This window comes from Nicotiana tabacum, chromosome 16, assembly GCF_000715075.1.
Source record: "Nicotiana tabacum cultivar K326 chromosome 16, ASM71507v2, whole genome shotgun sequence".
Taxonomy (NCBI): Eukaryota; Viridiplantae; Streptophyta; class Magnoliopsida; order Solanales; family Solanaceae; genus Nicotiana; species Nicotiana tabacum.
In genome coordinates, this window is record NC_134095.1 from 108,134,967 (window position 1) to 108,207,055 (window position 72,089).

Below are 72,089 nucleotides of genomic sequence, written 5' to 3' on the forward strand. Positions count from 1 at the left end.
TCTAAACACTATACCCTCTATTCCCCCTTTTGAGCCGCATTTGTTTCTTTCATACCCCTCTTTTGGAATCAATAACAAAAAGGAAAGGAAAAGAAAGAAAAAGAGAAAAGAGAAAAGAAAAGAAGTGAAAAGAGAAAGTATAACAACAAGGAAATTCAGGTGTGAACTATGTTTGACCTGATTCCTGTTAAGGATACGTAGGTAGCCTCACGGCTCGGTCATAGTAAAATAAAATATCAAAAGATCCCCAAGCAATAAATTGGGGCATAAGTTGTACTTGAAATAAGAAATGTGATTCCAAGAGTTGTAATTTTAAACCCATGTCAAATTATTTTGAGCCTTTGATACCCTTTCTTTCTAACCCCATCCAAAAGCCCATATTACAGTCCAAAGAAAGACCTTCCGAACTGTCTTCGAGAGATGCCAAGTTGAGCAAATAGAGGTGATTCATATGAGGATAACGCTCTGGTCCAAGCAGGAAAAGTAATGAAAATGAGAGAGTCTTATGGGTGAAAACCCTCACGGGCACCATGAGGCGACGAAAGTTGAGAGAAAGTAAAAATGAGAGAGTCTTATCGGTGAAAACCTTCGCGGGCACCATAAGGCGACAAGGAATTGAGGAACAAACAAATGAGAGAGGTTTGTTGGTGAAAATACTTCAGGGCACTGCAAGTCAAACAAGGTCCGTAAGTTGGCGGAAAGTAAAATTGGGTTGTGGAAATCTTGGAGAACAAAGTAAAACAATTGGAAAGGAGATTGGTTAAATAGACTGGGTTAATTAATCCAAAATGCATACCATGATCATTGGTGCCAGTGACTCCACTCAGATAAGTTCCTTTTTCCTATCTCCAACAGTCATCCAAATTTGGATTTTCTTCTTTATTTTTAATTCTCAAAAATCGTCGCATTTCATTGCTGTTAATTTTTACTCCCCTAAAGCTCTTCCAAGGTTAGCCTTGTTCCAACAAATAAGAAGGAATGTTAAAGTATACTACCAAGATTCAGAATTGCACAAAGCAAAATACAGCTAGACATGCTGGAGATAATATGATGAAAAATGAGACATAGGGTGTAAGCAAAAGTGGAATCGGTGGAATGGTTCAGTAATGTCATGGGATATATACGAGTTTAGACAGAAGGTTCAGAAGCGAAAACAACAGTTAGGGATCCTGCATTTAAGGATCAATCACGAGGTCAAAACAGTCCTTTCGACCGGTTCAAGGCAGTTTGTTGAAGCAAAGCATGGCAAAGAGAAAACCCTCCCCAGCAAGAATGCCACAACTAACCACCACGTTTTAAACTGACAAGATTTTCTTTGATTTTAAATAGGGGCAAAGATGACATTTATTTCAGGAAGCACCCTGTGAGGGAGGCAAGTACCATGCAGGTTTGAACGTATAAATTTTCAGGACCCTCCTGGAAAATGGAATTTAGTTTAAAATTTAAAACAATCATGAGTAGCAAGATCTAGTATAAATGTACCCCCAAAAGAATATAAGTTGGCTTTAAAGCTTTTATTGCTAGGATAGGTTTTAATTTGAAGTTTTCAGGACCCTCCTGGAAAATGGGACCTAGGTTAAACTTTAAAACAATCATAAGTAGTAAATATAGGACAAATGTGCACCAAAAGAAATATAAGTTGGCTTCAAAATTCGCGTAAGTTATCAGGACCCTCCTGGATAATGGGACATAGCTTTCAAATTCTTAATAATATTTGGTAATATGATTCAGTTTAACACTCACAGATGCGCCCAGCTACCAAACTGGGGTAGAAATTTTTCTTTTATTTTTTCTATTTTTGTTGAAATCAGGCGTCCACCTGGAGACAAGGAACAACAGTTGAAGTATCAGCAATCAAACGTCCACCTGAAGAACAAGGAAGAATAGTCGAAGTATCAGCAATCAGGCGTCCACCTGGAGAACAAGGAACAACCGTTAAAGATTCAGTAATCAGGCGTCCACCTGAAGAACAAGGAACAACAATTCAAGTTTTAGCAATCAGGCGCCCACCTGGAGAACAAGGGAGTACAATTCAAGTTTCCACTTTCAAGTTCTTACTGATATTTGGTAACATGATTATATATGCCCATCTACCAAACTGGGGCAGAAATTTTTCTTTGCTTTTGTCTATTTTGTTGAAATCAGGAGCCAACCTGGAGAACACGGGAATACAGCTCAAGTTTCAACAATCAGGAGCCCACCTGGAGAACAAGGGAATACATTTCGAGTTTCAGCAATCAGGAGCCCACCTGGAGAACAAGGGAATACAATTCAAATTTCAAAGTAGTCAGGAGCCCGCCTGAGAACGAAGGGAAGAAGCAATTCAAATTTCAAATAATCAGGAGCCCGCCTGGGAAATAGAGGAAAGGAAACGATAGTCAAGGGAAGACATTTAAAAGGTTCAGCAATCAGGTGCCCGCCTGAAGAAGAAGGGAAAGCATTTCAAAGAATACCATTCAAGTCAGCCACAAAGGAACTTCTGAGGAAAATACAAGTCAACGAGGCAACATCAATCACAAGATCAAGTTTGAAAATAAATCTTTGTAAGGCATAGATTATAGCTTAGTCTAGCTTCTTCATTTTGTCATGGTGTAATAAGGAGGCCATAGGCAGTATCAGCAGCAGCAACAATAGTAACAGTAAAACCGCAGCTTCATGGTAGTCCCAGCTACCAAACCTTCTCGAACTACATTGACCTGATTCCTTTATAGCCAAGGATATGTAGGAAACCTTTGAAGCAGAGGTTCGGTCAAATCTTTCAAAAAATGCTTCACACGGAGTGTTCAAACAGGCAAAAATCGCTCGTATCCGCTCACTTTATCTTTGCACGAAAACTCTTCGTGTTTCTGGACAAAGAGGGGCAGCTGTGAGCACATGATTTTTGCCTCATACGAATTACTCCAAAAGAATTCCCAAAATTAGGTCTTTTCTTTAATTATGTGTTATTTTTTAAGAATTATTGTGTGATTTCCCTGATCGTTTGCATATATTTGTGTGCATGTTTAATTTTATTAATGCATTAAAAATACAAAAATATAGCATTTGCATTTAAGATTTGATTTTTACATTTTTTTGGAATTAATTAATAATTAGGTGTTTTACAAAAATGAAAATTCAAAAAAAATAATAATAACATATTTTTGTAATTTTAGTCAAATTGTGTGATTTTTCTTTTAATTTGGCATTTAATTATTTGTGATAATTATTAGTTGGAGTTAATTAGTATTTTTAATTTAATTTGGTGTTTTTATAATTTAATTTAAGATTTTGGTTTTAATTTTTGAGAAAAAAAAAGGGAAGAAAAGAAAAGGAAGAGAATTAAATTAAAATTGGGCCAAATTCAAGTTAATTTAAGAAGCCCAAAACCAAAAGCCAGCCAAACTCAGCCAAAAACCAGCCCAGACCCGTCCCAACCCGGTCCGCCTTTACCAAAACCAAACGATGTCGTTTGGACGCGCTTTGATTAGGGCCGTCAATTTTATTTGATCGAACGGCCCAAAGTCTTGCCCATCACCCGTATCCGACCCATTTCATCTGAGACCGATCCGGTCTTCAGCTCACTCAAACGACGTCGCTTCATTTAGTCAGATGATCCAAGCCGTTGATCTCGTTTGATCGAACGGCGTGGATCCGATTCCACCTCAATATATAAAAATCCAAACAAACACCGCCCCCTCAGAACCCCCCTCTCCCCCATCTTGTCTATCGTCTCCCTCACCCAAAACCCTAGAGACCAGCCGCCACCATTCCCCACCGCCTTCCGGTGGCGGCACCGGCTCCGTTCCTCTCCAAAATCACACTTCATAACCACCCCAACCCCCTCTTTCCAAATCCTCGATCTTTTTCCCTCGAATCACCCTAGTACTTCTCGAATCTTCAATCGAAGTTGTCCGGTCCAAAAATCTCCGAACCCTAGCCTACCCAATCGACCCTAGTTTAACACCACACAACCCCCATGACTCCCTCATACCAAATCCATCAATGGTTTCCTTCGAATCTGAGCAGAACTCATCGAATTTTAAATCTAGGTTCAAACCTAAAAGTTAAAAATCAGTTGAGCCTGAGGACATGCATCAATCCAAGCCTCTAGTTTTGTGATTATAAGGTCGACTCACTACAAAAACCGATGTTGTTCATTTGTTCTTGATAAAGAACAAATGATTTGCATCAGTTTGGGGTGAGTCACAGTATCAAAGCCAAACCCAAGTTCGAGCCTGTCCGGTGAGTTCTGTCTTAATCTTTGTTTGTTTACATTAGTGTTATTCTGATGTTCGTCTTCCTCATCTCTTTTTCTTTTCCTGATCAATTTCAAATGAAATTCGATCAGTACTTTGGTATAGATTATTCTGTTCATTGTTTGTTTCCTTAAGATTGTTTTCGTAGATTTTGTTTCATATAATTGGGATATCAGTAGACTTTGAAATTGTATTTCGTTTAATCACTTAGTCAGAGTAATTAGGATCAGTTCAATAATTTGGTTTAAATTCTTGTTTAATTGTGTCGATAAGAACTGATTAATATAAGTAATTCAAGTGTTTACCTATTTAAGAAGTTTCTAGTGGATAGTAGGGTTAGGATTGCACTAATGGATTAAATAATTAAGTGGATAATTGAGTGGACAATGGAGTGGAGGATTAAAGAAATGAAAAGTTAAATTTGTAGTGGAAAATGCACTAATTGAATGCCCATTTAAGGGAGCTGAAATTCAGACAGAAAGAGGACAGAAGAGAGGGTCTAGTACTTTGAAAATAGAGAAATATACACTGAGAGAGATTGGAAGAAGGACATTCTAAGAGAGATATAGGAAGAGAGATACACAGAAATAGATACAGAAATCAAAAAAAAATCAGAAACGATTGCAGAATTTCAGAAAAATACACTGTTTCATTGAGTCATTTGGTATTTTCTGAAGTTTTCCTCTAGTATGGAAGAAATTTCTGGTTAGCTGATAATAAAAAGGGTTTAAGTCGAGTCTGGTTTGGGGTATGCTGATTCATTAAGACTGAAATTAGGGTCTGGACTATTGTATCGCATCTCTTGATTTCAAAATTAGTCTGCTGGTTTACTTTCTGGTGTTGAACACTACTGCAGATGTTGGTTACTGCTGATGCCTCATTTTTCTACATCCTTCTTTCATTTCCAGGTACACGTCTATGAACTCTATTCGAATGTAAAGCTTGAGGTGGGAATCAAAAAATGAAATCTGGAGCTATGAGTCGTATTCAATTTAAGTTTTAAAATAAGAATAAACATGCTTGTCTACTTTGTCTTGCTATAAATTTCCCTTGCTGCCTCTCAATTGTGAACGATGGAATCAACCTTTAATCTACGAATGTCATACGACATGGTAGCCTAGTCTAAATGTTTACCTTATTATAAGTTCTTTATATGCAGTTATTTTGCTATTCAATTGTTTCGAGTTGGACTGGTTTAGATATTGTTGACACAAGATCGTTTATTTCACGAACTATTAGATCTGATTGAAATTTGGTGTTTACATTTAACTTGCCTAAGTTTTGTATAGCAGTTTCTGGTACAGTTTTAGAACTCAAGCAAGTTGTTTGCTCTCAAAGAACTGTGATTCAGACTATGAGTTTACCGTTCGACGAATACCAAATCTGGTAAACTGTGGTAGAATTTATAACTTGGGACTTAAATTTTCACTATGCCATTTGGTCCAATATGGTTGCTGCATTTTGTGGCAGAAATGGATTTAGCAATGCACAAGCATTACTAGAAGTTGAATTCTGCATTAAAAATTGTGGATGCAGATTTAGCATGTAACAAAGGGTAAACTTAGGTTTGTATAGGCTTGTAAGTAGACACAAATTTGAGCCAGCTGTTTGGATGTGTGTTCGTTTATGTGTGACTATCCTTATAGAATTATTTAAAAGAATTGGGCCGGTTGGACCGCATGGGACAACTTACTAGGAAAGGGCCTTCATATTTGTATTGCTCCCCCCTCTCAATGGTCAAAAGGTTATGAGTAAGGTCATTGTTAGATGTTGGCTTCAGGGATTCGATCCTGAAGCCCTTGCCTGCAGCCAATGTCGCCAAACTATTTGGGCCCTTGGGCCTGAATATCATTGGGATATCTTCAGTTAGAAGAGTTTCCTCACGTTGAGATGGGTTTGTTTTTCCAGAAGTCTGGGCCTGTTTAATTCTGGCCCTTCCATCAATAAAATGGCTCAATGAAGCCTTGTTGATTGGAAGGGATTTCTCAAGTATTTTAGTGTTAAATAATTAGGGACTTGAAAAAATAGAAATTTGAGGCAAGTCATAGTTAGACACTTAGTAACAAATGGCTCTTGTGTTAATTTCATAATGTAGAGGTAAAAATAATAAATATTCGTAGAGAAACCTTTAGGCACGTTTAATATACTGTCGTGGTTGTGGACACATTCGCGTGACATGATTACAATTCTAAAGACAATTCGGAGTATGCTTTCGCGCAACTTCGAACAAATCTTCTCAATAAAAAATGGGTTTTCGGAGGTTATTAAATTAAATTAGCTCATATAGTCCGAGGCGCGCCGCCTACCATTTAATCGTACAAAAATGACAAATGTTCATAGTTTGTTTTAAGCATGTGCAACTTCGACCAAATTCATTTTTATAATAAAAAATGTTATTAATTTAATTATGTACACGTACGCGTGACATGATTCCTTACATACAAAAAATAAAATGAATATACGTACGCGTGATTCGTTTCAAGACAATTCTATAATTAAGCTAAAAGCGGTTATAAAAGCTAAAAATACACGATAAGTTTAAAACGTGATATAAATCAGATAATTAGGCCAAGTATAAATTGTTAAGCGACCGTGCTAGAACCACGGAACTCGGGAATGCCTAACACCTTCTCCCAGGTTAATAGAATTCCTTACCTGGATTTCTGGTTCGCTGACTGTAATACAGAGTCAAACTTTTCCTCGATTCAGGATTATACCGGTGACTTGGGACACCATAAATCTCCCAAGTGGAGACTCTGAATCTTTAAATAATTAATCCCGTTTCGATTGTCCTTTAATTGGAAAAAACTCCTTTACACTCCTTCCCGGGGGTGTAGGTAAAAAGGGAGGTGTGACAGTAGGTCATGATTTTGTCACCTTTGAGCCAGGTGTTTTCCCGTAAAATCTTTGTGTTTTTTATTTTATGTATTTTTTATTCCGCAAACAGTAGTAGTAAGAACACCTAGAAGAACCAGGTTCTTCTAGAACGAAAATTGGTTACCACAAATTGTGTGGTATTGACGTTTAGAACATCAGGTACGTATCGTGATTAACCTTGACTTGAGGTATTAGGACTTGTTGGTCTATTTGCTACGTGTTTTATGTGTGAGGACAACGTATATGTGAGGTGATGAGTATCTATGCGTTGTCATTTGGTTAAAGCATGTGGGTGGAAATTATTTCTTTGTATTATATTGTTTCGTTGATTATGTTTCCATACTTAGGTTTGATTATTACTTCTTTTAATAATTGTTTCGTACATAATTATTTCTTATTTAAAAAATATTGGATATTTTGAAAGTTGAGTTTGATATTGTGGCACTATAACTGAAGTAAAAAAAAAGTCGCCTTAATTTTATTATTCGGATTTGTATTATTGCTTGGTGAAGAAGAGAGTAAAGCGCGAAGGGTATTGTCGTGCCTTATTTGCATTTATTATTATATATTAAGAGATGTTGAGAGTAAAAGATGAAGGAATGCCATGAGTAAAAGAACAAAGAGTGATATCGTGCTATTTTATTTATGATATTAAATGGTAAGGACGAGAGTAAAAGCACAAAGAGTGATGACATGTCATCTTCATTTCATTGCCTTGATTGATTTTTGAGTTTGGTGATTTACTTGGTTATATCGTGGTTTACTTTGGAAGATGTTATTCGTGATTTGTAATTGCGGCCTTTATGTTATCTCCTCTTTCGCATGTCCCTTTCCAATTAATATTTTATCGTTCTTCTTATTATTTTGCTGATATATATATATATATATATATATGAGGTTAGGCTCGATACTTACGAAGTCGGTTGTAGTCACACTATACTTATGCATTTCTTGTGCAGATACTGGTATTGGTTCTAGTGGTGCTTAGAGGTCCATCTATTTGGATCACATTGCTTCAATGACTTGAGGTAGATTTGCTGGCGTTCGTAGACTTTGATATCCCCTTCCATTTTCTATCCTTAATGTTATCTCATTCGAACAGTTGTATTTATTTCAAACTATACTTGTAGACTTCTAGTTGCTCATGTACTTGTCACACCAGACTCTGGGGTTGAGTTAGAGCGCGTTATGTTATGGGTTTATTTCATGAATTTCAGCTTTAATCTTCGTTAATAATTATTATTATTCTGTTTTGAACTGTTTAATTATTAAATTGTCTAACTAATATTGGCTTGCGTAGCAAGTGGATATTAGGCGCCATTACAACCACGAGGTTGGATTAACGACTAGTTTAGAATTTTAATAGCCATAATAATCCTTTAATATATGTATACCGGCTATAATATTTCACTATAGGCAAGACAAATAATAATAATAATAATAATAATAATAATAATAATAATAATAATAATAATAATCTTTTTAAATAGATATTGCACAAGTTTCGCGTGTATTTCGTGCACAGGGGAGAGACCTATTTTGCCTTTTACCCCAGGTTTTGTCGAGTGAACTCAATCCATTATTCTTGCTCTATACTAGACCACTAGAATAACAATTCTTAATAGAAATTTTTATTATCCATATTACATTATAAACTTATTTATCTTTCTTATAGAAATAATTACTTAATTACATTGGCGTATATAATTTATCACTTATACGCAAAATAATGTCACGTCCTTCATTTGGTGATGCACGCTGATGAACTGCTTTTCCATGAGATATTTGCAAAATGACCTTCCCACGCTAGTCATATTGCAGAAGATGACATAGATGAGCTGCCAACTACTTACCTCCCGTTAGAAGAACCGAAAATCGGGGCTGGCTTTCTCCATGACTGCAACTAGGCCACCACTATATCCAGGGTTCGAGTTACAGGCTAAAGTGAATTTTGACTTAAGCCAAAAGACTTAGTATGCAATGAATCCAGTAATTACTATATTTAAATAACAAGTGAGCAAATAATAATGAAATTCGTGTTAAACCGTTAAAAACTTCATTGGCAGCCAATAAAAAATTTTGAAGCTCTGACTTCAAAAATCGAATATTTTGAAATTGTTATTTATTTGGATTGGGTGTTGTTGTAAATGATTGGGGATATCCTTTGAAATTTATATCTCATTTTTGAACGATTTTGATGAAAATTTGAGTTGATTTTAGTTGGAAGTTCAGATTAAAACTCGAGGTTCTTTTTATTCACAATGAAACATCTAAAATTGTCCATTTCTCTGATGACCCAAAAGGTCATCACTTGTTTTAGAAATAAATTCAGTGTTCCAAGGCCTAAAAACCTCCTTTTTTACCTCACCTTGACTTGCGTGCGTGGTCCGGTCCTATATCCGGAAAGCCTTCTATGTGAAAATATGAGAAATAGAAATTTCTAGAGTTAAAATTTGATTATGGTTGACTTTGGTCAATATTTTGAGCAAACAGACCTGGATCCTTGTTCCGACGGTCCCAGGAGGTCCGCAGTAAAATATGGGACTTGGGCGTGTGCCCGGAATGAATTCCGAGGTCCCAAGCCTTAGAAATCAATTTTTGAAAGAAATCGATTTAATGAATTATCTAAGAAATGAAGAAAAGAATTAATGTTTGAAACTATTGGTATCGGGCCCATATTTTGGTTCTAGAGCATGGTACAAACTTGTTATAGTATTTAAAAGATAATTGTGAAATTTGGTGAAAAACAGAGTTTATTTGACGTGAGTTGGACTTTCGGTTGAAGAGTTATGATCTTTGAGTGTTCTTGATGAAAATGTTGAGTTTTGAGGTTTAATTCATGGTTTTACATGTTATTTTGATGATGTGACCGCACGAGTAGGTCCATATGATGTTCTTGAGTTAGTATGCACGTTTGGTTTGAAGTCCTGAGGGCTCGGGTGAGTTTCGGGTAGGTTCCGGGATATTTTAGGCTTAAAACATAGCTGTTGCAGGTTCAGAGAAGCTGCAGATCTATGAACCCGCCAGTGCGGTCCGCAATGTTTTTGTGCGATCCGCGGTGGAGGGATTTTGCAGTCGCACTCAATTTTGTGCGGTCCGCGGTGAGGAAGAATCCACAGATTCACTGGTCTGACTTCGGGAGCCTATATCTTTTGATCTACAAGGAATTGTAAAATGATTTAAAACTAAAGTTGTAGCCCTTCGTTCTAGTTTCCAGAAAGGTAAAGAAATCGCAATTTTGACATCTGTAGAGAAAGTTATGACTAAAATACTAAAGCATGTCACAGCAGTCAACATTCTCCGCGGTGAGCTCCGCGGCCGTAATCCTTTTTGTGTAGTCCGCGGAGAGGGTCTGAGAGGGATATATTTAAACGGGACTTTAAGTTATTTTTCACTTTTCAAAACCCCAAAAACGTAAGAGGCGATTTTCCAAATACTCTTTCTTCTCCATAACATTTGTAAGTGATTTCTAACTCATTTTCTTTACTCCTTAACTTCTTTTTCAAGATTTCATCCTAGAATCTAGGGTTTTCATGGTGCAATTGAAAATTTTGGATAAAAACTAAGAATATTGAAATTTGGGGATATAGACCTCAAACTGAGGTCGGATTCCAAAACCAATTATATATCCAGGCTCGGGGGTGAATGGGTAATCGGGTTTTGGTCCGAATTTCAGGTTTGGACCAAGCGGGTCCGAGGTCGATTTTTGACTTTTCGGGAAATACTTTAGAAAACTTAATTTCATGCATTAGAATTGATTCATTTAGCAATTATTAATATAATTAAGTAACTTGTGGCTAGATACGAGCGCGTTGGTGGTGGAATCAAGAGGTAAAGCGATAGTTGAGGCTTGAATTGTGTTTGTGGCATTGAGGCAAGTGTTTGGTCTAACTTAGCTTGAGGAATTAAGAGTTGTGTCCTATTTGCTATGTGTTATTTATTGAGTACGACGTAAAGGCATGGTGACGAGTATTTATACGTTAATGTCAAGCATGCCCATGAGTCTTATGTTATGACTAATGTGACTCTGTTTGTATTGTTCATGCCTAATGTGATGATTGTTATTATTGAGTAAGGTTTGTGGAAAGAATATTGATATTTGAAATTGAAGAGCGTTGGCTCAAGTTGAAAAGTGATTTGTGGAAGTATAATTGGCAATTAAACCTTATAGAGCATTGGCTCAAATTGTGAACCGAGTTGTAGAGTAAATGTGAAAAGAGTAGAGAATTATGATATTGTTCCTTTGCGGGGATGTTGTTGCTTTTAATATTGTTTCGTTGTCAGGATTTTATTATGATTCATTTATTTCCTTGCCCTTATTGGTTGTGTTTGTTGTTTGGGTGAGGAAGAGTGTAAAGTATGAAGGGTGATGTCGTGTATTATTTTGGTGATAGAGCGTTAAAGCACGAAGGGTGATGCCGTGTAATGTGAGGAAGAGTGTAAAACACGAAGGGGGATGCCGTACCGCACAATGTACCATACTGTGCCGATTATATTTATTTTATAGTGAGGATGAGAGTAAAGCACGAAGGGTGATGTCGTGCAGTTTATATTTATTTTATGGTGAGGATGAGAGTAAAAGCACGAAGGGTGATGTCGTGCACTTGTTTGATTTCTGATTCTTGTTGATAATTAAGTTATGGTGTTCCTTATATGTACCTACTATTTTTCTGTTATCATTTGATGTTTCCCCGCAGCATGCTTCCCCCTCCCATCCTTAACTATACATACCTGCTACTATCTTTCCGTTGTATATGAAACAACTGCATAGCTTTATTTGGTAGTTTGGTCCTAGCCCTATCACTACTTCACCGAGGTTAGGCTAGGCACTTACCAGCACATGGGGTCGGTTGTGCTGATACTACACTCTGCACTGTGTGCAGATCTCGGAGTAGCAGCATTAAGACCTTAGCTTAGGTGGCTATCTTCAGTCCAGTCGGAGATTCCGAGGTAGTTCTACAGGCGTCCACAGGCCTTGGCATCTTCTCCTATCCTTTTAGTCAATTTCTTCTCATATTTCAGAGACAGAATTGTAATAAATCTGTCAGACTTTTATATGTAGTATTCCTAGACAGTCTATGGAATTGTGACACCAGTCTTGGGTAGTTCTTTTATTGATTGGTATTGCCATCATTCTTAAATTATTACATGTCAGTCTTCCGCTTGTTTAAATTCCACTGTTTATAAGATGTTTGTTTCATAATTGTTAAAGGATTAAAATGGGAAAAGGGTAATTTGTTCAAACAGTTGGCTTGCCTAGATTTCATTAGTAGGTGCCATCACAACTCCCGAGGGTGGAAAATCCGGGTCGTGACAAGTTGGTATCAGAGCTCTAGGTTACATAGGTCTCACAATTCATAGACAAGCTTAGTAGAGTCTGAGGGATCGGTACGGAGACGTCTGTATTTATCCCCCAGAGGCTACAGAGTTAGGAAAAACTTCACATCTATTCTTTCCTATCGTGCGGTTTGGTTTCTCAATATTGATTAAATATCTACTCTGTTCTTTCGTAGATGGCAAGAACACAAACTTCCTCATCCACTGATCAGCAGCCCGAGCCTCCAGTAGCAGCTCCCACGAGGGGGCAGAGGGTAAGGACGAGGTCATGCTAGAGGCCAAGGTAGGGGCAGAGCTCAGCCCAGAGCAGTAGTCCCAGTGGCAGAGCCTCAGGTCGAGTTTGACGAGGAGGTTCCAGCCCAGGTAGTTCCAGTAGGACCAGCTCAGGTCCAATAGGGGTTCATTGCTATCCCAGTACTCCAGTATGCTCTGGTCCATCTAGTGGGCATTATGGCGAGTGTCACCTAGGCAGGCTTGCTTCCTGTAGTACCAGTCATCTCTCAGGCTGGAGGAGGAGCCCAGACTCCTGCTATTCGCACTCCGGAGCAGGTGGCTCCCCAGTTTCAGACTCCAGTAGCTTAGCCAGTTGGAGTAGTTTAGTCGGGTCTGGTAGCCCAGGCCGGTGATGGAGCAGCCATGACTGCCGATGCCTTGTGGAGATTGGACAAGTTCACCAAGATCTTCACTACTATTTTCAGCGGTGCATCTACTGAGGATCCCCAGGATTATCTAGAAAGCTATCACGAGGTTCTCAGGAACATGGGGATAGTAGAGACCAATGGGGTCAATTTTGCTACTTTTCGCATATCTGGATCCGCCAAGACTTGGTGGAGAGATTATCGTTTTGCTAGACCGGCCGGGTCACCATCTTTGACTTGGGATCAGTTTTCTTAGTTGTTTTTGGAGAAGTTTCTTCCTGTCACTCAGAAGGAGATCTATCGGAGGCAGTTTGAGCGACACTAGCAGGGTTCTATGACTGTCACTCAGTACGCGACCATGTTTATTAATTTGACCCATCATGCTCTACTTATACTTCCCACTGAGAGAGAAAGAAAGTGAGGAGGTTCATTGAGGTACTCATTCAGCCTATTCAACTTCAGATAACTAAGGAGACGGGGGTGAGATTTCTTTTCAGGAAACCGCCAATGTGGCTAGGAGGGTTGAGATAGTTCTATAATAGGGAGGTGGTCAGGGGTCTGACAAGAGGCCACGTCATTCAGGAAGATACAGTGGTACCTCGTCTGGAGTCAGGGATTCGTATGGTAGAGGTCATCCTCCTAGGCCTTTTCAGTCAGCACTTCAGGTTTCTCACGGTGCTTTAGGTGGCCGTGGTTCTCATATGTAGTATTCTGACCAACAGTCCTATAGTGCATCACCAGCTCCTATCAGTACACCGTCGCTCCAGAGTTTTTGGGGTGGTCATTCGGGTCGTTAGGCTCAGCAGTCTCATCAGCCGAGGGCTTGTTATATTTGAGGCGAGATGGGGCATATTGCTAGATTTTGCCCTCAATCATCGAGCAGTTCTCAGCATCAGGGTTTGCGTGCAATGGTTCAGAAACCGAGTGTTCCACAGCCCGTTCAGCCAACTAGAGGTGGAGGTAGAGGTACTAGAGGTGGAGGTAAAAGTGTTAAAGGTGGAGGTCATACCGCTAGAGATGGAGGGCAGCCCCGATGTTATGTTTTTCCAGCCAGGCCTGAGGCTGAGGCTTCCGATGCAGTTATCACAGGGACCGTTCTGGTCCGTAGTAGAGATGCTTCAGTTTTATTTGATCCAGGATCTACGTACTCCTATGTGTCATCTTATTTTGAACCGTATTTAATCATGCCTAGTGATTCTTTGAGTGCTTCTGTATATGTGCCTACGTTGGTGGGTGAGTCTATTATGGTAGATCGTGTCCATCATTCTTGTATAGTTGTGATCGGGGGTCTTGAGACCCGAGTAGACTTGTTACTCCTAGACATGGTTGATTTTAATGTCATATTGGGGATGGACTGGTTATCACCTTACCACGCTATCTTGGACTGTCCTGCCAAGACTGTGGCCTTAGCCTTGTCGGAGTTGCCTCATTTAGAGTGGAGAGGGACTCCTGGTCATTCTACCTGTAATGTTATCTCATATGTGAAGGCTCGACTTATGGTCGAGAAGGGGTGTGTGGCCTATTTGGCTTATGTTCGTGATTCTAGTGCCCAGGTTCCTTCTATTGATTCTGTGCCTTTTGTTCGTGAGTTTCCTGAGGTATTTCCTTCAGACCTGCCGAGTATGTCACCCGACTAGGATATTGACTTCTGCATTGATTTGGCTCCAGGCACCCAGCCCATTTCTATCCCGCTGTATTGTATGGCCCCGCCTAAATTGAAAGAGTTGAAGGAGCAGTTGCAGGACTTGCTTGAAAAAGGTTTCATTAAACCTAGTGTCTTGCCTTGGGGTTCGCCCGTGTTGTTTGTTAAGAAGAAGGACGGATCGATGAGAATGTGTATAGATTATCGGCAGTTGAACAAGGTTACAATCAAGAATAAGTATCCATTGCCTAGGATTGATGATTTGTTTGATCAGCTTCAGGGTGCCAAGGTATTTTCGAAGATTGACTTGAGATCTGGCTACCATCAGTTGAGGATTAGGGCATCCAATGTCCCTAAGACAGCTTTCCGCACTCGGTACATGCATTATGAGTTCTTGGTGATGTCATTCGGGTTGACAAATACCCCAGCAGCTTTTATGAATTTGATGAACCGAGTGTTCAGGCCTTACTTGGATTCGTTCGTGATAGTCTTCATTGACGATATTTTGATCTATTCCCGTAGCCGGAAGGAGCACGAGCAACATCTGAGAGTGGTTCTTCAGACTTTAAGAGATAGTCAGTTGTATGATAAGTTTTCGAAGTGTGAGTTATGGTTGAGTTCAATTGCATTCTTGGGTCATGTTGTTTCAGCGGAGGGTATTCAGGTAGATCCAAAGAAGATAGAGGCAGTCAAGGACTGGCCTAGACCCTCATCAGCTATATAGATCCGGAGTTTCTTGGGATTGGCAGGAAATTATCGTCGGTTTGTGGAGGGGTTTTCATCTATTGCAGCCCAGATGACCAGGTTGACCCAGAAGGGTGCCTAGTTCATATGGTCAGACGAGTGTGAAGCGAGCTTTCAGAAGCTCAAGATAGCTTTGACTACGGCGCCAATGTTGATTTTGCCCATAGGTTCAGGGCCTTAGATAGTTTAGTGTGATGCATCTCGTATTGGACTTGGTATGGTATTAATGCAGGATGGCAAAGTCATTGCATATGCTTCGTGCCAGTTAAAGATTCATGAGAAGTACTATTCGGTTCGTGATTTGGAGTTAGCAGCCATTGTTCACGCGTTGAAGATTTTGAGGCATTATCTGTATGGCATGGCATGTGAGGTGTTCACGGATCACAAGAGTCTACAGTATTTGTTCAAATAGAAGGAACTAAATTTGAGGCAGAGAAGGTGGTTAGAGCTATTAAAGGAATATGATATCACCATCTTATATCACTCGGGAAAGGCCAACGTGGTAGCCGATGCTTTGAGTAGGAAGTCATCCAGTATGGGTAGTCTCGCGTATATTCCGGTCGGTGAGAGACCGCTTGCTTTGGATGTTTAGGCTTTAGCCAATCAGTTCATGAGGTTAGATGTTTCTGAGCTCAGTCGTGTGTTAGCTTGCACAGTCGCCCGTTCTTTATTATTAGAGCGCATCCGAGATCGGCAGTATGATGATCCTCATTTATGTGTCCTTAGGGACACGGTGCATCACGGAGGTGCCAAGCAGGTTAGAGATGATGGAGTTTTGAGGCTACAAGGTTGAGTTTATGTGCCGAATGTGGATGGTCTCCGGGAGTTGATTTTAGAGGAGGCCCATAGTTCTCGGTACTCTATTCATCCGAGGGCCGTGAAGATGTATTAGGATTTGTGGCAGCATTATTGATGGAGGAGGATGAAGAAGGACATTGTTGCATATTCGGCTCGGTGTTTGAATTGTCAGCAGGTTAAGTACGAGCATCAGAGACCTGGTGGTCTATTCCAGAAGATTGAGATTCCTGAGTAGAAGTGGGAGCGTATCACTATAGACTTCATTGTTGGACTCCCACGGACTTAGAGGAAGTTCGATGCGGTGTGGGTTATTGTTGATAAGCTGACCAAGTCTGCACACTTCATTCTTGTGGTAGTCTCCTATTCTTCCGAGAGGCTAGCTGAGATCTATACCCAGGAGATTGTTCGTCTTCATGGTGTGCCGTGTCTATTATTTCTGATCGAGGTACGCAGTTTACCTCGCATTTCTGAAGAGCAGTTCAGCGTGAATTGGGCACACGAGTTGAGTTGAGCACTACATTTCATCCTCAGATGGACGGGCAATCCGAGCGCACTAATCAGATTTTGGAGGATATGCTCCGAGCTTGTGTCATTGACTTTGGAGGCTCATGGGATCAGTTTTTGCCTTTAGCGAATTTTTCCTACAACAACAGCTACCAGACGAGTATCCAGATGGCTCCTTATGAGGCATTGTATGGTAGGCGGTGTCAGTCGCCGGTTGAATGGTTTGAGCCGGGAGAGGCTCGGTTATTGGGTACAGATCTGGTGCAGGATGCCTTGGACAAGGTTAGGATCATTCAGTATAGGCTTCGTACAGCTCAATCCAGGGAAAAGATTAATGCCGACCGTAAGGCTGGTGATTTGGCATTCATGGTCGGTGAGCGGGTATTGCTTTGGGTGTCGCCTATGAAGGGTGTGATGAGATTTGTAAAGAGGTGCAAGCTTAGCTCTAGGTTTATTATCCCGTTTGAGATTCTTGATCGAGTGGGAGAGGTGGCTTACAGACTTGCGTTATCGCCGAGATTATCAGCCGTGCATCCAGTGTTTCACGTGTCCATGCTTCGAAAGTATCACGGCGATCCATCCCATGTGTTAGACTCCAGCACTGTCCAGTTGGACAAGGACTCGTCATATGAGGAGGAGCCGATAGCTATTCTAGACTGACATGTTTGTCAGTTGAGATCGAAGAATTTCCCTTCTGTTCGTGTTCAGTGGCGAGGTTAGCCTACTGAGGCATCAACCTGGGAGTCCAATATGAGGAGCCGTTATCCCCATCTTTTTCCCGACTCAGGTACTTCCTTCTTATGTCCGTTCGAGGACGAACGATTGTTTTAGAGGTTGAGGATGTGATGACCCAAAAGGTCATCACTTGTTTTAGATATAAATATAGTGTTTCGAGGCCTAAAAACCTCCTTTTTTTTACCTCACATTGACTTGCGTGCGTGGTCCGGACCTATATCCGGAAAGCCTTCTATGTGAAAATATGAGAAATAGAAATTACTAGAGTTAAAATTTGATTATGGTTGACTTTGGTCAACATTTTAAGTAAATGGATCCGGATCTGTGTTTCGACAATCCCGAGAGGTCCGCAGTAAAATAAGGGACTTGGGTGTATGCTCGGAAATGAATTCCGAGGTCCCAAGCCTTAGAAATCAATTTTTGAAAGAAATTGATTGACTGAATTATCTAAGAAATGAAGAAAAGAATTAATGTTTGAAACCATTTGTATCGGGCCCGTATTTTTGGTTTCGGAGCCCGGTACAAACTTGTTATAGTATTTAAAAGATAAGTGTGAAATTTGGTGAAAACGGAGTTTATTTGACGTGAGTTGGACTTCTGGTTGAAAATTTATGAACTTTGAGTGTTCTTGATGAGAATGTTGAGTTTTGAGGTTTAATTCATGGTTTTACATGTTATTTTGATGATGTGAGTAGGTCCATATGATGTTCTTGAGTTAGTATGCACGTTTTGTTTGAAATCCCGAGGGCCCGAGTGAGTTTCGGGTAGGTTCCAGGATATTTTAGGCTTAAAACATAGCTGTTGTAGGTTCAGAGAAGTTGCAGATCTCTGAACCCGCCAGTGCGGTCCGCAATGATTTTATACGGTCCGTGGTGGAGGGACTTTGCGGCCGCACTCGATTTTGTCCGGTCCGCGGTGAGGAAGAATCCATAGGTTCTCTGGTCTGACTTTGGGAGCTTATATCTTTTGATCTACAAGGAATTTTAAAATGATCTAAAAACGAAGTTGTAGCCTTCGTGTCTAGTTTCCAGAAAGGTAAAGAAATCACAATTCGGACATCTGTAGAAAAAATTATGGCCAAAATACTAAAGCATGTCACAACAGTCAACATTCTCTGTGGTGAGCTCCGCGGCCGCAACACTTTTTGTGCGGTCCGCGGAAAGGGTCTGACAGGGGTATATTTAAACGGGACATTAAGTTATTTTTCACTTTTAAAAACCCCAAAAACGTAAGAGGCAATTTTCCAAACACTCTTTCTTCTCCAAAACATTTGTAAGTGATTTCTAACTCATTTTCTTTACTCCTTAACTTCTTTTTACAAGATTTCATCCTAAAATCTAGGGTTTTCATGGTGGAATTGGGAATTTTGGGTAAAACCTAAGAATATTGAAATTTGGGGATTTAGACCTCAAATTGAGGTCAGATTCCAAAACCAATTATATATCCGGGCTCGGAGGTGAATGGGTAATCTGGTTTTGGTTCGAATTTCAAGTTTGGGCCAAGCAGGCCCAAGGTTGATTTTTGACTTTTTGGAAAGAACTTTAGAAAACTTATTTCCATGCATTAAAATTGATTCATTTAGTAATTATTAATATAATTAAGTAACTTGTGGCTAGATACGAGCGAGTTGGTGGTAGAATCAAGAGGTAAAGCGATAGTTGAGGCTTGAATTGTATTCGTGGCATCGAGGTAAGTGTTTGATCTAACCTTAGCTTGAGGGATTAGGAGTTGTGTCCTATTTGCTATGTGTTATTTATTGAGTACGACGTATAGGCATGGTGACGAGTATCTATACGTTGGTTTCAAGCATGCATGTAAGTCTTATGTTATGACTAATGTGACTCTATTTGTATTGTTCATGCCTAATGTGATGATTGCTATTGTTGAGTAAGGTTTGTGGAAAGAATATTGATATTTGAACATTGAAGAGCGTTGGCTCAAGTTATAAAGAGATTTGTGAAAGTATAATTGGCAATTGAACCTTATAGAGCATTGGCTCAAATTGTGAATCGAGTTGTGGAATAAATGTGAAAAGGAGTAGAGGATTAAGGTATTGTTTCCTTGTCGGGACGTTGTTGCTTTTAATATTGTTCCATTGCCAGGATTTTATTATGATTCATTTATTTCCTTGCCCTTATTGGTTGTGTTTGTTGTTTGGGTGAGGAAGAGTGTAAAGCACGAAGGGTGATGTCGTGTATTATTTTGGTGAGAGAGCGTTAAAGCACGAAGGGTGATACCGTGTAATGTGAGTAAGAGTGTAAAGCACGAAGGGTGATGATGTGTCGTACGATGTACCATTCCGTGCCAATTATATTTATTTTATGGTGAGGATGTGAGTAAAAGCACGAAGGGTGATACCGTGCAGTTTATGTTTATTTTATGGCGAGGATGAGAGTAAAAGCACGAAGGGTGATGACATTCACTTGTTTGATTCTGATTCTTGTTAATAATTGAGTTATGGTGTTCCTTATATGTACCTGTTGTCTTTCTGTTATCATTTGATGTTTCCCCGCAGCATGTTTCCCCCTCCCATCCTTAACTGTACATACCTGCTACTATCTTTCCGATGTATTTGAAACAACTGCACAGGTTTATTTGGTAGTCTGGTCCTAGCCTCGTCACTACTTCGCCTAGGTTAGGCTAGCACTTACCAGCACATGGGGTCGGTTATGCTGATACTACACTCTGCACTGTGCGCAGATCCTGGAGTAGCAGCATTCGGACCTTAGTTTGGGTGGCTACCTTCAGTCCAGACGGAGATTCCAAGGTAGTTCTACAGGCTTCCGCAGGCCTATGCGTCTTTCCCTATCCTTTTAGTCTTTTTCTTCTCATATTTCAGAGATAGAATTGTAATAAATCTTTCAGACTTTTATTTGTAGTATTCCTAAACAGTCTGTGGAATTGTGACACCAGTCTTGGGTAGTTCTTGTATGGATTGGTATTGGCATCTATCTTAAATTATTACATATCAGTCTTCCGCTTGTTTAAATTCCGCTGTTTATAAGCTATTGTTTTATATTTGTTAAAGGATTAAAATGGGAAAAAGGTAATTTGTTCAAACAGTTGGCTTGCCTAGCTTTTATTAGTAGGCGCCATCACGACTCCCGAGGGTGGGAAATCCGGGTCGTGACATATAGGTAACAGAGCTCTATATTACATAGGTCTCACAATTCACAGGCAAGCTTAGTAGAGTCTGAGGGATCAGTACGGAGACGTCTGTATTTATCCCCCATAAGCTACAGAGTTAGGAAAAACTCCACATCTTTTCTTTCCTATCGTGCGGTTTGGTTTCTCAATGCTGATTGAATTTCTACTCTGCTCTTTCGCAGATGCCGAGAACATGCACTTTCTCATTCACTAATCAGTTGCCCAAGCCCCCACTAGCAGCTCCCATGAGGGGCAGAGGGTGAGGTCGAGGTCGTGCTAGATGTCGAGGTAGGGGCAGAGCTCAGCCCAGAGCAACAGCCCCAATGGCAGAGCCTCAGGTCGAGTTTGACGAGGAGGTTCCGGCCCAGGCAGTTGCAGGAGGACCAGATCAGGTCCCAGAGGGGTTCATTGCTACCCCAGTACTCTAGGATGCTCTGGTCCGTCTAGTGGGCCTTATGGAGAGTGTTACCCGGGCAGGCTTGCTTCCTGTAGCACCAGCCGTCTCTCAGGCTGGAGGAGGAGCCCAAACTCCTGCTACTCGCACTCTGGAGAAGGTGGCTCCCCAGTTTCAGACTCCAGTAGTTCATCTAGTTGGAGCAGTTCAGCCGAGTGTGGTAGCCCAGGCCGGTGATGGAGCAGCCATGACTACCGATGCCTTGTAGAGATTGGACAGGTTCATCAAGCTCTTCACTACCACTTTCAGCGGTGCATCTTCTATGGATCCCCAATATTATTTAGACAGCTATCACGAGATTCTTAGCAACATGGGGATAGTGGAGACCAATGGGGTCGACTTTGCTACTTTTCGCCTATCTAGATCCGCCAAGACTTGGTGGATAGATTATTATTTGGCTAGACCAGCCGGGTCACCAGCTTTGACTTGGGATCAGTTTTCTCAACTGTTTTTGGAGAAATTTCTTCCTGTCACTCAGAGGGAGATCTATCGGAGGCAGTTTGAGCATCTCTGGCAAGGCTTTATGACTGTTACTCAGTACGAGACCAGGTTCATTGATTTGGCCTATCATGCTCTACTTATACTTCCCACAGAGAGAGAGAGAGAGAGGAGGTTCATTGAGGGACTCATTCAGCCTACTTGACTTCAGATGGCTAAGGAGACGAGAGGTGAGATTTCTTTTCAGGAGGCGGCCAATGTGGCCAGGAGGGTTGAGATGGTTCAATCACAGGGTGGTCGTCAGGGGTCTGATAAGAGGCCTCGTCATTCAGGAAGATTCAGTGGTACCTCGTCTGGAGGCAGGGATTCGTCTAGTAGAGGCCATCCTACTAGGCCTTTTCAGTCAGCACTTCAGGTTTCTCACGATGCTTCCGTTGGTCGTGGTTCTCATATGCAGTATTCTAACCAGCTGTTAGTGCACCACCAGCTCCTATCAGTGCATCGTCGCTCCAGAGTTTTCGGGTTGGTCATTCAAGTCGTCAGGGTCAGCAGTCTCAGCAGCCGAAGGCTTGTTATATTTGCGGCGAGATGGGGCATATTGCTAGATTTTGCCCTCAAATATCAAGCAATTCTCAGCATCAGGGTTTCTGTCCCATGATTCAAGCACTGAGTGTTCCACAGCCCGTTCAGCCAGCTAGAGGTGGAGGTAGATGTGCTAGAGGTGGAGGTAGAGGTTAGGCCGCTAGAGGTGGAGACTAGCCAGCAGAAGGTCGTCCCAAAGATGTAGTCTAGGGTGGTGGGGTCCAACCCCGATGTTATGCTCTTCCGGCCAGGCCTGAGGCTGAGGCTTCCGTTGCAGTTATCACAGGTACCGTTATGGTCTGTAGTAGAATTACTTCAGCTCTATTTGATCCAGGATCTACGTACTCCTATGTATCATCTTATTTTGCACCGTATTTGATCATGCCTAGTAATTCTTTGAGTGCTCCTGTATATGTGTCTACACCGGTGGGTGAGTCTATTATGGTAGATCATGTCCATCGTTCTTATATAGTTGTGATCGGGTGCCTTGAGACCCGAGTAGACTTGTTACTCCTGGACATGGTTGATTTTGATGTTATATTAGGGATGGACTAGTTATCACCTTACCACGCTATCTTGGACTGTCATGCTAAGACTGTGACCTTAGCCTTGTCGGGGTTCCCTAGTTTAGAGTGGAGAGATACTTCTAGTCATTCTACCCGTAATGTTATCTCATATGTGAAGGCTCGGCGTATGATCGAGAAGGGGTGTTTTGCCTATTTGGCATATGTTCGTGATTCTAGTGCCCAGGTTCCTTCTATTGATTATGTTCCTGTTGTTCGTGAGTTTTCTGAGGTATTTCCTTCAGACTTGCCGGGTATGCCACCCGATAGGGAAATTGACTTCTACATTGATTTTGCTCCGGGCAACCAGCCTATTTTTATCCCGCCATATCATATGGCCCCGCCTGAATTGAAAGAGTTAAAAGAGGAGTTGTAGGACTTGCTTGAAAAAGGCTTCATTAGACCTAGTGTCTCGCCTTGGGGTGCACCGGTGTTGTTTGTTAAGAAGAAGGACGGATTGATGAGAATGTGAATAGATTACCAGCAGTTGAACAAGGTTACAATCAAGAATAAGTATCCATTGGTGAGCATTGATGATTTTTTTGATCAGCTTCAGGGTGCCAAGGTATTTTCGAAGATTGACTTGAGATCTGGCTACCATCAGTTGAGGATTAGGGCATCCGATGTCCCTAAGATAGCTTTCTGCAGTCGGTACGGGCATTATGAGTTCTTAGTGATGTCATTCGGGTTGACAAATGCCCCAGCAGCTTTTATGGATTTGATGAACCGAGTGTTCAGGCCTTACTTGGATTCGTTCGTGATAGTCTTCATTGACGATATTTTGATCTATTCCCGCAGCCGGGAGGAGCACGAGCATCATCTGAGAGTGGTTCTTCAGACTTTGAGAGATAGTCAGTTGTATGCTAAGTATTCGAAGTGTGAGTTCTAGTTTAGTTCAGTTGCTTTCTTGGGTCATGTTGTTTCAACAGAGGGTATTCAGGTAGATCCAAAGAAGATAGAGGCAGTCAAGGACTGGCCTAGACCCGCATCAGCTATATAGATCCAGAGTTTCTTAGGATTGGCATGCTATTATCGTAGATTTATGGTGGGGTTTTCATATTGCAGCCCCGATGACCAGGTTGACCTAGAAGGGTGCCCAGTTCAGATGGTCGGATGAGTGTGAAGCGAGCTTTCAGAAGCTCAAGATAGCTTTGACTACGGCGCCAGTGTTGGTTTTGCCTACAGGTTCAGTGCCTTATACAGTTTATTGTGATGCATCTCATATTGGACTTGGTGCGGTGTTGATGCAGGATGGTAAGGTCATTGCCTATGTTTTGCGGCAGTTGAAGATTCATGAGAAGAACTATCCAATTCATGATATGGAATTAGCAACCATTGTTCACGCATTGAAGATTTGGAGGCATTATCTGTATGGCATGGCATGTGAGGTGTTCACGGATCACAAGAGTCTGCAGTATTTGTTCAAGAAGAAGGAACTAAATTTGAGGTAGAGAAGGTGGTTGGAGCTATTAAAGGACTATGATATCACCATCTTATATCACCCGGGAAATGCCAACGTGGTGGTTGATGCTTTGTGTAGGAAGTCACCCAGTATGGGCAGTCTCGCGTATATTCTGGTCGGTGAGAGACCTCTTGCTTTGGATGTTCAGGCTTTAGCCAATCAGCTCGTGAGGCTAGGTGTTTCTGAACCCAGCGGTATGTTATCTTGCACAGTCGCTCGTTTTTCATTATTGGAGCGTATCCGAGATCGGCAGTATGATGATCCTCATTTCTGTGTCTTTAGGGACACAGTGCAGCATGGAGGTGCCAAGTAGGTTAGCTTAGGAGATGATGGAGATTTGAGGTTGCAGGGTCAAGTTTGTGTGCCTAATATGGATGGTCTCCGGGAGTTGATTTTATAGGAGACCCATAGTTCCCGATACTCTATTCATCCGGGCACCACAAAGATATATCAGGATTTACGGCAGCATTATTGGTGGAGGAGGATGAAGAAGGACATTGTTGCATATGTGGCTCGGTGTTTGAATAGTCAGCAGGTAAAGTACGAGCATCAGAGACATGGTAGTTTATTCCAGAAGATTGAGATTCCTGAGTGGAAGTGGGAGCGTATCACTATGGACTTCATTGTTGGACTCCTACGAACTCAGAGGAAGTTCGATGTGGTATGGGTTATTGTTGATAGGCTGACCAAGTCCGCACACTTCATTCATGTGGCAGTCGCCTATTCTTCCGAGAGGCTAGCTGAGATCTATATCCGGGAGATTGTTCGTCTTCATGGTGTGCCATATCTATCATTTCTGATCAAGGTACGTAGTTTACCTCGCATTTCAGGAAAGCAGTTCAGCGTGAGTTGGGCACGCGGGTTGAGTTGAGCACAGCATTTCATCCTCAGACGGACGGGCAGTCCGAGTGCACTATTCAGATTTTGGAGGATATGCTCTGAGCTTGTGTCATTGACTTTGGAGGCTCGTGGGATCAGTTTTTGCCTTTAGCAGAGTTTGCCTACAACAACAGCTACCAGACGAGTATCCAGATGGCTCCTTATGAGGCATTGTATGGTAGGCGGTGTCGGTCGCCGGTTGGATGGTTTGAGCCGGGAGAGGCTAGGTTGATGGGTACGGATATGGTGTAGGATGCCTTGGACAAGGTTAGGTTCATTCAGGATAGGCTTCATACAGCTCAGTCCAGGCAAAAGGGTTATGCCGACCATAAGGCTCGTGATTTGGCATTTATGGTCGGTGAGCGGATATTGCTTCAGGTGTCGCCTATGAAGGGCGTGATGAGATTTGGAAAGAGGGGAAAGCTTAGCCCTAGGTTCATTAGCCCATTTGAGATTCTTGATCGAGTGGGGAAGGTGGTTTGCAGACTTGCGTTACTACCGGGATTATCAGTCGTGCATCCAGTGTTTCATGTGTCCATGCTTCGAAAGAATCACGACGATCCATCCCATGTGTTAGACTTCAGCACTATCCAGTTGGACAAGGACTTGTCATATGAGGAGGAGCTGGTAGCTATTCTAGACCGGCATATTCGTCAGTTGAGATCGAAGAATTTCCCTTCTGTTCGTGTTTAGTGGAGAGGTAAGCCTGCTGAGGCATCGACCGGGGAGTCCGAGTCCGATATGCGAAGCCGTTATCCCCATCTTTTTCCCCACTCAGGTACTTCCTTCTTATGCCCGTTCGAGGACAAACGGTTATTTTAGAGGCGGAGGATTTTGGATCATCACTTGTTTTAGAAACAAATTCAATGTTCCACGGCCAAAAAACCTTCTTTTTTACCTCACCTCGACTTGCGTGCATGGTCCGGACTATATCTGGAAAGCCTTCTATGTGAAAATATGAGAAATAGAAATTTCTAGAGTTAAAATTTGATTATGGTTAACTTTGGTCAATATTTTGAGCAAACGGACCCGGATCCGTGTTCCGACGATCCCGTGAGGTCCGTAGTAAAATATGGGACTTGGGCGTATGCCCGGAAATGAATTCTGAAGTCCCAAGCCTTAGGAATAAATTTTTGAAAGAAATTAATTTACTGAATTATCTAAGAAATGAAGAAAAGAATTAATATTTGAAACCACTGGTATCGGGCCCGTATTTTGGTTTCGGAGCCCGATACAAACTTTTTATAGTATTTAAATGATAACTGTGAAATTTCGTGAAAAACAGAGTTTATTTGCTGTGAGTTGGACTTCCGGTTGAAGACTTATGAACTTTGAGTGTTCTTGAAAAAAATATTGAGTTTTGAGGTTTAATTCATGGTTTTACATGTTATTCTGATGATGTGATCGCACGAGTAGGTCCATATGATGTTCTTGAGTTAGTATGCACGTTTGGTTTGAAGTCCCGAGTGACCGGGTGAGTTTCGGGTAGGTTCCGGGATGTTTTAGGCTTAAAACATAGTTGTTGCAGGTTTAGAGAAGTTGCAGATCTTTGAACCCGCCAGTGCGGTCCGCAATGATTTTATGCTATCCGCGGTGGAGGGACTTTGCGGCCGCACTCGATTTTGTGCGGTCTGTGGTGAAGAAGAATCCGCAGGTTCACTGGTCTGACTTCGGGAGCCTATATCTTTTGATCTACAAAGAATTGTAAAATTATTTAAAAACAAAAGTTGTAGCCCTTCGTGTCTAGTTTCCGGAAAGGTAAAGAAATCACAATTTGGACATCTGTGGAGAAGTTATGGCCAAAATACTAAAGTATGTCACAGCAGTCAACATTCTCCGTGGTGAGCTCTGCGGCCGCAATCCTTTTTGTGCGGTCCGCGGAGAGGGTCTAAGTGGCGTATATTTAAACGGGACTTTCAGTTATTTTTCACTTTTCAAAACCCCAAAAACGTAAGAGGCGATTTTCCAAACACTCTTTCTTCTCCAAAACATTTGTAAGTGATTTCTAACTCATTTTCTTTACTCCTTAACTTCTTTTTACAAGATTTCATCCTAGATTCTAGGTTTTCATGGTGGAATTGAAAATTTTCGGTAAAACCTAAGAATATTAATATTTGGGGATTTAGACCTCAAATTGAGGTCAGATTCCAAAACCAATTATATATCCGGGCTCGGGGGTGAATGGGAATCGGGTTTTGGTTCGAATTTTGGGTTTGGGCCAAGCGGGACCGGGGTTGATTTTTGACTTTTTGGAAAAAACTTTAGAAAACTTATTGCCATGCATTAGAATTGGTTCATTTAGCAATTATTATATAATTAAGTAACTTGTGGCTAGATACGAGCGAGTTGGTGGTGGAATCAAGTGGTAAAGTGATAGTTGAGGCTTGAATTGTGTTCGTGGCATCGAGGTAAGTGTTTGGTCTAACCTTAGCTTAAGGGATTAGGAGTTGTGTCCTATTTGATATGTGTTATATGTTGAGTACGACGTATAGGCATGGTGACGAGTATCTATATGTTGGTGTCGAGCATGCCTGTGAGTTTTATGTTATGACTAATGTGACTCCGTTTGTATTGTTCAAACCTAATGTGATGATTGCTATTGTTGAGTAAGGTTTGTGGAAAGAATATTGATATTTGAACATTGAAGAGCGTTGGCTCAAGTTTTAAAGTGATTTGTGAAAGTATAATTGGCAATTGAAGCTTATAGAGCATTGGCTCAAATTGTGAATCGAGTTGTGGAGTAAATGTGAAAAGGAGTAGAGGATTATGGTATTATTTCCTTGCCGGGACGTTGTTGCTTTTAATATTATGCCCTTGCCGGGATTTTATTATGATTCATTTATTTCCTTGCCCTTATTGGTTGTGTTTGTTATTTGGGTGAGGAAGAGTGTTAAGCACGAAGGGTGATGCCGTGTATTGTTTTGGTGAGAGAGCGTTAAAGCACGAAGGATGATGCCGTGTAATGTGAGGAAGAGTGTAAAGCACGAAGGGTGATGTTGTGCTGCACGATGTACTATTCTGTGCCGATTATATTTATTTTATGGTGAGGATGACAGTAAAAGCACGAAGGATGATGTCGTGTAGTTTATATTAATTTTATGGTGAGGATGAGAGTAAAAGCACGAAGGGTGATGTCGTGCACTTGTTTGATTTCTGATTCTTGTTGATAATTGAGTTATGGTGTTCCTTATATGTACCTGTTGTCTTTTTGTTATCATTTGATGTTTCCCCGCAGCATGTTTTCCCCTTCCATCCTTAACTGTACATACCTGCTACTATCTTTCCGCTGTATATGAAACAACTGCACAAGTTTATTTGGTAGTCTGGTCCTAGCCTCAACACTACTTCGCCGAGCTTAGGCTAGCACTTACCAGTACATGGGGTCGGTTATGCTGATACTACACACTGCACTGTGTGCAGATCCTGGAGTAGCAGCATTCGGACCTTAGCTTGGGTGGCTACCTTCAGTCCAGTCGGAGATTCCGAGGTAGTTCTGCGGGCGTAGCCCTTGGCGTCTTCTCCTATTCTTTTAGTCTCTTTTTTCTCATATTTCAGAGAAAGAATTGTAATAAATCTTTCAGACTTTTATTTGTAGTATTCTTAGACAGTCTGTGGAATTGTGACACCAGTCTTGGGTAGTTCTTGTATGGATTGGTATTGGCATCTTTCTTAAATTATTACATATCAGTCTTCCGCTTGTTTAAATTCCGTTGTTTATAAGCTATTGTTTCATATTTGTTAAAAGATTAAAATGGGAAAAAGGTACTTTGTTCAAACAGTTGGCTTGCCTAGTTTTCATTAGTAGGCGTCATCACGACTCCCGATGGTGGAAAATCCGGGTCGTGACATATATATATATATATATATATATATATATATATATATATATATATATATATATATATATATATATATATATATATATACTAGTTTTTAGATACGCGCATTGCGCGTGTACTCAATATCAATGAATATAAAATTTTAAAAATCACACAAGAATTTTTAAACTATGTGCAATGGATTATAAAATATATTTTAAAATAATACAAGCTGTTGAAAATGATAAATATTATATCCCAAATTTTGAAAATAACATACACTATAATTTATAAATATACCAGAGTTATAAAATAAATATTATTAGTTTCTGAAAATGTTTATTCTTGATCGTGGCTAGCTAATATCTCCGAATACTAAAAAATGGCAGGACTAAAGCATATTTCGAAGAAGAAAAAGAAGATCGTCATATTTATTTTGTCGTTCTGGTAAGTTAATTCATAAAAATACTGGTAACTGTGATCTCCTAAGAGTGCTACAAAGGGGTTACAAATAAAATCAAAAGAAACAAAAATAGTTTATTGTGCTTACAATATTAGTTGAATCTTGTAAAGCAGTATATATATGCCCACGACATCGGCAACCACATACAAAGTAATAGCCTGCAGAGTAAGCAATTAAACATACATAGGTGATATTCATCTTAAAAATAGATAAATCGGTAAAGAATAACTATGAAAGTATTCGAAAAACACCAAGATGTAAATGTGAGATCTAGCTAAGTGAGTTCTGAAAGAGCTCTTATCTTGTTTTACTCATGCCCAACTCTTCAATGTGAAACTCTTCAAATTTCTCAAGGTTCAATTATGGAGTCACTCTTGTCCAAGAGGGTGTCAATTGAGACCATTTGCCGAAAAATTACACCACGTAAATAAGTAAAAAAAAAATTATAAATATATTATATATTGAGTTCCCTTAACATCTTAGTATATTCACTTTTTTATTATTTATATTTTAATTTCTCTTAGTGAAAATTCTAGGCTCTTAGGCACAGTGTAAAGTCCATTGAAACTAACATTGAGCTCCTTCAAACTTGCACCAAACTCTTCGTATTCACAAGTAAGCCTTTTGTTGTGCCCATACCTGATCGCTTGTCAATCACATAATGTATGCACACAATTTTTCAGTAACAATAAGGTCAACCAATGTTCCTTATAAATAGACACTAAGGCATCACTCTGTAGATGGATTTCATGAAAATTAGAACAACGCGGGGTCTAATAATGACATCAGTTTTTGTATTAAACATGCGTTAATTCCACAAGAATTTTATTTATTAAATTAAAGGAAAAAACGACCGAACCATGAATACGATTCATAATGCTAATCGTACTGTTATGAGAAAAGATGCTTATATTAACAAAAAAAAAAACGGAATATAAAAGACTTCGTCTATTGTACAAATAAATAACTCCGGACGTAAGCAGGCAAACAACAATAGAAACAACATAACTCACAAGTAATTCAACTAATCACTTATAAATAATAGATACTTGATCTTCAATTGCGTTGTTCGAACATCCAGAAATTTAAATTGAATGAATTCGTGGAGAAAGCAGAAACCATATTTGAGGAGAAAGCGGCCAATTGATTTGTTCAACTACAGGTTATTTTGAAAAAAAGAAAACTACTATTAAGAGAATCCTAAACCTAAAGTGATATTAATATTGTTGAATTCCAAACCTAAAAGACATAATGTAAAAGAATCCTAAAGCTAAATTGAATCCTAAAACTAAACAAAAGAAGCCGTATCCAACAAAAAAGGCAATAAATATAATTATAATTTTGTCTAAAGTAGAATGAAATGATATAAAGGATAAAAAAGTCAATCAACATTTCGATAGGGGATTCGTGCTTTTAATATATATATATATATATATATATATATATAAAAGATGTATATAAATTGTGTACAAGATGTATATAAATTATAGGTTTTAATTTGACCAAATTTCTATGCCAAAAAATTGTATTTAAATGTAGATAAATTGTAGATTTTGACCGGATGTGTAAAGATTTTATCAAAAACTTTAGTTACTTTTTATACATAGGAAAAATTGGGTATCAACGGGTATTTTATAAAAACTATATATATATATATATATATATATATATATATATATATATATATATATATATATATATATAATAGACTAAGTCCCGGTGAGGTGGCACTCCCAATAACCAGCAATCCAATTTTCTCGCCTCCAGGTTTTTTGCGGTAGTTTCACACTTACATTACAAAAAAAAAAAAAAATGCTTCACATATTGTTTAGTCGCCGCTTCTTTAAATTCCCAATTGCATTGCACCTGCTCCAATTTACCCAACCTTCTTTGCATTTACAATTCCCTTTCCCCTATTCAAATACCCTCCGGCCTCTTCATTAGTGACATTCAAAAACCTATGATTTACCCTTTCCGCCAAAAAATTTGTTTCCCTCTCCGCCAATTTAACAAGATTTTACCATAGAAGAGTCAAATTGTAAAGAAGATTTGCTTCAACCTATTTCAGAAGTTGCCTTCTTCTCTTCTTTGATGGTATGTAAAATCGGTTAGCTTTCATTGCAACTTTCTTTGGCATATCTCACGAATGCCTTCTAATATTGGTTATTCTGAAAAGTCCTAAATAATTGTGTAATAAATAATGTATATATTCAATATAAATTCATATACGGAAAGTTGAAGTGTTAAACGACATAACGTCGCCCTCTTCATCCTCATGTGCAAAAACTCCCTCCGTTATAGTGGCTGTTCTAAAGGGTTGTAACTTTCCAATTAACTGTTGGCATCGTTTAAAATTTTTAACCGAATCCTTTATATAAAATCCACGCACACCATTGTCCTTAAACAACTTCTGCTATCCTTCTTAAACAAACAATTTCTGCTATCCTTCTTAATCTCATACGCTATTTTCCTATTCCTAAAACTCTTATATACGATATGGCGTATTCTCTTCTTACACACTTGAATAGTACTAGGGATGATTGGACCGTGAGGGTTAGAGTTTGCCGGAAATGGGACTCTATTAATTTCAAGAGAAACAGAGAACTAATGAGTACAGACATGATCCTTATAGATGAAGAGGTAATACATGTGTCTTATCCTTTTTTAATTATTATGCATTTGTAATTATTAACTTTGAAAACACTAACTGTTTTTCTTCTACCAGGAAACTTTGATACATGCTACAATCAACAAGAATTTAGTAAATAAGTACAAGAATTTGCTCAGTGAAGGATCAGTCTATTTTATTAAGAACTTCAAAGTTAGTGAGGCTTCTGGTGTATATAGACCAGTGACAAGTAATTTCAAAATTTCTTTCTTCCTGACAACTGCACTCCAGGAACTACAAGAAGGTATTGTTAATATTCCAATAAACGGATTCCAGTTTATAAAACCCGACATGATCGACTCAAGGCTGAACAATAACACCGTTCTATCAGGTATACTGATTACGATCAATGTTTCCTGCTATATTTATCGCAATAGCAATGTAGTTATGAAATGATTACTTCTTTCAATTTGATATTGTAGATGTGGTTGGTTGTTTAACTGCCATCGGTGACATGGAGAGTGTTGGAAGCAATTAGAAAAAAAGGGTCATCCAAGTTATAACTGATTAGTAAGCCACTTATCTTTAAATTACATATTAGATGAATCATATGGATTGTTACTCAATTAAATTTTGTTTCATCTTTTTACCTATAGTTCTGCAAAAACAAAATTAACTTTGTGGGAAGAACTTGGAGAGAAGTTCGAACTATTTCTATACAACGACTCTGGCCCGTACGTTGTCATAGTTACTTCTACAACAGTTAAACAATTCCGTGGTAATTTTTTATGTTAAATGTTCATTGCTATGTAATTTATTACTGATATTCTGAATATACATTAATGTTTGTTTTAAAACTGGATTCACTATTTACAGGTGGGGTTACTTTCGCCACGACATATGCAAGTAAAATATATGTAAATCTAGAAATAGATTACATAACAACTTTGATTCAAAAGTTTGGCCCCACATTTCTTGGTGTACAAACTATTGGAAGCTCTCATGTCAATAACATTCCCATTGAGGAAGAGATGTTTATGAACAGGATGAACATTACTGAGTTGTTGGAGTCCGACTGGAGTGCGGAAATACATGTTATTTCCCTATTTCTACTTCTTTGTAATTAAAAGTACAATTCTTCAAGATGCTTCTACTAATTAGAGTTTTTTATACGATAGGAATACATTGTTACAGTGAGGGGAAACATTGCAGAAGTAGATAATTATTTTGATTGGTACTACATTTCATGCAACTTGTGTTCAAAGAAGATTGTACCTTCAAATGGTGTCTACACATGTCACTTTTGTGCAAAAGAATGCAAGTTTCCTTTGGTGAAGTAAGGAAGCAACTAATAATGTAAATTTGATTATATTGTCGTTCATTTAAACTGACTGTATAATCATAGGTACAAAATACATGTCAAAGTAAGAGACAAAACTGGAAATACTACTGTGGTATTATTTAATGCTGTTGCGGAGAAGCTCCTCGATACATTTGCCCACAAGTTGTTCAATAGGCTATCATTGGAAAGCAATAATGTACCTCCACTAATCCAGAGCCTTTGCGGCAAGGAATTTATTTTCAAGCTACGATTAAACAATTACAATCTTAAAGAGGGGCTTGAAAATTATACTGTATCCAAGTTGTTCATTCCAGATGAGAATCTTGAATTGCAATACACAACAAGGAAAGAACAAAAGGTATTGTGATATAGATTGTCTCCAGAAGATCCACATGTCAATGACGATGTTAACTGTAAGGGGAGAAGAACCTCATCAAGAAAGATTAGAAAGAGAAACCTAATCATACATGACGATGAAGTTATCGAGCAAGCAACCAAAAAAAGCAAGAAGTAGAGTGTTTATTTGTTGGTTTTAGAACTTTTAAAGTTGTTTAAGAGCAGGCTAAATTATTGTTCCCTATTGTGCTTTTCATGATGATCTCTGCAGTAGAAAGTTGTAGTGATGTAGAAATTTCTCTATTGTTACTATCATGAAATAACCACTGAGAAAAAAATACTTGCAATAAAAAAGCGTACTAAAATAAGAATAGACAGTATCACAATTTGCCATACTTTGAAGAAAAATGTTCCCGCTTTGGTTGGAACATTTTAAGTGAAAGTTACATAAATACAAAACAACGTCAAAACATTTTGAGTTTCATTTACTCATATAGGTAGCAGTTTCATCAACACCACTAATTTATTTTACTGCATCTATCATGTCACTACTTCTGCTGTTATTTTATGTTTCCATGAATTTTTGTATTCCAAGCGCAAATTGCTTTCTGAATAAATTTGGTCATATTTGACCAATGCTAGCATTTCCGTATACTCTTATTACTTTAGCTCATTTGATTGAAATGTTTATCAAAAGGCCGACTTCATACTTTTACAATCAACTGATTGCAAATTTTATTTTTTTAGCGTTTTATTAATTGCAGCAAGATAAATAGTGACATAAGAAACAAGGGCGTATTTCTTTTCAGGCAAGTTTCTGTTGTTATATTCAATCCATACTTTCAAGATTTAAATTTTCTAAATATCTTTTGTCGTTCCTATGATTACCGTCTTTCCATTGTTTCACCAATTGAGAAAGGACAAAAGAGAAAGAAATGGAAATAAGAGAATAACACACGTTGAAATCTCTTTCTTTAGCAGGATGCACACATCTTTTGATCAATATGAAACTTAAGTTACATTTCCATTTGCCATTGTTCTCTGCCATTCATTCACATATGGAATAAATTTTAACACTCTTATCAAACAGAAGTTTTAACAGCATCTCCTTTTCTTTAACCCACGAAGGTTGTTTCTTACTTGTATTCACAACATAATACTTGACCTTTATGTTCCAATTAATTACAGTATTAAATTTAATATTAATTGAATATTTATGAAGCACCCAAATATTGTATACAAGAGTAGATGGCGATTCAGAGAAACATCACACAACTTCTCCCTGGCAGTTACTTTCTTGCACCAAATCAATAACGGCTATATCCTATTTTATATACTTCAGACTTACTTTTATCTTTCCACCTATTATATTCATTTTTTCCTGCTAAAAATTGAAGAGGGACCACAGCAAAGAAGGAAAAGTTGAATTAGTATTTCAGAAAACATAAAGAAGAATCAAACCGCAGCATTACTAACACTTCACTTTTGTTAACATCATACGCTTAGTGTGTTTCACTTTACGTTGGCTTCTGAAATTTTCATTTTTGTTCTATTCGAAATACATTTAGGTGTTCTTCCTTTCTATTGTTAAGCAGGCAGGCATTTCTTCATATCTTCTTACATTTTGTTACTTTGATTATTTACTAAGAAAGAATTTCTTGGATTTGCTCAAGTATAAACTGGGTATAATCCTTACTTATCATTTTGCCTTGACATAGTCTTGAGAATCTGTTTGCATTGAATATATCAACGCCGCACATCCGGAAATATCATATTTTACCTGTTAATAATAGCAGTTACAAATTGTTCAAGATTACATGCTACACAGTCCGTATTGTCAATATTCCATTGTGTTTTTTTGCAATGGATAGTTTGATTTGCAGTTCACATAACCATCTTTGCAACCTATTTGTTTTTAATATCTGACTTCACCAAACATTTCAAATTTTAATATATTCAATTTTTTCAATACTTTATAACAGGTTTGATGGAACTGCTATCTGCTATTGTTAAACAATTTAATGTGTCAACGAATGTTCAGCCGGAAATTACACTGCTGCTGCAGCTTCTACCAGTTTTAGCTAGGCAAGAGAGGATGCTTAAAATTAAACTGAAGAGATATGCAACAACAGTGCAATGTAACCAGAACAATGATGTATTGGTCGATATCAAAAAATTCAGATATCATTATGCCAGATTGAAGCGAAAGGTCGTATTAATTCAAAAGAAATACGCCAATCAGCCACAAAAGAAAATACTCCTGCTACTACAACTTGTGAAACGATTCACAAAATTGATGAAGTTACGACACTGCATAAGGAGACATGTGTTCACTCAACAAAATGGTATTTTGTTACTCATCAAGCTATCTCTCTTAACGATAATGCAAAAGTGGTTATTTATACTCTTAAATTGATGTGTGAATATAGAAAACTAGAATAGTGGCGTTCATACGATTAGCAGGACCTTATGATGCTTCAATCCAGTAGAACCTGTGAACTAATTCTCTGTCTCTTCTTTGGTTTGTTCATAGTGTAATCCCATCCGGATCCTTTCACCATGAATCTAAAATTGTGGTATTGTTGTACATGTAAATATTATACGCATATTTGCTTTTGCAAAGCGACATCTCTTGCAGTTCGCATCTTACTTTATATACTAAAGAATATTTGTAAATACATTGCAGGAGACCTATGTATCATGCCACATCATACACCCAAAGACGAAGCAAATGAAGGATCACTTTATATGTGTTCTCAAAGCAGTAGAACTATACAAAACAATCTTCAACATACAGGTACATATTATTAGGTACAATATAGGTACATATTTTTGGTTGGTTACGAATTTTTCAAACATAACAAAAGCAGGAGTTAAAGGGTAAAAGGCACATTATTATCTGTAAATAACATGTTCAAAGATAGCATACTAAAATACTATAGAAAACACCAAGTCTCCTGATATGGAAACACAAAGGGGAAAACAATTCTATAGAATTTCTGCTTGAATAAACCAAATCCTACTTCAAAAGGACCAAATTGGAACAAATGTAGCATGTTGCTCAACTTAGCAGAAAATGCAAACAACGGACTTCACTTTGAATGTCCAGTGTTCTTCGCAATTTAAAAAATTGTCCTTGGAACATGAAAACACTTGCTGGTGTGGCTATATAAATCCTCATTATCCATTTCACTCATTTCGGACCTGTTTCAATCCAATACTCAACACCGTGAAGGTCTTTAACATTAGAGGTTCTCTGCACTTTCTACTGATATACAAATCTTAAATGACTTTAAAGACAGCTCGCAAACTCCTAATATATCTGCAACTCATGTCAATAACATTAGACTTGAAAGCCACTTCATATTGATATTGAAATTTCTATTTGGCAGGTCATAATACAACAACTTGGAATTTTGGCCCTCCAACACACACTTGCCAATATTGTGGGGCCATTTTATGGTATGAAGAACGGACAAAAAAAACTAAACAGACAACACGGCCAAAATTCTCATTTTGTTGTATGGAAGGCCGTGTAAGACTACCGTTAATGAGCCAACCCCCGCCCTATCTCAAATATCTTTTGAGCACAGATTCTGGACAACTTGGTATCAGTTTTCGAAAAAATATCATAGTTTATAACTCTATGTTCGCATTTACATCTATGGGAGGCCGAGTTGACAGAAGCATCAATCGTTCAAAGGGCCCATATGTTTTCAGGATGAGTGGTCAAAATTATCATCACATTGGCTCTCTGTTGCCGGAAACTGGGAAAAAACCACAGTTTGCCCAGCACTATATATATGATACTGAAAATGAGATACATAACAGAATGAATAGTCTGCTCCATGAAGAAGTTGATCCTAAAATTGTTCGGGGCTTATCTGAAATGCTGGACGAGCATAATATTTTGGCAAAAACATTTCGAATGGCAAGGGATAGATATAAACAACATCCTGAATCTGTTTTTCGTCTACGACTACTATCCGATAGGACAAGAGATGGCCGACAATACAATATACCCACAGCTTCTGAAGTTGCAGGACTAATAATTGGTGATCTTACTGATGAAAATTTCCAGCGAGATGTTATAGTAGAACATCGGAAAAACGGACTTCAAAGAATCACAGATTTACACCCAAGTTTCATGTCTATGACTTACCCATTAATACACCCATATGGTGAAGATGGATATAGGCTTGGAATTCTTTTGACAGATGTAATCAACAAAACTTTCGCGAGAGAACAATTGACAATGAGACAGTTCTACTGCTTCAGGATACAACAAAGACTTAACGAAGCGCACACTCTTCTACAAGCTGGTAGACTATTGCAGCAATACGCCGTGGATGGTTACATGGCAATTGAAGAAGAAAGATTTCGTTATATCCGGAACAATCAAAAAAAACTCAGGGCTGATCTATTTTCTGGATTGATGGATGCTATTGTCCGAGGTGATTCTGATTGTTCAATGATAGGGAAAATCATTATCTTGCCTTCTTCACACACTGGGGGACCTCGATATAGGGTACAAAATTATCAAGATGCAATGGCAATTTGTAGGTGGGCGGGATATCCAGATTTGTTCATTACTTTCACTTGCAACCCAAAGTGGCCAGAAATAAATGAAATGCTCCGTTTAATTGGACAAGAGAGCGATGACAACCGGGTTGATATCATATGCAGAGTTTTCCACATAAAATTGTTCCAGCTAATGCAAGATCTAAAAAAAAAGCAGCCTTTTGGAAAAATAATTGCATGTAAGTTAACTCATTCACTACATAATGCACACATTACTAATAACATAAATATACATGAAACAAGTGTTAGTAACAGGTCTTTTGAATGTTAGCAATTCTCATTGGTATGAAAACTATAATTTCTTAGTTTATCCTTAAGGCTTTATGTTTTAAGAAGTTCGTCATAATCCAACAACTTAGTTGCGCATGTGGTTATCTGACTTTTGGTAACAATATAATGCATCATACATATGTGTGGAATAGTAAAGGATCTTGAAAAAATAAGTAACAAAAATATTTTGAACTGTTAACGATGCTAATTGATGCTATTTTAACTAAATTGAATTAGACGATCTTACATAATTCTATTATGAAATGTATTTATATGCATATATACAAGTTCTATTAGACTTATATTTGATAACTTCAAAAGAAAGACATAGATGGCAAGTCCAAGCAAAAAAAACAAAAGAATAACTACTAAGTTAGAAGGAAGTTACATAGCTCTTAAGGAGTTGGAGAGCACACAACTATACCAACTATCCCAGTCTGATAGCAACCCTAGCTACAGATCCAAGCTTCAAAAATAATTACGCCCATAATACATAACTATAGGACTTAATACCAAAACAGAGTAGATATTAAATTGTACGTTCGTATACAATCTTTACCCATAAGCACCCCATTCACCAGGATTGGCAATGGAGTAATTGTCATGAGCAATGTTGCTCGGACTCTCCGAAAATATTGCCGGGTAAGAGTCGGATTCTCCAAAAGTAATGTATTTTTGGAGAATCCGACACGGGTGCGGCAGTATTTTGGAGAGTCCGTGCAACATAGGTCATGAGCCTCTAAAAGTCCTGCCAATGTCCATATAAGAATCATTGACATATCATACGTTTGTATAGATAACTTTTTTTAGCACAAATGCACATAGACAACAGTTGTTATTGATATCACCAAATCCTTTTTGTCATGTCAGATTAAATCTCAATCTTAATCCACGAGAATTTTTACCGCCGGAAAACAAAGAATAATTACATAGTATTGTTGCGGAAGCCAAATGTATATAGTGTGAATAAGTCACAACTACTATACCAAAATTATGACAGCCACCAAATAATAAATAAGACAATAAAGCAACAATAAAGGGAACACCAGAATTTACGAGGTTCGGCTAATTTTGCCTACTCCTCGGACACAACCAATATTTTATTTCACTCCAAAATACAAGTGAAATAATACTAAAGAGAGAAGATACAAATGCCTTAAACAGATGAGAAGGCAAATGAGAGGTGTGTTTCAATCCTAAACATTAGGCCTTCTTTTATAGGGAAAAATCCCCCCCAAACTTAACTCCCAACCAATGTGGGACTTTGGCATTTTGCCAAACTTCAACAAATCTCCACCTTGGCAAAATTCCACATTTTCAATTCTCTCTCAATAACAAATTTTGGTTGTGTTTTCATCTTCAATCTTCAGTGTTCAACAATGTTGATCAAATCCAAACAATGTTGAAACTTGACCGCAGTCACCACCTTTGTCAGCATATCAGCAGGATTCTCTGTAGTATGAATTTTCTTCACCGTGACTCCACCTTCTTCTATGATTTCTCGTACGAAATGATACCGAACATCAATGTGCTTCGTCCTTGCATGATAAACTTGGTTCTTCGCTAATTGAATAGCACTTTGACTATCACAAAAAATTGTGATACCTTTTTGTTCAACACCAAGCTCCTTTAGCAATCCTTGAAGCCAAATTGCCTCTTTCACAGCATCTGTAATAGCCATGTACTCTGCCTCTGTTGTAGACAAAGCAACTGTTGACTGCAAAGTAGACTTCCAACTAACTGGTGCCTTTGCAAAAGTAAACACATAACCAGTAGTTGATCTTCGTTTGTCCATATCACCCGCAAAATCTGAGTCACAATATCCAACTACAAACTGATTGTCTTCCTGCTCAAAAACTAACCCGACATCTACAGTATTATGAATATACCGTAGAATCCACTTCACAGCTTGCCAATGCTCCTTCCCTGGATTGTGCATATATCTGCTAATAACTCCAACAGCTTGTGAAATGTCAGGCCTTGTGCAAACCATTGCATACATCAAGCTACCAACAACATTTGCGTATGGTACCTTTGACATATACTCTCGTTCAGCTTCATCCATTGGCGACATAGTAGTACTTAGCTTAAAATGGGAAGCAAGTGGAGTACTAACTGGCTTAGTCTTGTCATCTATGCCAAAACGTTGAAGTACTCTCTTCAAATATTCCTTTTGAGATAAACAGAGTTTCTTTGAACGTCTATCTCTAATTATCTCCATGCCAAGAATTTTCTTTGCCTCACCCAAATCCTTCATCTCGAACTCCTTCTTCAGTTGAATCTTCAACTTATCAATTTCTTCCGAATTCTTGGAAGCTATCAACATATCATCAACATATAGGAGAAGATATACAAAGGAACCATCTTTAAGCTTGTGCAAATACACACAATGATCGTATTTGCTTCTCTTGTACCCTTGCCGCAACATAAACTCGTCAAATCGCTTGTACCATTGTCTAGAAGATTGTTTCAATCCGTACAACGATTTTTCAAGTTTGCACACCATATTTTCTTTTCCAGCAACTTTGAATCCTTCTGGCTGAGTCATGTAGATTTCCTCCTCCAAGTTTCCATGTAAAAACGCAGTTTTTACATCCATCTGAACTAGTTCCAAATCCAATTGTGCTACCAAAGCCAACATAATTCTAATGGAGGAATGTTTTACAACTGGAGAAAACACTTCATTGTAATCAATTCCCTCCTTTTGAGCATATCCTTTGGCCACCAATCTTGCTTTGTAGCGAACATCTACTTGGTTAGGAAATCCTTCCTTCTTTGCAAATACCCATTTGCACCCAATTGCTTTCTTTCCCTTCGGGAGATTGGCCAATCTCCATGTATGATTCTGATGAAGGGACTGTATCTCATCATTCATGGCAATCCTCCACTTATCTTCTTCTGAACTTTGAACAGCGTCTTTATAAGTAGTAGGAACATCATCAGCTACAATTGAGGTTGCACAAGCAACCGTCTCTATGAGACGAACAGGTTTCGTTATTGTTCTTTTTGGCCTGCTGGTTGCTATTGATTCAAGTTGTTGTTGAGATTCCTGAGTTGGAATCTCCTCTACTGGCTCTCCTTCCAGAGGGTAATCTTCATTTGTTTCCTCTTCTGCTTCTTGTGTAGGAAAAATAAATTTTCCCTCAAACTCCACCTGCTTAGAAGCACCTTCATTTTGTTTGGTATCTTCTGTTACCTTATTTACCATAGCAAATTCATCAAAGGTAACATCTCTGCTGAATATTACTTTCTTTGTCATAGGACACCATAAGCGATATCCTTTGACTCTAGAAGTAATTCCCATAAAAATAGCCTTCTTTGCCCTTGGATCCAATTTTGACTCCGTCACATGATAATATGCAGTTGAGCCAAACACGTGCAAAGAGTTATAATCTACAGCAGGTTTTCCGTACCATTTTTCAAATGGTGTTTTTCCATCAATAGCAGCAGATGGTAGACGATTAATGAGGTGGCATGCATATGTAATTGCCTCAGCCCAAAATTCTTTGCCCAAGCCAGCATTGGACAACATACACCGTACCTTCTCCAGCAAGGTCCGGTTCATACGTTCTGCCACTCCATTCTGTTGTGGTGTATGTCTAACAGTGAAGTGTCGGACGATGCCATCATTTTCACAGACCTTATTGAAATGATCATTTTTGTATTCACCTCCATTGTCTGTGCGAATACACTTGATTCTCCTGCCTGTCTGATTCTCCACCATCGTCTTCCATTTGAGAAAAATTCCCAACACTTCATCTTTGCTCTTCATTGTATACACCCATACTCTTCGGGAAAAATCATCAACAAAGGTTACAAAATAGTGCTTCCCACCCAATGAAGGTGTTTTGGAAGGACCCCAAACATCAGAGTGTACATAATCCAAAATGCCTTTAGTATTATGGATCGCTGTACCAAATTTAACCCTTGCCTGTTTCCCTTTAACACAATGCTCACAAAACTCCAAGTTGCAAGCCTTTACTCCTTTTAACAATCCTTGATCTGATAGAGTTTTCAAGGATTTTCCTCCAGCATGTCCCAAGCGCATGTGCCATAGCTTGGTTGCTTCTGCCTCTTTGTCATCACTGGATGTTACTGTCGCTGTCCCAATAACTGTACTGCCACGATAGCGGTACATATTATTATTCTTCCGATTAGCCTTCATTACCACTAGTGCACCGGAGCATACTCTCATCACTCCATTTTCTGCAATGATTTTGAACCCTTTTGATTCTAGGGCTCCCACAGAGATGAGATTCTTCTTCAAATCCGGTACATATCGAACATCTATCAATGTTCTGATCATTCCATCATGGTTCCTTAATCGTATTGAACCAATGCCATATGAGGTAAGAGGGCTGTTATCCGCTGTGTGGACGACTCCATATTCTCCTTCTTGAAATTCCACGAACCAGTCCCTGTTGGGACACATATGATAGCTACAAGCCGAGTCCATCAACCATATGTCTGATGATGTTGATGACTCTGTTGTAACTAATGAGAAGTCTGAATCATCACAATCAGCTACATTTGAATCCATAATAGCCTTTCCATTGTTATGTTTGGCCTTATTCTTCAACTTCGGACAGTCTTTCTTCCAGTGCCCTTTTTCTCGACAAAAGGCACATTCATCTTTGCTGGGTCTGGATCTTGACTTGGATCTTCCCTTCTTTGTCCTCGTTTGATTTTGAGGACGACCCCTCACAAACAGTGCTTCTCCTTCTCCGCCCTTCTGTTTTTCTCGCTTTCTTTGTTCATAGCTGTACAAAGCTGAACAAACTTCTCTGAGAGAAATTTCGTCATTTCCATGGAGTAGAGTAGTTTCAAGGTGCTCGTACTCATCAGGAAGTGACGCCAACAACATTAAGGCCAAGTCACCATCATCATAAGTTGTATCCATATTTTGCAAATCTGTGACCAACTTATTGAAACTGGTGATATGTTCATTCATCGTGGTACCAGGAACATAGGTGAAGTGAAACAGTCTCTTCTTCATGTACAATTTATTTTGACTGTTTTTCTTCAAAAATTTATCCTCCAGTGCTTTCCATAATTTACTTGCAGAAGTTTCCTTTGTGTATGGATATTTCTGCTCTCTAGCAAGGTAGGATCGAATGGTACCGCAAGCAACACGGTTGATAATTCTCCAATCTTCTTCTCCAATAACATCTGGTTTCTTTTCTTCAATGTCCAGATCTAGCCCTTGTTGAAAAAGGACATCTAGAACCTCGCCTTGCCACATCCCAAAATGTCCGGACCCGTCAAATATTTCGACCGCAAATTTCGCATTTGACACAATTCTTGTCATAAGCGAAGATGCCAATGATGACGTATTGTTGACACTTGATGTAGATTCTTCTTGTTTATTGTCTCCCATCTTTGACACAAATATTATTTAATAGCTGACGACACAAATCAAGATTATTTCCTTTCTGGTGTGGAAGATCAGACTAAGCTGCAACCACAGAGCATACTCAGACAGAACCTTGACTCAGTTACCAAGATAAATCTTTTCTGATGTGGAAGATCAGACTATGCTGCAACCACAGAGCATACTTAGACAGTATCTTGGCTCTGATACCAATTGTTGCGGAAGCCAAATGTATATAGTGTGAATAAGTCACAACTACTATACCAAAATTATGACAGCCACCAAATAATAAATAAGACAATAAAGCAACAATAAAGGGAACACCAGAATTTACGAGGTTCGGCTAATTTTGCCTACTCCTCGGACACAACCAATATTTTATTTCACTCCAAAATACAAGTGAAATAATACTAAAGAGAGAAGATACAAATGCCTTAAACAGATGAGAAGGCAAATGAGAGGTGTGTTTCAATCCTAAACATTAGGCCTTCTTTTATAGGGGAAAAATCCCCCCCAAACTTAACTCCCAACCAATGTGGGACTTTGGCATTTTGCCAAACTTCAACAAGTATAGCTTCTGTATATGCTGGTAAAAGAATGTGTACTACATGTCTTTTGTGCCTGCATCCTAACCATAACCTTATACTATTCATTTACAGGTTTATATACAATTGAGTTTCAGAAAAGAGGTTTACCTCATGCGCATATATTGCTCTTCCTGCATCCCACATTAAAAAGCCTCTCCACGGATCATATTGACAGAATAATAGCAGCAGAAATACCTGATTTGGACGTTGATCCTGATGGTTATAATGCTGTTAAGAACTTTATGATGCATGGACCTTGCGGAGAATTAAATCCACATTGCCCATGTATGAAGCAAGGAAAGTGCACGAAGCATTTTCCGAAGAAAGTCAATGATCGAACAACTTTTGATTCAGATAGATTTCCTATTTATAGGAGAAGGAACACAGGTACTCAACTCAAGAAAAATGGCGCCAACTTAGACAATAGATATGTTGTCCCTTACAATAGGGATTTGCTTGTCAAATATGATGCACATATAAATGTCGAATTATGCAATTACTCAAGGTCTGTGAAGTACCTGTTCAAGTATGTCCATAAAGGGTCTGATAGAGCAACTGCAACTATAGAATCTACCAATACAACTGCAGAAAATGATGAGATAAATAAATATCTAGACTGCAGATACATATCAGCTATAGAAGCTTGCTGGAGGATTTTTAAATTTGATATACATTATAGAAAGCCGGCAGTTGAGCGTCTGCCTTTTCATTTAGAGGGACAAAATACAATAATATTCGAAGAAGGAAAGCAAGCAGAAAGCGTGATTAGCAGACCGGACATAGAAAAGACAAAATTCACAGAATGGTTTGAGGCGAACAAAAGATATGACGATGCACGAGAGCTAACATATTCGGACTTTCCTACGCATTGGGTCTGGAATGCAAAGGACAAAACTTGGAATAGAAGGCAAAGTGGGAAGGCAGTTGGTAGAATTTACTTCGCACATGCTGCAAGTGGAGAACGTTTTTATATGGGAATGCAGCTTAACTTTGTGAAAGGAAGCACTTCCTATGAAAGCATCGGAACAATAAACGGAGTGGAGTATAAAAATTATAGAGATGCATGCTATGCGTTAGGATTATTAGATGATGATAAAGAGTGGAATGACTGCTTAGCCGAGGCTGCACTTTGGGCGACAGGAAATGAGTTGAGACATCTATTTGTAACGATACTTATTCACTGTCAGGTATCTGATTCAAGCAAATTTTGGAAGAACAACTGTGGAATTTTATCAAAAGATATAACATCATTACAGAGAAATAGATTTCAATTGAAATATTTACAGTTAACTGAAAAACAAGTAGAAGCATATACATTATTTGAGATTGAAACCATCCTATTAAAGATGGGAAAAAGTTTGAAAGACATAGATGGAATGCCGCTACCAGATTCTACGTTACTGCGAAATGTGGAAAACCGTCTGCTCAATGAGGAGCTAGACTATGACAAAGAGGAGCTAAAAATACTGCACGACAAATCATTCGCTCTCTTAAATGATTGCCAAAAGTTAGCTTATGATGCAATAATAACATCAGTTGAGAATGAACAAGGACGATTATTTTTTATAAATGGACATGGTGGTACTGGCAAGACATTTCTATGGAATACAATAATTTCCAACCTCAGATCACAATCAAAAATAGTTCTTCCCGTTGCTACTTCTGGAATTGCAGCTTTGTTATGCCAAATGGTAGGACCGCTCATTCGTGCTTCCATATTGCTTTGGACGTTACTGTAGAATCCACTTGTAAAATAAAACAAGCCACCCACTTAGCTGAACTTCTCAATAGAACTTCTTTAATTATTTGGGATGAAGCCCCCATGGCAAATAAGTTATGTTTTGAAGCATTAGATAAGACGTTGAGAGATATCCTGCGAATGAGGTATGAAAATAGCTCTGACAAACCTTTTGGAGGCCTTACAGTTGTATGTGGTGGCGATTTTCGCCAAATATTACCTGTTATTCCAAAGGGTACCCGAGCTGATATTGTTGATGCATCACTAAACTCCTCTTATTTGTGGCCATTTTTCACAATATATGAACTGAAGCAAAATATGAGACTATGCAATGGAAAAGTAAGTGATTGCGAGGCTGACCAAATTGCTACTTTTGACAAATGGTTGCTACAGGTTGGAAATGGATCATTTTACGATGACATTAACAAGGAGCTAATCAAATTGCCTCCTGATGTATGCATGAAATCATCTAACGACCCAATCGGATCGATTGTTGAGGCAGTTTATCCATGTCTCCTACAAAATTACAGTGACCCAACATATCCGAAAGAAAGAGCAATACTAACGCCAAAAAATGATATGGTACATGAGTTGAACGATAGAATTCTGAAAATGATACCAGGTGAAGGAAGAACATATTTCAGCTCTGACAATGTATGCAAAGCGAGCATGAACACTAACGATGAAGAACTGTTGTACCCAACCGAATTTCTAAATAGCTTAACATTCCCTGGCATCCCTAATCATGACATACACTTAAAAGTAGGTACACCAGTTATGCTTCTCAGAAATCTAAACCAAACAGAAGGCCTATGCAACAGAACAAGATTAATTGTCAGGCATCTTGGAAATTGGTCTGTCAGCGCAAACATCATGTCCGGAAAGAACATTGGTTCGAGCGTCACAATTCCAAGAATCATAATGTCTCCCAACGATTCAAAGTGGCCATTCAAGCTTAACAAAAGGCAGCTCCCTTTGGCGCCATGTTTTGCCATGACAATCAATAAAAGTCAAGGACAGTCTCTTAACCATGTCGGCTTGTATCTTCCGAAGCAAGTATTCACCCATGGTCAATTATATGTGGTTGTCTCCCGAGTAACAACAAGAGAGGGATTAACCATACTAAATGTTGACGACGACGCAGAAGATCCTACATTCATTAAAAATATTGTTTACAAAGAGGTATTCCAAAATATACGCCCTATGGTTGCTGAGACACGCGAGGTATTTCTTAGTCTTTTCCAAATTGTGACATGACCTTTATACAATCTTACAAATAGTTACTTCATTACAATTATTTCAAAATGTTTGTGCTTCAGGATAACTAACTATACCATTGATAATTCATGCTGGAATAAGCACTCAATATCGATGACGATATTAAACGTCCTGCTTCAGTTGTGCTTAAGCCATCCAAAAATGCAGATTATTACTTTTCCGAGAAGGCTATGCAATAATTAATACATAACTGATGTTAGTATTCATATATTTTGTATTTACTGTAATGAATTGGAAGATTTTACAAAAGATACTATTGGTGTATAACTGATGTTAGTATACATTTTTGTTCTATTTGAAATACATTTAGGTATTTTTCACTTTCTTTTGTTAAGAAGCCAGTCATTTCTTCATCTCTTCTTAGATTTTTTTAAATACATTTAGGTGTTTCTTCCTTTCTTTTGTTAAGCAGCCAGTCATTTCTTCATCTCTTATTACATTTTGTTAACTTCGTAAAACCAGATTTATTGTTTGTACTTTTATTTTGTCATCCAAGTTGTTTATGCATATATCTTTAGATTACATATTAGATGAATCATATGGATTGTTACTCAATTAAATTTTTGCAAAATCAAAAATAACTTTGTGGGAAGAATTTGGAGAGAAGTTCGAACCATTTCTATACAACGACTTTGGCCCGTATGTTGTCATAGTTACTCCTACAACAGTTAAATAATTCCATGGTAATTTTTAATGTTAACCAATCATTCCTATGTAATTTATTACTGATATTCTGAATATACATTAAAGTTTGTTTTAAAACTGCATTCACCATTTACAGGTGAGGTTACTTTTGCCACATACGCAAGCAAAATATATGTAAATCTAGAAATAGATTACATAACAACTTTGATTCAAAAGTTTGGTCCCACATTTCTTGGTGTACAAACTATCGAAAGCTCTCATGTCAATAACATTCCCATACAGGAAGAGATGTTTATGAACAGGATGAACATTAACGAGTTGTTGGAGTCCGATTGCAGTGCCGAAATATATGTTATTTTCCTATTTCTACTTCTTTGTAATTAAAATTACAGTTCTTCGAGATGCTTCTACTAATTAGATTTTTTTTATATGCTAGGATAATGTACCTCCACAAATCCAATGCCTTTGCGGCAAGGAATTTATTTTCAAGCTACGATTTAACAATTACAATATTAAAGAGGGGCTTGAAAATTATACCGTATCTAAGTTGTTCATTCCAGATGAGAATCTGGAATTGCAATACACAACAAGGAAAGAACAAAGGGTATTGTGATATAGATTGTTTTAAATGGCAATCCAGATGTATATGTACACTGAAAATATGATTTATTTTCGTTGGTTATGCAGGGAAAAGAAGGTTGAGGATAACATTGAAACAAAACGCTTTGTTGAAGGAAAGGTAAATTTCTTTACTGTTTTATTTAGCAAACTTTCAACTACAAAAGAAATTAGTTATACTATTGGTGAATAATTATCTAATATGTTCACTATGTAACACGATTCAAATTTATTATTTTGTTTCTCATTCAAATTTATTATTTTGTTTCTCATTCAAATTTATTATTTTGTTTCTCATGTGCGATCATGCTTCTAAAGTATTCTTTTTGAAATTATTTTGTAAATGTCCATTGCCTGCCAGGAGACATTGTACGACAATATAATAAAAGGAGTGCGATTGAATTACGCCATGAACGCGCGAAGTGCGGGCAATTTACCTAGTTTTGTATATATACGAAAAAGTAGTAGAGTCAAAAAAGAAAAAAAATTCTTATTAGTGAACAACAGTCCCTTCGAGATACCCACTAATTCTCCAACACTAATTAAATTAAAGCACGTCTTATTTATCTTGTCACTTTGAGCCGTCGTATGTATTTTGACCCAACATGTTTGTTTCACACCCCGATCATATAGAAGTAGTTAACCTGTACACCATGCTCAGTCATGAAGTTGAGCTATTGTATTATTTTTTTAACATTTTAGAAAGCGAAGCATTGGTGACAAACGTGGAGTATAGGCATATTTAAATAATTCGTGAAACAATCTAATTGACATATTGTATACGGGCAAAATCAGGGTAAGCGAGCCACTTTGATTTTTCGGTAGGGCAAACGAAGCAATGACATAACTACCCGGAATCGGGATCGAAGCCAAGATCCTCTCGCACTGAGTCCTGAACGAAGCACTTACCACCGAGGCCATCGAGGCAACAGCCCCCGAATCCAGTTCGGGCTCCAAGACCTCGGAAGGTATAACCAAACGGTTGCACACGACTAACGAAGGGCCGTGATATCCGCGCCCAACCGGATATAACGCCGTGGATCTCGGCCTGTATCAACAGCGGATTTGTGATTAACGAAAACGAAGACTTTTACCTTTCTTAGAGTTATACTTGAGGTAAAATTCCCCTACTATATAAAGGGAAAGTTTAGGGAGACTGTAACATGCATTCCAATGCAATATACACTTGTTTTTTCTGCTTCTAAGTTGTTCAAAGTTCTTGTTCTTGTTCATAGTTCTTCACAGATATATGGCTCCGAACCGAGGGCAGAACAATCACTAAGTTCATACCCGAGCTCGGACTTAACATTACTACTGGTTTGATTATTTGTTTTACCTTTAATTCCTTTGTCTAATGTTATTGATCATTTTGTATTGGATTAATCCATATATCCTTTTAACCACGTATAAATTCAATTGTTATTATTTTTAAGGGTAAACACATATATACCTGGGGGCTAGGAGTGTGCCAAGTCTGAAAAGTATCTGGTGATCAGCTATAAACAGATCAACTCCTTGACACATTCATTCGGTATTATATTCTTTCATATCAATTATTAATCTACTCATCTGTTTTACTGGCAGCTGTCCGACGAAAATAATTTTTTTAACCAAGTCTAAATAAACTTTTCCCTAGTTTTATACTGAAGATCATCTTGGATTTCAGCTCCATCTGTATTTGGACATGTCGCTGCTTCACAGACACACAATTTCTGCAATATATGTAATATACATACCACCTTAAGTCAAAGTTAAATGATGTAATTCTGCTCCACGAAAAAATAAATATATGTTTTCTAGATTAGCAGTATCATTAAGTATGTTTAGTTAATTATAATTGCGGCAGAAAGAGATAAGTAGTGCACTTTTTCACTTACTTATACTCAACGTGGCGCTTTAATATGTGCTTACGGACCTAATTCAACGTATATGCATTAACTTTAAAAGCTTGCTTACACTATCAACCTGGTCTAATTTTTTTAAAGTTAGCAGATTTGATTGTTATAAATAATTAGTATTTGTTGTAGGCCAATTTAATCAAATAATATATAAATTGTACATTGTCAAAACATATAACTTAAACTCACTTGAAAAAGATTAAAAACTCAAAAATTATTTAATTTAACTTTAGAGATATCTCAAGGATTTCGTTCTGTCTCCTAAAGTTCCATCTCCTCAATCCTTATCCGGTTCAATAGAAAAAATAGACATTTTTCAAATTGTAAAAAGAAAGGAAGATATATATATATATGAGGTAAATCCGAAATTTGGAAGTGCGACTTTTAGCCTAACTCCGAATCCACTAGTAATTAATTAAGTAAATCAAATCTCATAAGCTTGGTAAGAAAGATTAAATATTGTAGATATTAAATCATAACCCCAAACATTAATGTAAAGTTAACAAGTGTACGTAAAATACATTTTGTATTTGTATCACCTTATAGGTTTATAGGAGATAGGCTAGAGGATGACAATCTTTGTGTCCGGGTGTAATTCTCATCACCTTCCTTATTCATTTATTTGTCCTCAATACATCACCATGGTCCCGGCGAAAATCGATTCTTCCTTTTTTTTTTTCATTTCTTTTCTATTCTCTTGGTGGGCGTTTGGATATAAGAATTCTAAAATTTCGAAAAAGGTAAAAAAAAAAAATCAAGTGAAAATCGTATTTGAAAATTAGAGTTGTGTTTGGACATGAATATAATTTTGGGTTGTTATTGAATTTTTGTGAGGGATCTGAGTGAAAATTTTGAAAAACCGTTTTTTGGAGTTTTTTCAAATTTTCGAAAAATTCCAAAATTGATCTTCAAGTGAAAATTGAAATTTTATGTCCAAACACAGATTTTGAAAAAAAGGTAAAAAAAATTCGAAAAAAAATAAAATAAAAATTCATGGCCAAGTGAGCTCTTATAGCCCGTTTGGCCAAGCTGCAAAAATCAGCTTATTTTGAGAAGTGTTTTTTTTTTTTCAAAAGTGTTTTTCTCAAAAGTACTTTTGGTGAGAAGCAGTTTGTGTTTGGCTAATTAATTTGAAAAGCACTTCTGAGTAGCAATTAGTGTTTGGTCAAGCTTTAAAAAACTGCTTCTAAGTGTATTTTTCTCAAAAGTGCTTTTCAAAAAAGTGTTTTTGGAGATAAACTACTTTTTTCTGCTTCTCCAAGACTGCTTCTGCTTCTCCCCAAAAACACTTTTTTCCCTTTCAAAAGCTTGGCCAAACACCTTAATTTTAGAAAAAAAACACTTTTGACAAAAAAAGAAGTGTTTTTGCCTCAAGAAAAGCTTGGCCAAACAGGCTATAGTCATGGATGCAAAGCTCAGCTGGCTTGAGGCTTAGTCAGCTCGCTTGTGTTTTAGTTCGGCTCGCTTCGACTTGGTCAAATTCAAGCTCCCCCTTGCTAACTTTGTCCGTTAACTAAATTTAATTATTATTTTAATTAAAAGAAAATTTCATCCCTTATGTGAACTCTATGCCATCTTACAATGAGGGGTATTTGTGCACTTTCAAGGATGCTGATAATTACGCCGAGGGCCTCAGGGAGTCACCTATTTCACCCTTGTTTCTATTATTGTGCATTGAGGACAATGCAATTTCTTAAATATGGGATATGGTATTCTTATTTGTGTGTACTTGTTTTTTTGATTTTGCCACTTGGTTTTGTTTTGATATATTTTTTGCTTTCATTAGACAATAGTTGGCCAGTAATAATTTAACTCCAGTTCTAATTGGCATGTAATAGTTAGTAATTGTAATTGTTTAGTTTTGACTTTTTGCGATGATGGATTTCCTCAACTGTCTTCTCGAGGGATTTGAAGTCGAATGAAAAAAATACAAAAAAATCAAAAACTTTTGAAAATCCAAAAATATATCTTTTTTTATTAATTTTCTTAGATAGTGTAATATTTTTCTTTTGAATTTTCTTTGTGCCACGGTCTTTTCTAAGGATTTTATTTGAACCGGGTGTAGTTAGTTTTTCTATTAATAGGAATAAAGAAGTATTGTGTAATAGTGCTAAATGAAGATTGCTTGTCTTAACTTTGATGTGCTTTGAGAGTGGTGAGTGCCTTAGTATGACACTTAGGCTAATTTCTTGACTCATGTATAAATGCCTTAAATTGTTGGATTTCGACCTTGCTTAACTGCTTTGACTAGAGAGTCGGGATAGATCTAGTCCTAAGTGAATTATGTGCCATGGTATTAGTAAGGTTTATTGATATTCTGTGCATGTCAGTTGATGTCTAGAACAGCCCCGTGTATTTGAAAAGCGAATTAGTAGTCTTAATCAGTCTAGGAAGTGATAGAGACATTTTCTTAGCAATATATATGCTCATTACCCACTAAATTATATGTATCCTAGTTATCCCCTTTGAGCATGTAATCCTATTTTCTTTAGTAACCACATTACAAGCCTGACCCGTTTGTTAAATTGACCATCTATTCGAACTGTTTACCTCTCCTGAGCACTTATAATTGTTGTTACCTTGTCAAAATCTAAGTGGAGATATGATTGAGTTTTTGAGTGGAACTATAGAAAAATGAGAAAGGTTCAGTATTTTGAAGGGAAAAAAAAGTGAGAGTCACTTGTAGGGAATCGAAAGAGGAAAAAAAAAACAGAAGAAAAAAGCCTGAAGAAGAAAAAAAAGATTGGTGTTTGTAAATAGAAAATTATTCCTTGCTAAGTGGTAAATCTTGCTTTGTTTGTGCTTAAAAAAAATGGGAGCTTAGAGCTATTATTTTTGTGATCGTTGGGGTGCGATTCAACATAAGTGTGGGTTTGAATTGGTGAAGTTGTATGTATTAAAGTGTTTAGGGAAGTGTAGTCACTATGATCTATATGTATCATACCCGTCCCGCAGCTGACATTACAACAAATAAAGTCCTACTTGATCCTTGATTGAATGACCTCAAATTAGTAGAGTATTACATGACAGGCAAGCCTATGGTGTGCCTTCTACAGCACATAAATTTTATTTCTGAGAGTGAGTGAGTTCTTTCTATCTTGAGCTCCTATTTGTTCATGAATTTTATTGTGTGTGGAAGTAATCTCTATCTTTGGTACGAGGGAACATGATTGCGAAGGAGAGAGAATACCTTTGTCCTTTATGTTAGAGTAAGCGAGCATGTTTTAAATAATACGTGGTACTTCGAGTCGAGTCTTGAGGCTGAGTGGTTACGGTATGGTGCTTAATTTTATTCTTGGCATGGTGAGTTAAGAAGGGTCTTTAATGAAAATTTTGTCTCTATGTGAAGTGTAGTTTGATTGTTTGAGGAAGAGAAATGGTTTAAGTGTGGGGTATCGATGGTAGGCTAGGATTCCATGTTTTAGCCGCATTTTACACTCTAATTACTGCACTTTGAGAGTGCTTAAGCTTAAATGATGATGATTTGCACTTATTACGCGTTTTAGGCCTTGTAGAAAATAATTCCGAGTTAAGACGATAATGTGGAGCTAAATTGTTTAAATTGGAGTTTTGAAATCTGAGTAAAAGCCCAAGAAATTAAACTGAGATCACGTTTAGGAGTCAAGGACCACTTCTGAATATCAAAAAGTGGAAAACATATTACTTTGATATTTTTGCACTACCGCGCCGCATGGAGTGTCATGAGGCGCGGCGTGTCAGTGCAATGGGGCGTGCCTCAAAATAATTCATCTCTTTGAACTTCTCCATTAGCGCGGCGCGGCGCGCCTGTGCAATTTCGCAAGAGTATTTTCTCACTTCGACTTAGAAAGGTTAGTTCCCTCTGGACCCACTTTGACATAGTATAAATACACCAAAAATATAATTTTGAGGAGAGTTTCGGCCTATGAAGGATCTGAGGAGCAACTAAGGCAAGAAGACACAAGATTTCAACCAACAATCAGTGTAATACGGGATTTTGTATCGAATCATTGGCATTGATGGTTTCTATGATTTTAAACCTTATTGAGATTAATTTTCCATCGTTATATAGTAGTTTACCATAGGGTTTAACGGATATGGTGTTTGATTGAAATTTGTGATTTTAACTCTGATTCAATTGTATAAATACGTTGATGGAGCTTTGAATTATTGCAACTTTAGTCACCTGTTTATTTAATCGAAAGATAAATATTTTGGTGGTTATCATTGCATTATTTGGGTTTGTTTAATTTGGTGATTCGTCTTAGTAATCGAGAGAGCTTTCTGAATTGTTGATTAAACAAATTTAGAAGAATATTCGAGAGACACTTTCTTAAGACTATGTCATTAACGTGTTCTTGCATATATTCACAGTGCTTTATATTGGTTTATTCTGTAGAGTTCAGATTAAATCGAAAGAGGAATTTTGACCTTATTCTAAGCTAATTATTGAGTGAATTAGTGAGAATCATTAGAGCCTTAGAAGTGAACTCAACCAGAGTTAGATCTCGAATAGCTATCATACACCTATCATGTCACAACTCTTATTTCTCATATAGTTTACAAACCATTTTAGTTCAACTCTTATTCTCTATGATCAAGTATAATTATTCGTAATCTTAATTAGTAGTTAATTATAGTTGATAACATTTCAATCAAAGTGTTGATCATCCTGGATAGTAGTTAACTAGAAATTACTAGAGCATTATTCAAATTCAATCTCTGTGGAGACGATTATTTTACTATACTATCTTTGGCTAGCGAGCATCAATTTTGTGTTGTGTTTTGTGCTCGTCAATATGAAACCTATACATGGTCTCTAACATGGTTCAAGGAGTTCACATAACTATACAAATGATCAAAATAGGTATCATAGGAAGTACACAGTCCAAACAAGGCATACTAGAAGCCTAAAGTCCACTTCTGTCAAAATCATACATAGCATCCGCATAGACGCTCATTACCTTGCATATACGTCACTTTTCACACATTTAAATTAGCCAAATAAGGTCACATCCTAAGGAGTATTCTCTTAAAATAAGATTTGGCAAGATACTTACCTCAAAGGAGTAAAATTAATACTCCAAGAATGTCTTTCCCTTAGAAATCACCTCCAACTCGCTTGAATCTAGCAAAAAATATCTCAATAACGTTGAACAAAGTCATAGTAATCAATTCCAAACAATAAAGCTTTAATTTTTATTCAATTTAAAAAACTCAACAAAAGTTAATTAGAGCCCGCATGGTCAAAACCCAAGTCAAGGGGTATATCCCGACTACCCATAATCCCTCGAGTCTATATGTGTTTGATTTTCAAATCATAGCTCAAAATTCTAAATTTTCACTCTCTTAAGTTGTAGGAAGAACCCTCCAAATTTACCTCAAAATTTTATGTTGTAGGTGTTAATAATCCATGTAGATTCTTGAAATAATGTCAAAATTGAGTAGAAATCACTTACCCCTTAGTCTTAAATGAAAATCTCCGAGCAAAATTGCCCATATCCAAGTCTAGGGTTCAAAATAGGAGAGAATGGCAAAAATTATGAAATACAACACTTAAATATTCTATTATGGGGTACCCTTCACGAACGCGGTCCAAGCTTCTCGTTTGAGAAATGGCAAATTTCCTCCTTCACGAACACAACTAACCCTCTGTGAATGCGATGCATCTTAGCCCAGCCTCCGCATGAATGCGACCTTGCCTTCGCGAACGCGAAGGCTAAAGCTCCAGCTCCCAACTCCCCTTTGCGAACGTGACTTACACATTGCAAATGCGAAGAACAAATCCTCCCCAACTCCAATCCTTCATCGTGAACGCGAGACTACCCTCGCGAACGCAATTAACACCCGACACTAGCACTCAACCAACTCCAAACATGCTCTAGATAGTCTGGAACTCACCCGAGCTACCTGAGTCCATGTCCAATCGTACCACCTAGTCCATAAACACAATTGAACCTATCCAAAGCTTGCAAACACATATGATAACATCACATCTATGAATCGAAGCTCAAATCATATGTTGAACTTCTCTTAAGTTCAAAAACTTTCAAACTACCAACCAAGCGTTTGATTCAAGTCTAAATAATTCAGATCACATACAAACTTTGTACACAAGTTTCATACAGCAAAAAGAACGTACTCGATGTTCCAGAACAACAACCGAAATCTAATAAAATCAAAGTCAACTCCCGGTCAAACCTATAAACTCTCTAAACCTTCAAATTGCCAACTTTCTGAAAAAGGATCCAAAATCCTCTATGAACATCCAAATCAAAATTCGAATATACGCCTAAGTTAAAAATTACCATACAAATTTATTGGAACCATCAAATTACTAATCCGAGACCATCTACTCAAAAGTCAAACGTTGATTAACTCTTAATAACTTAAGCTTTCAAAATGAGACTTAAGTGTCTCCAATCACTCTCAAACCTTCCCGAAGCCAAACTAACTAATCCCGCAAGTTACAAAACACCAACAAACACAGGAAGCATCAAAGAGGGAAAGGAGACTTAAAAAACGACTGCCCGATCATTACAGTTGCGATTGCAAGTATTTGGGAAAGGTTTTAAATGTGAAAAGTCTTCTAATGTGGAAAAGGTTCTTTTGTCCCATCGCATTTCATTTCTTTGTTAAAGACTTGGGAAAAACTAAGTTTCCAAATTACATGCTCAAAAGAATATAATTCCATAGGACTAACATTCATACCTCTTAGCACAAAGAATAGACAAACTATTCTTGAATTTCCTTACTCCCACACATTGTCTGTAAATATAGCTTACCATAAGAAATAGGGATAGGAGAGTGATAATATTTCGGGAGAATGAGAACATATAAAGTAAACTCTTGAGATAAAAATGGATGGTTCTAAAGCTCGTCTCCATTTCCATTGTCCAACCCCCAAACAGAAAAGGTAAGAAAACCAACAATCAAAAAAAAATAAAGTCATATGTTCTCTTTTATAGTTACAATATCGTACTATGATAAAGGTAAAAAAGGTACGAATAGATAAATTCTAGAGGTAATTAGGAACCCAAAGTTTCCAAACCTTAACATAACAATCCAAGCTACCACTATAAACCAGGTAAGAATTTCCGGAACCAGAATCATCTTTTACACTAGTATCTAAAGCTGCAGTCAAGCACTTAACTGGACCACTGTGCCCTTCAAACACTGCCAAACAAGAATAACTTTTTCCAAATCCTCTCTTCCATATTCTCACAGTTTTATCAGCTGATCCACTGCATACCAAATCAGAGACTACAGCCAAACACAAAATAGATTTTTTGTGTCCTCTTAATGCCCCTGACACCACCATCTGGCTAGCACTACTGCTCTCTTTCTCCCATACAACTATTGACCGATCACAAGCACCAGAGTATAAAATAGAACCGTCTTCACTAAGAGCTAATGCATTCACTGCTGATTTGTGCTTCTCTAGAGTAGCCAATAGGGTATGATTCTTGTCTTCTTGTTTCTTCCATACTTTGATTTTCTTGTCTGCTGACCCAGTGTAAACATGTCCATTGTTGGATAAAACTATAGAGTTGATAGCATCATCGTGTGCATTCCATACTGATTCTATGCATTTGAAATCTGAAGTTCTCCATACTTTAAAACTTCTGTCCCATGAAGCAGAGTAAAGCAAAGAGCCATCTTTGGATAAGGCTAAAGCTGACACTGTGTCAACATGATGTACCTGTTGAGACATAATACACTTTGAATAATGGTCGATATACTATTAGAACAAAATGTATATTTTCATGTGCTTGGCCAAGAAAATGAATCAAGATCAGGCATGGAAGGAGTATTGAGACATGAAATAAATAAGTATTATCTCAGATAATTCAAGCTTTTAAATAAGATGGTCACATAATTCAACAATACCCATGTGCATTTCTTGTGTCTACGCACTTGTACGTAGTTCCTTGTCCAAAATAGCTTCGTACAACGATCGTTGATTGTTGGTAAGGTGGCAATGCACTTGTATTTTTTATTAGGCGTACCATTGTCGATTTTCCATACTCGGATTCTATGATCTTGGTGGGCGCTGAAGAGCTTATCTCCCAAGATAACTATGGATTTGACTGCGCTGCAACTTTGGGAAACAATGTTTTGTGTTGAATAATTGTCCTGTATTGAAGAATTTCTATCCCAAACGAAGATTTCGCCATTAGAAGAGCCGCTATAGAGGTAATTTCCAGCGAGAGATAGGCAGAATATGTAGGAGGAGTGGCCTGTAAGTGTAGCTGCACAGTGGTGGTAGGTGTTGGAGAGATGTTCAAATTGAGAAGATGATATAGAAAGAGAAGGAACAGATAGCAGACTTGGCTGTGAGTAGAGAGAAGAAAATGACCTTGAAGATAATGATGATGAAGAATCTGAGGAAAGATGTTTAGAGTTAGATTGATCAGAATCTGATAATTCTTTCTTTGATAGGAAAGGTAGAAGTACCATTTTTGTGTTCCTGACAGGGAATTGAAGAGGAAGAAATATTAAACAGTTCAAATAAAGGGCGGAATTTTTCATGAGTGAACTTCACTTTGCAATTGTTGGCTGTTTATAAATAAGTAGGAAAAACGTATTTTAGCAAAATGGCACTCGTAATAAAGAATAAAGAAAAGTTAAAAAACAAATGAGACAGTGGCAAAAGGGTGTACATATGGGCCCAAGAAGGGACTGTTCAATATGAAAGGTGGAGTCATTTGGGAATGGGAGTGCATAATCTAAACCATAGTCATGACTCCAAAAGCCATCATTTGGTGTAGTATTGTGAATGTCTGAGAATGAATCTTGAACCACTTTGTCTTTTGTGGATAATTTAATTTATTCTTAAGATAAACCTAGATGCTTCTCTAAGGTTTGGCAATTAGTCCCTACATTCTGTTCTCTGTAACTTCTAAAGTTGAGATTTATCATTTATCCATGTTTATGGTATAAATGGATCCACATTCGGGCCATTCCTTTTACGGATGTTTTGAGAATTATGGAGAACAGTTCAGATATTGGTAGGTAATCATAAGGTTCAGCACTATTGATTAATTTCAAGACTGCAAAAGCACAAGCAAAGACTCATTTTTGCAAGGAACAAAATATGGTTAAACCTTAATTAATCACCAAAAGGATGGGGAAAAACTCCGCAACATCCCATTATTAAGGTAAATCCCAAGAGCCAAATCCATCTTACTGCAAATACAATAGTTAAAGTCAACCTTGAATATAATAAGAGAATTCCTTTTGGATTAGATGCTAATCGTGCTAGGTATTGTCTTAATTATCTTACCATACTTGTTTCTCCTATCTATTGAAGGAAAGGGCAACATGTTTATCATAATTGAATTTTCCTTCTTGTAGAAGAAAATTTTAAATTTTTCATATTTGGCTAGTCCTGAAAAGGTTTGGACTTCTATAAAGTGAGGATCATTCCTTCCCATTCAATAGCATCCACAATGTAGCCGTATCAGGTTTAAGAGTCATGTCTAGAGGGAGAACTTTACGGGACAAGTGTTAGTGTGTCACTTGTGTTTGCCTCTTCGTGAGGTTATTCTCCCGATATTTTGTACTCTCTTTTATTATAGTGGATTGCTCATCTCTGCCGTGAACGTAGGTCAATTGACCGAACCACATTAAATATTTATGTCTCTTTTGATATATTTTCTTTTTTATTGTCTGATTTATCATTATTCAAGGTTAACTTTGCTAGCCTCCGCATGATCGATCCTTTTTATATCATACTCTCGGCCATCAAAGACCACTGGCCATGAGTTGGGGTCGTCTAGCTTATGACCCGCCTGCCAAGCGGGCAGCGGGGACAGCGCGGTGATTCCTTTCTTAAATCAGGTGTTAGTCTAGTCTGATTTTTTCATTATGTTAAAGTGTTATATTTCCTCCCGAGATGGCACTGTTAGTGTTATAATATGTCAGTGAGGAATTTCTACATTAATTTCGGGAGATCCGGTTAAATTTCAGTGTATTATCCAATCTTAATCCAAGCAGCTAGCACCATGGTCCCCTTAGCCAGGCCATAATAAAGGTAAACCGGAATTCAAAAGGCAAATTGGACGATGCAGAGGAATTAAGAAGGAATATTTTTTTGTCTTTGAATAAGAAAATTCTCATTAGAGGACAGATGATTTCGAAGGTAATAGGAAAAGGGGTGCCTCCTTTCATTCCTTCTTGTGATATGCAAAGTTTTAGTCTAAGTCTTCATTATTATTAAATAAATGGCTCTTTGATGCTTTAGAAGTCAGCTAATTAGGGGGGAAAGTTTTTTTGTTTTTTTCTTCTGAGAACAGTCTGTGGATAGAACTTAAGAGAGACCTTACTTTTCAATTTTCAAGTTCAGCAATAATTTTGCCTAAATTATGTTTATTACTTTTGCAGCAGTGAAATATTAAGACATTGTGTTGCCATATATTTATAACTTGTTGGAGATAATCGACTAGTTCTACATGAAAATGAATGATATCAGCATGAATGCTTCGAAATTTTTTTCTTTTAGCTAATTACGTAAATTTTCGAAACTAAACTTCATCAATTCAAACCGTTAGAGAAAGTGTACGAAATGTAAGGATGTGTTTGGTACGTAGGAAAATATTTTCTGGAAATATTTTTCAATTTTTCTATGTTTGGATGATTTAAATATTTTTCTTGTATGAACTCATTTTCCTCTAAATGGAAAATATTTTTCGAAACTCTTTTTCAACCTTTTCCATCCTATTCTTCACCCCTACCGATCCCTACCGCCACCCACCTTCCCCCTCCCTCCAACCCCGCTCCTCTCTTACCCCATAGTGTTTGCCTAAATTATATATTTTCTACTCACTAACCAAATACAAAAAATTAGTTTTCGGAAAAAAACTTTTCACTCACCAACGAAACATGAAAAAATAAGTGATAAAATTACATATTTTTTAGAAAAATATTTTCAAGGAAAATATATTTTGATAATTTTGAAAAATATTTTCTTTGATGCCAAACACACCCTAAAACTCCAACAATTTTCTTGCATTTTTGTCACTACCCAAAACCAACCCGCCGTGATGGTGCCTATCGTAGAATTAGGGAAGCCAACTACTCAACCATTTCAACACTCTAAAGCTTTAAAAAAAATACGGAATCAGTTAAATTTAAGGAAAACCCTTTAAAAATAGAATAAGAATTCACAATTCAAGACAAGATCTCTCCCAAAATCGGGGTGTCACCGAGTACATGAGCATCTACTGAAACATAGGGATATAGTCTAATACAACATCTAGAGAATAAAACTGAAACATAAAATGAAAATAAGGGAGGAGAGTCAAGGTCTGCGCACGCAAAGAAGCTACCTCGATGATCTCCAAAAATTCGAACTCCGCAACTCAGCAACCGCTATGACCGGAAGCACCTGAATCTGCACACGAGGTGCAGGATGTAGCGTGAGTAGAACCAACTCAATAAGTAACAGATCTAGAGCCCGTTTGGATTGGCTTAAAAAAGTAGCTTTTAAGCACAAGTGCTTAAAATCAATTTTTAAGTGCTGGAGCTGGTTTTATAAATAAGTAGTTATGTGTTTGGATAAAAGTGCTAGAGCTGAAAAAAAGCTGTTGAAATATTTGGTAAACAAGTGCTAGTAAGCACTTTTTCTATTAAAATGACTGAAGTATCCTTAAAGTTGTTAACACTATAAAGAAGCTTATTACTATAATATTTTATTTCAAACTTATTAATATAAATACGAAATAATTAATATTTGAACTGATCATCTAAGATAATTTTTATAAATATAATCGTTTAATTCTTATTTTTCACTTCTTTCAACCATGTAAATTTTTTATTTGTTTCTTGAAATTCCAAGCTTACTGGAAAAACATATGAAATGACTATCACATTTTATTATTTTATTTCTTATTTGAACTATGTAAAAGTTCCTAATATTTAGGAAATCAAAATAAAATAAACTTGTACTTTTTAAAATTATTTAAAAATTGTACGTATAGTTAATTAGAAATTACAATGCAACTAGAACTGTTGGTCGCACACGAGTTTAAATTCTTAGAAAAAAAATCAAACTTAAGTACAATCTATGTAAGAGCTATTAAAGTCAAAATAAGTTCACCGTTCTGACAAATTTTAAAGTTTGAGTTGGATATTATAATTATTTCAAAAGTTTATGAAGGACATTTTTGGAATAATAAATATTATTAGGGATAAGAGGGTAAAATACTTGGTCAAAGATAGTTGAATTTTAAGCTAAAAAAAAGTTGGGATCAGCCAACTTGTGGCTTTTGGATTTTTTAAGCTAGTTTTAACTTTTTTTTAAAGTTATTTTCTTTTTTGCCAAACACTCCCAACATCTAAAAATGGACTAAGCCAATCCATACAAGCTCCTAACCTTTACACTAAAAATAGTGACGAATTCAGTAGGCACAGTTCGATATAGAAATAACAGTACAGGAATGTGGCATGCTTTAAAGTTCAACAGATAAACTCAATACAAGTGAGATGGATAAATTCCAAATGATATGGGAAATATAACCTCTCTACATATACATGCCAAAGCACATGCTGAATGTGATGCACCATGCTGAAAGCCTCGTGTACTCACACTCTCAGAATACTCAATCACTCAGTACTGTATATGGCCAATCTAAACCAAGATGTCATCAATAAACACATACATCAACTAACAGTCAGTCACTCAGTACTGGTTAGGGCCAATCCAGCCCATGGGGAAGATCCATCCCCAAGTATAGATGATTCGGACAAGATCCATGTCTAGAAAAACTCCATCCCTTAATATAAATTAACTGCGCTCATTGGGAGTGTGTAAAGACTGCGGAGGGGTTCCTTCAACCCAAGCGATATCATAAGCCAGATCTAGGCACAAATTAATAAAACATGTTGCGACGTGCAACCCGATCCCATAAAATTCACTCATAATCAAGCCCTCATCCTCACTCAGTCATAAATCTCTCCAGCCTTTCTCTCTATCGGGCTCCCAATGTTGTGAAACTATCCCAAAATGATGATATGATGTATCAATAAACAACAACAGAGACTGAGATATAATATGCAATGAATAAATATGATTGAGTATGAAATTGTAATGTAATCAATAAGTCAACAGCAAGAAACGGCCACTATGGGTCCCAACAATATCAGCATATAGCCTAAAGATGATTTCTAACATGATTGGCAGCTCAATTACTTTATCACATGATGAAAACATGGATATCGATAAGATAAATCCACCATACAGTTTCATAGAATCGACCGGATATTTTCTCACGGTGCACGCCCACACGCCTGCCGCTTAGCATGTGCGTCACCTTAATACCAATCATATAATACATAATTCGGGGTTTTGAACCTTCAGGGCCAAGTTTAGAAGTGTTACTTATCTCAGACCGTGCAAATCTCTACTCCGACACACTCTTGCCTCACCAAAGGCATCTGAATGCCTCGAATCTAGCCACAAAAAATTCGATACGATCAAAACAAGCTAAATGAATCAATTCCATAAGAAAATACTAAGCTCTAAATCAAAAGCAAAAGTCAACTCAAAAGGCGGCACCTGAGTCCACGTCTCTGAATTGGGTAAAAGTCACAAAATCTGAACAACCATTCGACCACGAGTTCACCCATATCAAAATTACTCAAATCTGATACCAAAATCCCGATCAAAACCTCAAAATTTAGCCAAAGAACTTTCTCCATTTTTTCCAATTTTCCACCCCAAATTTCTAATTTAATGAAATCAAAGGCATAATCATGGAAATTAACCAAAACTAGGTAAGAATCACTTAGCTCAAACACCCACGTGAAAATTTCTCCAAAAATCGCCTCCCACCGAGCTCCAAAATTAATTTTTATGTTATGAGCTCAAACCCTCATTTTTGAACATTTAAATCTGCCCCAGTGACTTTCTTTATCGTGAACGCGACCTTTTCCCCGGGTTGGCATAACACAAAACAGTTTGCCCCTCTAACTTACCTTATGCGAATGCAAAGACGTCCATGCGAATGCGTACCTCAGCCTCTTCCAACCTACGCGATCGCGTCCTACCTCACACGATCGCGAAGCACAAACGCGTGACACCTAGTTGCCTCCTCACCTCTTCGCGAACGTGGCATTGTCCACGCGTTCGCGATTCACAGCCTATCCAAACCCATGCGAAAGCAGACCATCACTTGCGACTCATAGGGCAAAATCACCACTTCCCCAAACAAGCCTACGCGATTGCGGACCTGTCCACACGATCGCATATAAGGAAACCAGATACAAACACCAGAAACTCTTCAGCCATAATACCAAGTGCAAAATCGATTTGTTAACTATCCAAAACTCACCCGAGACCCCCGAACCTCAACCAAACATTCCTTCAGGTCCCAAAATGTCATACGAACTTAGTCGAGCCCTCAAATCACATCAAAAATACGAATCACACCCGAATTCCAGACTATTGAAACTAAGAAATTCCAACTTCTACAAACGATGCTGAAACCTATCAAATCGTGTCTGATTGACCCCAAATTTTGCACACAAGTCACAAATGACAGCATGGACCTACTCCAACTCCCGAAAATCCAATTCGAGTCTGGTAACCATAAAGTCCACTTTCGGTCAAACTTTCAAAATTCCAACTTTCGCCATTTCAAGCTTAATTCCACTATGAACCTCCAAATCACAATCCAGACACTCTCCTAAGTCCAAAATCACCCAATGGAGCTAACGAAACCGTCAAACTCCATTCCGGAGTCGTTTACTCATAAGTCAACATCCGGCCAACCTTTTCAACTTATACTTCCAACCTTGAGACTAAGTGTCTCAATTCATTCCGAAATCTCTCTGGATCCGAACCGACTACCTCGGCAAGTCACATAGCAGCTATTAAGTATAAAATGATAAGTACATGGGGAGTCGAGCTACAACACTCAAAACGACCGACCAGGTCGTTACAGTTTTCAAAGGGAAAACTTGTAGCACCACGGTCCATGGATAGTCCGACAAACATAAAAACCTTTTTACACTAAATATACAAAAATGTTAATGACAATTCTACAATTTCAAATTTTATAGACTTTGTAAGTACCTACTTCCTCTATACTATTTTTTAGGATATGGTTCTATTGCGACTTTTGCGATGCATGTTGGAACACCTATGCTCATCGTAGATAGAATCTTTTATCTATTTTAGTGGATATTTTGAAAAACATAAATTTTTGTCACAAAAGATCAAATGGATGAATTTGAAAACTCCATATTAAGATGATTCCAACCTTAAAATACTCCCTTTTATTGTATGTGGTACTCTTTCTTTTTTAGTTTATTTTAAAAAATAATTTATTAACTTTATGCCTCGTGCTTTACCGTCGGACATACTCCCCCCGTCTCATATTATATGATAGTGTGTGACTGGTCATGAAATTTAAGAAAGAAAGAAAGAAAGATTTTTTAAACTTGTAGTTAAAAATGAGCCATTGACATTCATCATGTGACTATAAATCATCTCATTATGGTAAATTAGAAATTTTAAATTTATATTATTTTTAAATATAAAAGATATCATTCTTATAGTTATAGAAATATTATGGCATAAATTTCAAAAATTTACTCTCTCTGTCTCAATTTATGTGGCATTGGTCAAATTTCGAGAGTTAGACGGTTTTTTTTATTATAATTTTTTTCTTATGCTTTTTTAATATTTTAAATCATTAATTATTGTGACTTATAGTACTTCTTATGCAGTTTTCAAATATGTAAAGTAAAAATTCTATATTTAAATTCGCAATCAAAATTAAAAAGTTTGACTCTTACAATCTGAATGATGCCACATAAATTGAAACATAGGAAGTATTTTTTTTTTTTGGAAACTCTATGCCCTGTCAAATGATATTCAAGTAAAGTGGAAGGACGGAGTACTTACTAGCATCCAATAAGATACATACATGATATGCATGCAGCAAATTTCACCTACTACTTGTACGGTCTCTTTGGAGTAGTTTGTGCAACGATCCCATCTCTTATCCAATATGTTGTCAATTTCATGCACAAACTAAAAATCACACTCCAAGTTGGGCAATGGCCCTACCCTCCTGGGCTGGCCATACTGCAAATGTCATTGGCTTTTTTGAATCTTCCCTTCAGTCCACACCACACCAATCCCCAATGTTTACTTTTGATACCAAGTCGTAAGTAACTGCTGATATATATGGACCATCCACACCAATCCCCAATGTTTACTTTTGATACCAAGTCGTAAGTAACTGCTGATATATATGGACCATCTATGTCTCTTTTATGTCTTGGAATCTCTTGACAATGATAGCAGTTGTCTGCATTTTTCGACGAGTCTAATCATACTACAATCTTGATTTTGCTTAAGACTAATGCTTTGATCACTGATGAAGCCAGGAAATTCAGGAGGATTGTAAAATTTTTATGTACATATATAGAGAGAGAGTAATATTTGACCTATATATACTATACAATTTTCTAGCAAAGTTTGTTCAACTATTAACGACCCTTGAGCCTACGTGGCTTCACCACCTATGGAATTTAAGTTTTTCCAACAAACCTTTTAAAATACATTCAATTCTAATTGGTTAATAAGTTGTGATTAGTGTAAGCGTTTAGGTGCAGCTAACTTTTGAATGATCTGACTGTATGAGTGTCCGTAATTTCAAGTAAAACTTAAACCTTGTCAATAGGAGAATTGACATGACGATTATCTATGTACTACGATATATGAAGTGAAAATGAACATAGCTTATGTAGAAGATTTGGGCCACCAAATGCCAATTGCGGTTGTTATAAGTATGGGCTGCAAGCTAACCAATAGAGAATTTTACCTATATGTACTACATTAAAAATTTATGTACCCTCACTATTTAGGTTTTAATTTAATTATAAGTTGATATACAATTTATTACTTATATACGAATTAGTATTAATGAATATCCTCTTATATTAAGAATTGAATAGGGAATACCAGTTATTTCCTCTTCCCTCTCTCTCTTTCATTCTCTATTCTTTCCCCAACCCTATTTTTCTTCCTCCGATTTTCTCTGTTTTCCCTCTTTTCTCATCTACTTTATACTCTCTTTTTTCAGGAAATTTTTCAATAGATTTTAATCGTTTTACTATAGAGTTTTAAATTAGCAATTTCTTTCATGTTGCACAATTGGTGTTCGAATTGAAATTGCCGATCAATAAATTTTGAAGGTGTTTGACTCTCCACCATTGATAATCATTAAAAAGCTTCGAAGCTTTGTGTTTAGCGTGAAAATGGTAATAACAATTAAATTTGTTGATGTGACTCTAAAAATACGTGATGTATTTTTATGCTAGTTGTTAAGCAGTTGATGCTAGATATGTGAAGATAAAAGATGAAATGCAAAAATAAAGTAGGGTGATAACCAAGCCGAGGGTTAGCTACTCAAGCCTCGGACTGACCGATGAGGGGCCTCGAGGTCGATGCCTGGGCTCGGGCTCGAGATATCGGGTGTATTCGGGAAAGAGCTAACATTTACGGTATAACTAAGGGAGGCTCTTTATGGCCAATGACAAGCAATAAATGAAGAACAAATATGAAAGTGGTAAGCAATAGCAATAGTGCCGGGAGAGTATGTTAGAGAGAAAAGAAAGAGTTCTTGTATATTTCGTGTAGAATAGTTGGAGCAACACCAGCCCTATACAAAATGGTAATGATCCTCTTTATATAGGAGGGGAGTTCCAAGATAGTACGAAAAGCATTAATTACAAAGATATGGGAATGTGACGGCTAGACGCGACAGGCTGATACAAATACTGGGTAGGTCGGCATTGTCAGACTTAGCCGTGTGCCCTGAGGACTCCCTATTTTTACTCTAGCCTCGAGCGATATTCCCTTTAGTTCGGGCCCTGATGAGCTTCGAGGGATGGAACTCGGTCACAGCTTCGCGTCCTCGAGGCCTCGAGGTGTTCTTCTGAAATGAATTAACAACAAGAAATTGGACCCTCTGATTTTGCCGCATACAGATAGTCTCCGCTTTTCCTAGAACGAAGCGATAGGAAACGATACTGATATCCGACTCCCTGGACTTCCCGTGATGACGTCATGCTGATGACGCAACCTATGGATTGAGTTTTCACGATAACTGGGACATCCCATGGACTTGTCTTTTTGATGCCATTCAATGCGCTGTCGATTCCCGTTCTTCAAAGTGATAGTACCGCCGTCAATTTAATTCTTCAAGAACACATTAATTGTACCTGTCGGTCAGTCTTCCAAAGGCATTGATGGTCGTGTAGTGGTCTTTTGTCTAAGCTTCCCTTTGTCGAGCGAGACCATACCGTCTTGTTGTTGCTGTTGTTGTTGTTACGCCTGTTATTGCTGTTCTTATTGGCTCAAGATACTGATATATGGGGGATCGACTTTTCATCATTTTAGAAAGTTATTCGGACTATACACCGCTGATCATGAAGGGGCTCGGATTATGCACCGCTGCTCATCTTCATACCCCGGCTCGGCGTGGCGCTTCGCCCCGGGCTGGTAGTTTGCACGGCTCAGTGTCCCAAGAAGTGGATTCAAAGTAGCCGTGCAAGTGAGGCCGACATTCGCCAGGTCTGTTGCCTCTCCGAGGTTCTCTTGGCTAGTGAGGGTCCTCGACCTTTGACGGGCTATGGCATTTTTTCATCCCTTTTTACTTCTCGACCTATGGGGATATCAGTGTGGAATACCGGGATGAGGCTCCCGAGGAAGCACCACTTCGAAAAATATTGCTTTTGAGGATGCATGCCCGAAGAGAGGATGTTCGAAGGCGTTACTGCTGGAGGTGGACCTTCGAGAGTAGTCTAGGATCTAGGCTTTCACTACGCGTATCTCTTCGCTTCTCTGTTTCTGCGTAGAGACCCCTTGTGGGCTTTTGTAATCATATGTACGGACCCCTCGAGGGCCGTCGTAAGTAAATGTTTATGAATATGAATGTGAAACTATTTTCTTGATTTCTGCCTTTGATGCTTATCATATTCTTTTATATTTGTGGGAATTCTGAATGTATGCTTCTGTTGACGATTGTCAATATCTAACTTCGGATGCGAGTATTCCTTCTAGTCTTTGGTTGATAGAAATGGCTCCTTTCTGTGCCCAACGTTATTCCTTGGCCCAAGCTTGAAACGGTCCGATAGACTTGGGTCATCGGGACCCTCGAGTCATATGAAGACATCGCATCGATCCTTGAAGTTTTTGAGAGTGGCCTCTGAGTGAAGGTCAGCTTCAGGCACCTGGAGATTTACTTTGAACTTGATGTAGATAACCTTTTAAGGCATTGTAGGTAGGTATCTGAGGAGGGGTTACCCATATTTAAGCGATGTCCTGAGGTCGAGCCCTCATGGATGGGACTCGAAGTGCTTACTTTTCTTCTTGAGAGGAACCCTCAAGGTCGGATACCACCTCGGAACTAGAGATGATGTTGTTCGCCTTTTAAAGACTAACTTCCTTTAATGGAGGTCCTCGAGGTCGGGTACCACCTCGGGACTAGAGATGATGTTGCTGGCCTTTTGAAGCCTAACTTCTCTTTGATGGAGATCCTCGAGGTCGGGTACCAGCTCGGAACTCGTATTGAAGCCATTGGCCTCCCGGGGCCTAACTTGGGTAGGCAGACCGTTGTTGTTTCCCCACATATATATAGGGTTGCTCCCACTTCTTGGGAGATCCAATTATTTTAGATAGTTATCCTTTAGTTTTGGCATCGAGTCCTTCGTTACTTTAGCACCAAAGCGTTTATGCAGGTTCCCGCTTCAGTTTGCTAGTTCCACCATAGCCATGACTGCTACTTCAGGGTATGCCCGGCAGAGAGGGGAGAGTTTCACTCCCAGTGCTCAGGATCCACGGGAGTTTACTTTGAAGACTATGTCTTCAATAAGAGAGGAGCACCTTAAGCTAGTCAGGAGAGACTGCAGATGGGGCTAGAGGGTAGCGTTGCAGGTGCTTCCCCGGATTAGGGTATCATGGACTTTGCCGATGGATTCCTAAATGTGTACTTGTACCCTTTCGCACTAGGCCCCCTTGATAGGGTCATGCTAGATTTCTGTTTAAAGTATCAGGTTACTTTGGCACAGATACATCCATCATTTTGGCGAATAGTGCTGATGATGAGGTTCTTTGCGGAGAAGGTAGGGCTTGAATGCACGCTCAGTCATCTCGTCAGGCTGTACCAGCCCTTTCATCATCGAGGTCTGCTAACCTTATAGTTCCGTTCGTCTACGCCCTTTGTTGTTGATGATAAGGAAGATGGAGATCTAGAGTGCATTAGTCGGTTCGTCCTGGTCCGAACGGCTGATGTTATCCCCATGGAACTTATGCCATTCCCCGAGGAATGGAATTATACGCGTGAGTGGAGCGTCTTGTGCTTTCTCAGATTTGCTTATGGTGGAATCTAGTTTATTAATCATGTTTCTCCCTTCTGTGTAGCAATTTCATGGGTGTCGGGCGAAGTTCCTAATTTTCCTGGTTGGGTCCGGAAGCTGGCGACCTATTCGACTTATGACAAGCCTAGGTGGCGAGCTGTATCCCGGGGCAGATAGGAAGCAAAACATCATGGTATGTGTGTGTACTGCTTTTTACCTGTCCCTCGTGCATTTGGGAAGACATTTTCCCCTTTTCATGTATTAATCTTGCCATCGTAGGTATCGGAGGGTCTCCAAGGGCGAGGTTGTGCTCCTCCGGAGGGGGGAAGTGGTTGCCAGCTTCCGAGCTAAAGGATGATAATGATAAACGGGATATGCATTTGTAGCGCGAAGGCACTCATAACAGGGTGAAACGGGGCTGAGTCTTTGAGGAGGAAACATCGCCCGAGCCTGCTGCACCCGAAGTTTCTGGTTCTGGAGAGGTTGTTTATCCGAGCGACAGTGCTTCGATCGGGGTTGATTCTTCCAGGGAAGAGGGGACAATATTAACAGAGGTGTGCTCGGCCTTCGAGAAAGTCTGCCGATTTCACTTTGCGGTGAGCTTCGACATAGGCCTTTCGAATATCGTGTGTTCCCTTCTTTATCGAGTTTTTCTTTTACAGGCCTTTGACAAACATAGGTCTGAGCTACTCCATCATGGGGCTAGGATCCGGAAAGCTCTGGATAAAGGTAGGTCCCTTAGACTCCTTTATGAGGAGAAGGAAGTTGAGTTGGCACGCTGGCAATATGAGGCATATCAGAGCTCGAATTAAGAGAGCAATTTGATGGAGCAGGTAACTTCCTGTCCCGGGCAGGTATTCATTTCACTTTTTAACTTCTTAGGTTAACTCTTCATCTATCCTAGTTGCAGGAAAAGACGGAGGCCCTGGAGCGCCTTAGGGGTGAAGCCGACCGAGTCAGGAATGACTGTGGTGAGCTAAGAGCTCAGATGTAGGCTCAAGAATCAGAGGAGAAAGGTGCCTTGGCTAAAGTTCCTGCCTATGAGGTCAAACTCCGCTTAGCTCATGATAACGCTTCAGTTCAAGTGGATATGATCACGAAGCTCGAATCCAAATTTTCGAAGGTCAGGGCTGAGATCGTTAATGCTCG

The 72,089-nt window shown here is 38.2% G+C and overlaps 4 protein-coding genes across 4 annotated transcripts; 3 read left to right on the plus strand and 1 right to left on the minus strand.

The window, feature by feature from the left end:
* The first annotated feature begins 31,212 nt into the window (after positions 1-31,212).
* On the plus strand, positions 31,213-33,821 carry LOC107786203 (replication protein A 70 kDa DNA-binding subunit D-like). Its single transcript, XM_075232475.1, has 5 exons — positions 31,213-31,956; positions 32,042-32,315; positions 32,407-32,494; positions 32,581-32,702; positions 32,801-33,821. The coding sequence occupies exons 1-3, from the start codon at positions 31,813-31,815 to the stop codon at positions 32,460-32,462; spliced, it is 474 nt and encodes a 157-aa protein (XP_075088576.1). The 5' UTR covers positions 31,213-31,812; the 3' UTR covers positions 32,463-32,494; positions 32,581-32,702; positions 32,801-33,821.
* A 3,445-nt stretch (positions 33,822-37,266) lies between these two features.
* Positions 37,267-46,150, plus strand: LOC107786202 (uncharacterized). Its single transcript, XM_016607650.2, has 2 exons — positions 37,267-38,362; positions 44,484-46,150. The coding sequence occupies exons 1-2, from the start codon at positions 37,267-37,269 to the stop codon at positions 46,148-46,150; spliced, it is 2,763 nt and encodes a 920-aa protein (XP_016463136.2).
* Positions 46,151-46,233: 83 nt separating this feature from the next.
* Positions 46,234-48,883, plus strand: LOC142170358 (uncharacterized). The gene is made up of 3 exons (XM_075232251.1): positions 46,234-47,373; positions 48,209-48,213; positions 48,760-48,883. Exons 1-3 carry the CDS (start codon positions 46,234-46,236, stop codon positions 48,881-48,883), a joined length of 1,269 nt encoding a protein of 422 aa, XP_075088352.1.
* Positions 48,884-57,311: 8,428 nt separating this feature from the next.
* LOC107786204 (protein JINGUBANG-like) lies at positions 57,312-59,117 on the minus strand. Its single transcript, XM_016607653.2, has 2 exons — positions 58,458-59,117; positions 57,312-58,269 (listed from the first exon to the last, which is right to left on the minus strand). Exons 1-2 carry the CDS (start codon positions 59,097-59,099, stop codon positions 57,586-57,588), a joined length of 1,326 nt encoding a protein of 441 aa, XP_016463139.2. The 5' UTR covers positions 59,100-59,117; the 3' UTR covers positions 57,312-57,585.
* Between the last annotated feature and the right edge of the window lie 12,972 nt (positions 59,118-72,089).

What these genes read in the sequence shown, in the direction of transcription:
- LOC107786203 (XM_075232475.1), top strand. Translation starts at nt 31,813, where the DNA reads ATGGCGTATTCTCTTCTTACACACTTGAATAGTACTAGGGATGATTGG. An exon ending in TGATCCTTATAGATGAAGAG is followed by an intron (nt 31,957 to 32,041) that starts GTAATACATGTG and finishes TTCTTCTACCAG; the next exon opens with GAAACTTTGATACATGCTAC. An exon ending in CAATAACACCGTTCTATCAG is followed by an intron (nt 32,316 to 32,406) that starts GTATACTGATTA and finishes TTGATATTGTAG; the next exon opens with ATGTGGTTGGTTGTTTAACT.
- LOC107786202 (XM_016607650.2), top strand. Translation starts at nt 37,267, where the DNA reads ATGGGAGGCCGAGTTGACAGAAGCATCAATCGTTCAAAGGGCCCATAT. An exon ending in TTTTGGAAAAATAATTGCAT is followed by an intron (nt 38,363 to 44,483) that starts GTAAGTTAACTC and finishes ATTCATTTACAG; the next exon opens with GTTTATATACAATTGAGTTT.
- LOC142170358 (XM_075232251.1), top strand. Translation starts at nt 46,234, where the DNA reads ATGGCAAATAAGTTATGTTTTGAAGCATTAGATAAGACGTTGAGAGAT.
- LOC107786204 (XM_016607653.2), bottom strand. Translation starts at nt 59,099, where the DNA reads ATGAAAAATTCCGCCCTTTATTTGAACTGTTTAATATTTCTTCCTCTT. An exon ending in GACACAAGAAATGCACATGG is followed by an intron (nt 58,270 to 58,457) that starts GTATTGTTGAAT and finishes ATGTCTCAACAG; the next exon opens with GTACATCATGTTGACACAGT.